Source organism: Centropristis striata, chromosome 3 (genome assembly GCF_030273125.1).
Source record: "Centropristis striata isolate RG_2023a ecotype Rhode Island chromosome 3, C.striata_1.0, whole genome shotgun sequence".
Taxonomy (NCBI): Eukaryota; Metazoa; Chordata; class Actinopteri; order Perciformes; family Serranidae; genus Centropristis; species Centropristis striata.
In genome coordinates, this window is record NC_081519.1 from 23,019,271 (window position 1) to 23,091,359 (window position 72,089).

Consider the following 72,089-nt stretch of genomic DNA (forward strand, 5'->3'; position numbering starts at 1 on the left):
TACAGTTTCTTGTAAAACTAAGTGGCACTTTAATGCTCAGGTTCACTGTGGCTTAGTATTAATATATTATTGCCGCCATGAACAAAATAACAGCGAACAACTGGCTGGAAGCTAGTTTTTTATGACAATCAAAGTTTTTCTTTTCAGCCTTTTTTGTATTGTTATTGTTTAGTTCAAAATAATGTTGGTCTAAACATTAAAGAGCGCTTACAAAACACAAAGTTTAGGCCGTTTCAGTGCAACTCTGCTTGTTAAATCCCTGTTACGGTTTGTTTGGTCTCTTGTGAACGCTCCTGTCGTACTCTGGCATGGACCAAAACAACCTGTGAGAGGGTCTCTGACTGTTTCCAAACCAACCTTAGTGTGGTTCAATTCACTGTGAATGTAATCAGACTCATTTCGGGAAATTAACCAAATGAACAAATCATTGTAGCTCCCTGTGAGATGTTCAGAGTGACAGATGCTGACTTGCACTTCTGCTGAAGTCTGATGTTTGGGTGTCATCTGAGCTGAAGAACATGTACAGGAGATGCTGAATTCCTTTTTTTTTTTGCCTGTAGTTACCCTTGTTCCTTGATAATACACTTGTAATCAGTTGACATACTGATATTTTTGGTTTGACAGTGATTGTATTAGGATGGAAGGCAGCTATAATGAAAAAAAAAAGCCAACATCTGTGTATTCTTGACAGGTATGAATATGGTTGGTTAAATAACTTTATTTGAACTACAAATTACAGGGCTGACTGCACAAATTTTTACCCTGCAGTGAATGTATGAATGTTTGTTTAAACATTTGTTTGTGAAAAAACATTAAACAAATGTTTAAAAATAAGAGATGCTGAATAAAATCACTAAAACAGTGGTGTTTGTAAAATCATTCAAGCTCATCTGGAAGAGAAAGGATCCTTGTGCATGATAGATGCACAAGTCAAAACAGCAATATTTCATGGTGCGTTCTGCTCAGGTGGCAACCTCCGGGTCTGAGCAAGGAGGCAAACTAGGAAGCGCCTTAAGCTGCATTCTACCGAAAATTCCAGCAGGTGGTGCTAAGTTTTCAATGCAACATTTGAATATTTCTCACTTGATTTATTACCTCAGAATTTTTTTTAGAAGAAAATAGAAGATAAAGCATCATATGATTTAGGGCGGGGCTACCTTTGATTGACAGGTCACTAACAAGGCGAGCCGTCACCAGGAGAGAAGCAGAACAAAGCGTATCCACGGCAACGTGCCAATGAACTTTCTGAAACACTGAGTTTTGTGTTTTCATTATCTGTAAGCCAAAATCATCAAAATTGCAAGAAATACAGGCTTGAACTATTTCACTCTATGTGTAATTAATCTATATGATATATGGGTTTCACTTTCTGAAATAATTGACAAATTAATTTTGTATTTTTTTTAGATGTACCTGTACATGAATAAATGATGGTTATTTCCACTGTCTTCTCTTTCTTCCTCTAACCAGGCTCTGTTTTTGTCCCTGAAAAGAGCCAAACTATCCAGGACTACCAGACCTGGAGTTATGCTGCTGTGGCATATTGTGAAGAGAGGAAAGCCTCCAACCCTAACCTAAACCTAATTGTAATCTCAAGCTTTAAACGAAGAGGCCGAAATGTCCTCACTTTCAGAAAAAGTCCTTATTCTGTTGGTTAAAAACTTGTCTCAGCACACACACACCTTTAGTTTGACTCTTGTCCTGTTGTCTCACCTGCTGCAGACACTTTACATAAATCAGACTCCAGACCGCCGGACTTTAAAACACTTTCCTCTAACTTTCAGCCCAAACTGCCTCTGCTCCGTTAAGAAGCCTCCATTAAGCACTTTTTTCTGAGGAATCAGTGAGCTCATCTTGTCTGGAGGTGGATGGAGCGGTTATAAAGTATTCCATTCACAGCGTGAAGTGTCTTTCTTCTTGCTGTCAGGTATTAGAGAGAGGCTATGACACCGCTGTCACACACTCATCTGAATGAATGATTCATGGCGTCGAGGTGAAAAGCTGCAAAGCTCATCACTCCTCTTGGAGAGTGATGCAATGTTGCGAGGATCAAATCACATTTTGAACGTGGAGGGCAGAGAGAGAGAAGATAATGACGGGAGGAGAATGAAAGGAGGAGTCGAGAGACAGAAACAAAGTTTTCTAACCCAACAAACTCAATTTATTTCAGTCCGATAACATCCATCTGGAAAAATGTCGTTTCTACTGTCAAGAGAAAAGTCCACTCTTGTCTTAAATGTTAAAATGTGATTTATATTGTTAAATATACAGTTCTGCACCCAGCAGAGACATTCACACACACTGAGAATCCTCCAGAAAAACTAAAAGCTCTTGTCTGGGATTTTATAGGGTTGATGCTTTTTCCGTCCAACTTCATTTAGGATTACTGCAGTGCCAGGGTGAGGCTGCAGTTTAATGATTTGGGCCACTAGGACAGAAAATCTACCACCTCCTCTCAGCATACGTGTGTGTTCCAGAGATCTGGCACTTTATTTCTCTTTACCAATAAGTCACTTCTATACGTTAAACAGCTGCTGGTTCATCGAGCACTCAGGGACAGATTCACAGGAGAAAGTTGCAGCTCTCAATGAATAAACAATATGCATCTATTCAGTTTATTTACTCAGCCTGCAGCTCATTACACAGTCAGCTGCTGCTCTGCACTGGGGACCAGCAGGAGAGCTTATAGGTGCAGTTCAGTGGTGGAATTTTTATTAGGTCACCAGGCTCCGAAAGTAAAAGACAATGTAGTGAACTTGATTACAATAGTTTAATTCGGCTGCAGTTCAGTGGTTTCTAGAACATTTCTCAGACCTGAACAGGAGAGGTTGTTGGCCGATGATCCTTAAAACAACATGTGACTGTAACTTGGGGGGGGGAATTAAGTAGTAGCAGTTAAAATAAGTCAACGTTGACTTTTGGTTGTATGCAGGACTTAATAAACAGTCTCCTGTCACCTTTATACATCACCTGACTTACTCCTTTGTGCTGCTCATAATAATATTGATAATAATAATAATAAAAATAATAGTATTCAGATCCTTTACTGAAGTAAAAGTAGAAATACCACACTGTGAAATGACTTCACCACAGTAAAATTCCTGAAGTAAAAGAACAAAAGTTTCAGTATCAAGATGTACTTAAAGTATCAAAATTGAAAGTACTCATTATGCAGAATGGACCTACTCAGATTTTTTTATATTACAAATATATTTTTAGATTATTTGTTTTGCTTAATTTTGCAAGCAGTGTTATACTTTTGTAATGACAGGGCTCATTTTAACGACTTAATTTACTGTTATGTGGTTTTATTAAAAATAAATGTCTCGTCACTTTAAATGTATCATGTTTTTTATGTTAAATCTCGACCTGAAATGTAACTGAAGCTGTCAGCTAAATGTAGTGTAGCAGAAGTATAAAGTGACCTAAAATGGAAATATTCAGGTAAAGTACAAGAACCTCAAAGTAAGTAAGTTAGTTACATTCCACGACAATCAGGTTTGTAACTGGAGGGTTGCTGGTTCCAATCCCAGGCCTGAAGTGCCCACTGGCTGTTCGAAGATGGGTTAAATACATCTCTTTGTTTGTGTGTGTGTGTGTGTGTGTGTGTGTGTGTGTGTGTGCCCAAAACTGAATCTTAATCTAACAATTGATATGAATATATGTTGTAATAAGCTGATACACAAGCAACCTACTATATAATGCACTCACTTCAGTCATTTATGCACATTAATTTTACTTAGTGATATTTTTTTTGCCCTGAGTGTAGAGCCCTAGCTCGTAATCTTTGGTTGTGTTGTCTTAATGGACAACATTAAGGCAACGCATTTTTACTCGGTCTTGTCTCAGTCTCAGACAAAGCGGACTCTGGATTTTATTTCAAGACCGGTCAAGACCACAACTGTGCATTTTTGGATTTACTTGTTAATATCGTTAATGTGATTTTGTGTAAATCGTATTGCTTCGAGTTCAACCAATAAAATGACTCGTATAACATTTGAAATTGTTGTCACCGTTAACGGCTGTCACCCCTCCAGCCTCCTTTCACACATCTCAAAAGGTCATGTTTGTGACAGGAGAAGAGGCCGTGACAAGATGTCAGCCAACTAAAAAAAATAGAAAACACAGCAACGCTAACAGAGACGGCTGGGACTGGTCTTGGTCTTGTCTCAGGCTTGACCCCTCAAAGTCTTGGTATTGACTTGGTCTCGGTTTAGGTGGTCTTGACTACAACACTGCGGTTCATACATAACATGTCTCAGTGATGGAGGGAGTGTGATCACAGACTAACAAGCCTCAGTGTTTACTGGACAGTTCACAAAATGTAGCAAACACAACTGTTTAGTTTAGTGTTGTACGTCAAAAATCAAGCTGGTAAACTGCAGCAATTCAAGTCACTAAACATGCTCAGCAAAATAAACATCAAACATGAAGTATGTAAAAACTTAGAGTAAACAGAGGCTGTATGCTGGTCAGAGGTGAATATGAGGCTCCACATGTGATTGTGTGTGCTGCTTGATAAGAGGACTGAGAGTCAGACTGGAGAAAAGAGGGAAGGAGAAGAAGAGAAGATGGAGGTTTGTGGGTCTGGAGCTGCGTCGGCTGTGCTTGAAGAAGATTTGTGTGCTCTATTAGAGAGAAAACAAACAGATTCATCACTCCACCGCCGCAGGTACACATCCCCCCGTCTCTGTGTCTTTCTGTCCCTCTGTCTGTCTCTTTAATTGTCTTTCTTTCTCTTTCTCGCATAAACACAGTGTCCCTCCTCCCCTCCTCTGGCCTCGCTCTCTAACAAATGTTTCTTTGCTCCAGAATGCATCAATATGCAGGCTGTGAGGAGAGAGGGGCCGGGTGTATGAATTTAAATGTCAAGTACACTTGAGTAGGCAGCTGGCTCTGCACATTTGTGCCGTACACAGTTTTGTAGTTGCTGATTTGTACTGTATGTGTGTGTGTAGGTGCAGACAGCCTCCTGTCCGTTCTCAATTTGTTCCTTCAATTTCGACTCAATTTCCTCTCCCCTCTGACTTCTCTCATTTTCTTTTCTTCTCCTCCCTCCTGTGTGCTGCTCTGCTGGAAGCTATGGATTGGAGGAAAGTCAGGGATGTTTATTTGTAAAGCTCAATCTAACATTTATGTTTCAAAGGCTTTGCTGGCAGCAGACTGCAGCAACAGGAGAGGAGGAAAAACCTAAAGCTATGGTGCAACAAACTGAGTGACACACCACTGTATTTCTGTCTTCAGACACAATGACCATGTTAGTGGCTGAACTACTGGACCGCTAATGCTCAAAATACATGATTGTCAGCTAGTCGGAATGTAATATGATCCTAAAACTGTTCCACACTCAAATAATGTCTGCCAGATCGGTGGATAAAAATAATACCCTCTCTAATTGATCACCTTTGAAACAATTCACAAATGTATCAGTCCTATGTAGCCAGTTTATGAGATGCAGAGAGGTAGGTGTCCTCTGTCATCCTCTGCTGGTGACCAGCTGGAGTAAATGAGGCAGAGGCCTGACAGGAACACCTGGTAAAGAGCACGTATATCAAGGTTTTTACATTCCTTCTTCAGTTTGATACGTCGTGTAGAACGTTGTAGAAATATGTGAGCTGCTGTGACAGGAACAAGGTCATCCTGACACAAGGCATGTTTCCAATTACAACGAGCAAACCTCAGTGTTGTAAAACATCGCTTACCGTTAACGCTATTGACCAGAAAACACTGAATTATTTAGTACTACAGGCCAAGTTAAGATCCCCTTATTAGTCCCACAGTGGGGAAATTCACAATGGGGCAGCACATTTCTGCACGTGTGAAAGCCATCCCAGCATTCCCCCTGCAAATACACACACACACACACACACACACACACACACATTCTTGTACTTCTGTCTTTGTGAGGGTCCTCATTGTAATATTGAATTCCCTTGCAAGGTTATAATAGTTTTGGATTTTTCATTAGTTTTAATTTTGTTGTGAATTTTTATTTTCTAATTCAGTTAGTTTTAATGAGTTTTTAGAGTGAGTTTGCTAGTTTTTGTTTATTTTTTATTAGTTTTAGTTTTTTGTAATGGGGTATTTGTTGGGTGGGAGATTAAAAGAGGTCACACATAAATTTTGCCTTTGTTTCCTTTGCCTGATTCATCTTCATCATGAATGAAAAAAGTTGACAAAGACGAAAATGAAGGACATTTTCACTATAATTTTAGTTAGTTTTGTAACTACACAATACAGTTTCAGTTAATTATCATTATCATGTAACCTTTAACCCTTAAAACAAAGTCTCAATCTCAAAAAAGCCTTTAGAGAAGTGAGGACTGGCCGAAATGTCCTCACTTTGCAAAAATGTCCTCACTCTGTTGGTTAAAAACGTGTTCCGGTCCTCACTATGTATTAATTACAAGAACACACACACACACACACACACAGTCCAATCCAGCTAAAATACTCCTTTCATCATGACTTGTGAGAATTTAGAAAGACATCTTTCTCTCCAGTGTTGTAACTGTAACTGGTGGTGACATTTCAACCTGCTATAGACTGAAATGTGTGTGAGATGAACTGTGCAGGATCCTCTGTGTTCTGCTGAAGGTATTTAATTTATTTAATATCAGTTGCCGGGCTGTATCTGAAATGATATTCACAGTTCTGGTTATTTACAACATGAGGATGTTTTGTGTAAAGTAAAACAAGGAGAGGAAGAAGGAGAAGCAGTCAGCAGTGTGGAGGGAACCTCTGGAGAATCCATAATATTGTTCTGCAGTTTAGCTGAAATAAGAACACCAGCTGATATATTTTAAGAGGCACCTCTGAGAGTTTATTTTCAGCAGCACCTGCTAAATCCAGTCTGTGTTCTGTATTCCCTGATGATGCTCACAGTTAATAACAATGTTTGATAAGTGCTCAGTCATGCACTGCACAGCAAAGATAATATTAGTGTTTTATTAGCGTGCGGCAACAAGAACTGCAGATAACACAACATAAGGACATTAAGTACATTTCTGCCTTTTTCTGTCAGATCATTCAAACTCAGACATATACATGTGTACCTCAGCAGTATAATGCATTTCTTTGCTCCTAACCTTCATCTGAACCATCACAACTACACAGCAGAGCGCTGAGCAGAGTGAATGTGAACATAATCATTTATTTCACGCAGAAATAGAACTTTTATTTCTTCAAACAGCAGCGTCACTTTCTAGTTACGAGCCCGTCCTTAACCCTGACCTAACCTGACCTCCTGCCAGCGTTACAGAAACAATGTACCACTCTCTCCCTTGTTATCCATGTTTTTATACATTCAAAGTGTTGAATGAAACGCAGACTGGTGACTCAGCCAATTAAAGAAGAAGTCATCCACTGGTGTCAGTAGGTTACAGCACACTGATGCATATTGATGCTAAACACAAAGTCTTTTTAGAGCAGCATTTCTCAAATGTTTTCAGATCTCTACCCGCTCCAACACTCAAACAATCGGCTTGTTATGAACTCCTGAAGCTGCTTGGTAACAAGCTGATCGTTTGAATCAGCCTTGATCAGGAAGAGGACTCAAGATGCTTTCAGGAGGTTTGAGAAATGCTGATTTAGATGACTACAATGCCACATTTTATTTAAGATTAGAGTAAGAGCAGCTTAGTTAGTAAACTTTTCACCTCAATAAATGACTGCATGAGTAAACACATGAGTGCAGTTCATACTGTTCTCTGAAAACAAGTGTTGTTTAGACCACATTTCCTATTAAGCTGAGAACATTAAAGAGGCATGTCACAGTAAATCATGATAGTTTCTCATTAGCCAACTTAATGACAATAAATAAATAAACAGCAGAGTTAGTTCTCAATGGTTCTCCAGCAGACAGTATGCATCTTCAGAGGTTTTAGTGATGAATCTTTCCATGAAGTGTTCCATGTTTATGAGAACAGGTTACGTCAGAGAGAGCAGGTTGATGTCGTAGCATCCGTCCACCTGCACAAACAGAACAAAGATCAGCAGATTTCACTTATTTCAGCTGATTAAATCTCCTGTAAGGATCAGACGAGTGTGAACAAGCCATGCTAATGTCAGACATGGAAATCACTCATAATTATTTCAGCGTTAAGAACTATCACAATTCCAACTAACAATAAATTCAATCAACTACAATAAATCAGCTAAAATGAATACGATCGGATGTTTGGTTGGACCAGTAGCTTATAACAACAGGAAGTCAATGATTTATCTGTAAATAAAATATATATTCATCAAAAACATGTAAATAAAATCAATTTGCAGCCTGATCTCAGTTTCAGTGTTATATATTAAGGAAACATACCTACTGAGATAAATAAACAAGACAGATACCTATTACAACTATTATTGGCTAGTAGCAAAAAGGCAATAACCAGGAAATGGCTGAGCAAGGAGTGTCCGACAATTTCAGACTGGATAGGAATAGTTGAAGAAATCTATAATATGGAAAGGTTAACATTTTCCCTGAGATAATACTGAAAAAGGTGAGCAATACTGGAAGAAATAAAGGGACTACATATATGAGAGGTGATTGCATAATCTGTGTTTTTTATTTTATATTATTGCATTTTTCCCCTGGGTCAGGTGCGTTTCTCCCCTAGTATAAATATGTATATATATATTCCATTTCCGCTTGTTATGGGTTTTTTTTGTGTTTTTTTGTACCGGTGACCTTGTGGACAGCACAGACGAAGGTATTTTGTGTCCCTGTGGGCCGAGAGAGACTAGAGAACTGTGGGTGCCTTAAAGCCTCTAGACCCGATTCATCAGCCTGATTTCTGCCAGCCCTTTATTTAGAACAAAACCTGCCATTGTGTTTTGCTGTAGATGACCCTGTCTGATGTACCTGTTCTGTGTGTATAATTATATGTTTGTGTTTTGTTTTTTCACTGGAAAATCAATATAAAGAAAGTAAAAAAAAACAACATGTAAATAATGTTGATAATCATTAAAGCTATGTGAAATATTTCAGAGTATTTCAGACTGGTTGATCATTCTGGTAGTTCTGGCATTTCTCTCTCTTATTGCCTTCTTGAAAGTTGAAGTGAAAGAAGCTAAGTGGGTTGAGGACTTTGTGGCTTTCACCCTTTTGTCGACCCTCTGACTTTGTGGGATGTTGGCCAGGTGCTTGTTTCACAAACTGTCAGAGCCACCTCCCATTAGAACTGTTTCTTTTCTTTCCTCTCCTATATATTTTTCTACCTCTGTGTCACTGGACTGTGTGTTCAGCTCGGTGTGTTTCAGACTCACGTCAAAGCGTCCGATGGAGGCCGTGGTCTGGTTGGTCTGCATCACCTCAGTCAGAGCCCACATCTGCTGGATGCTGGAGGACACAGTCTGAGGGTCTGGGAGACCCTGAGAGACATGCAGGAAGACAGTCAGGGTGCACTAAAGATTATCATGCTCCAACAAGGACTTTGGAAATACTGAGCTCATGAGTCAAGGTCCAGAGAAATATAACTGGATTATTTTGAATCATTAATTATTAAATTATTCACTTATTTTGTCTGTAAGTTTTATTATATTTCAGCTTTGTGACACTGTGGCATTTTTCAGATAATCCAATGAGTTCTTAAAGTCAAATTCAGACTAACTAAGTAGCAGACATGTTTTTTTTCCTGGACATGGATGCTGTATACTTCCAGAAATGCTTTTCTTTTTCTGGAGGGGAGATAAGGAATCTTTATCTATTTATTTGCCTCAAATTCTAAAAATAACTGAATCAGCCTCTGAAAGATGTACATGAGCTCAGTGTACCCAATTTATTTACACAGGCAGAGAGGAGGTCAGACACGCAAACAGAACGTAATGTGTACCTCCAGGTCAGGGTGCTGGTCACCCAGGGTCAGGTCAGACAGCCAATCAGAGACCTCCTTCTCTGGGTCCTGGAGGGAGGAGGAGAAACATTACATTTTATCTGAATTGCACAGATGTTGAGTTTAATGTTACAATCATTCTGCTGGAATAATTTAGCTTGATTTGAATGTGTGTTTGTTAAATCCACTGTGTGTAGGACTATACAGGTCCTTACTCTGGCTCCCTCTGGTGGTAGAACCAAGAATTACAATGTAGTACAGAGCTGTGCGTGCTGCTAGAAATGTATTCCATCAGAATAATTTGATAGATGCTGTAAGAACTCACTATTTCCTGTCCAGCCATACAAATCACTTTTTGATAATGCTGAGCAAAACTGAGAGAATAGATGGTCCACCTTTATTGAGCATGGGTCAGAAACCTCTTCAATTAAGAGGGCCATTTTTGGCCGAAATAGAAAAAAGAAAGATCCATCTAGAGCCACAATTTTGAGCCTTATAATGAAAGTTTTTTGCTAATATTTTGACATAGATCAAGCATACCGCTAAGCCAGAAGCACTTGCAGTGAAAGAAAAGAAATCTGTCAATTTCCTTCCTTCCTATTTTTCTTATGGATTTGAAATCTATATCAATTACAAGGTTTGGTGAAATTTAAGGATAAGGCAAAGGACCAGATGTGCAAAGGTGATGATGCACATTTAAGTTGACTGAAATTGCCTTTTTTTCATCTATAGGTGACATATTTTCAAAATTGGTGAATATAAGAATCACCTTAGGCCAACAAAAATCTAATACCATTGTTAATTATAATGCAAACAAATAACCTTTGTTCATTTCTCTATATTTTTTTGTCAAAGCAACAGGGAGCCACTGGAGAGGGGCCAAAGAGCCACAATGCCGCAGGTTGCCTACCCCTGAGCTTGGGCCTACATTTTCGCTTACTTTGGGGCTACGTTGTCGCTTGGATCTTGAGGAGTTGTAGCAATTATTTACCAACCAATAGCCTGAACTGTAAACACACTTCACTGCTATGTTCACAGCTAGAACTTACAGCTAACTCTGTCTCTGATCTGCAAATGCACTCACATAGTAAGCTGCTTGAAAAACACATTCGGATGCAGGTTTGACAAACATATAACAACATGTGTCAGCCAACAGACAAACAAATGCCTTCCACATTGTTTGGAGCAGCTCTGTATTGGATGCAGTTAAGCCAGATGCATAATTACACTAAAACCAACAGTCGCTGGAATATTCTACTGATGCTGCAGTTTGAATGTTAGTTTACTTGATTGTCAAAAGCTCTGAATACATTTTCTGTCTGTCAAAAGAACAAAAACACAAAACTAACCGGCTCAATATGAGGGAATATTTTGATGTGTTCGAGGCTGAAGGTGAGCCAGGCTGAGGACGGCTGTCTCAGGATCAGTCTGACAGACACCACGTGGTCCGCCTCCACCTGCATCTACACACACAACAATACACATTAACGTGAGTGAGTTTTAAGTATTTGGATTGGTTGTGGAATTAAATCAGAAAGTGAGTTTTTTAACAGTGGAATTCGTCTGATAAACAATTACTGTTCTGCATTATCATTTTCATTTTGTTGTGTCTTGTTCTTTCAGCCCCCATACAGAGAAACTGCAGTAACAGAATACACTGAACATACCTTAAGGCTAAATATAACAAACAACAATCCATAAACAGTAAATAAACATCGCTTACACCATTACGATTACTCTTTAAACTATGTCAGACTCGGAGCGCCATCTGAAGTAAACAAGAATTAAATCACCATTCAGCAGCTGGCTCTATTTGCATAGAGAATCAACAATAAATGAAAAACAACTCAGTTTGTATTGTCTCCACATATCAACATTACAATGATTATTGAGCCTTTCTTACCGAGTTGGCTGGCTCGTCTCCAGCAGCAGCTGAGAAATAAAATAAACGACACTAAGCTCTGACAGGCTGTGTTAGTTTTATGCCCACTGGGATGTGTTGGTTTAAAGATCTAATGTGATCTTCAGCTGCAGGTGAGGAGAGTAGTGGGCTATCATGTTCTGTTCACCAGGAAATGAGAGTTTCACTAAACAGGAGTATAGAGTAGTATAAAGTAGGAGAGGCTGGCTTTTAGCTGTGGCTGAACAAAACTGAACAAAACAACATCTTAACACTTCCAAAGGACACTTGTTTCCTATTACATCACATTTTCATGTGCCATATAAGTACAGTCAGTCCTTCTTTAGAAGACCGCTCACTAATCAGTGACTTTGAGATGCAGAACCTCAATTGCCCCCAAAGTCAGGCCAGATAGACTCCAGACTTGGATACTTCTGTAGATGCAGCACTGTACACGCTGTGTAGCCTACTTACTTGCATAGTATGTGGATGGATTTTGAGTTCATGAAACTGCTTACAAGACGGCATTCTAGTTCCTTAATAATCGGGAGAAGGCGGAGATCAACTCATCACAAAACAATCTAGATTGATAAATAGTACTACAGGAAGGAAAATATGTATTTTATAGATATGGGATGAATCACCCCTTAGTTACTGTGAATATTTTTAATATTTAGCCAATACACAATTTTCACTAACTCTAACAAAAATGGTTACGAAAACATTTGCCAGGACCAAATATTGCTTGGAAAGTATATAAGTATACAAAATATATTTTAATTTGCATTATAATTTTCCCTCTTTTATTTGCTTTGCCTCTTTGCTTTGTTCATTAATGTATTTGTTGTATATATTCCTGAACAAAAATACACATTATCGTGCAAAGAATACAATAAACAGACTCCCTCAAATCTTAAATCTTAGACAAGAGGTGTTACATCAGCACACACACACACACACATGCTCCAGCCCACCTGTGTCCTGTGGATGGAGCAGTAGTCCTGGGAGCCCCCCTCGGTGTGGGGGTTGTCCATCAGTGGCAGGTCTCTCAGAGCAGTGCACCACTTAGCGGGGGCATCCTGCCCACCGCTCCTCCTCAGCAAACGCACAGTCACGTAGGCTGTGTAGTAGTTCTTAAAGGTGATCTCCTCAATCTAAAACACACAGTGGACATGGATTATAAAACTGTACAGATTGAGGGGCAGGAAAGGGCATACTGCTGCATTATGTAGATCCGTAGCGTAACCTATTAATAACATTTTTGAGAATAAGTATAATGATTTGCTTATTTTTTTTAGCTGTTAGTATAAAATGAAGTTCTTTGATGACCTCCTGGATGAAATGAAAGTATAGAACAGAGTTTTCCACTGTAATTGAGGCTAATAAAACCACTTTGGCGCCCAGTAGAAACATGCCTCCAGTCCATATTGGGTCTTAGCCTATTGTTCAAGAAACACTGAGTGTGCCAAATCACAGCATTAACATTTAAACCTAAAGACAAACGCTTGGCAGAGATAATTCCTTCACGCATAAACTTGCTTCGGGCCGACGCCTTTGAAGCTGGAAGCTTTGAGCTAATGAGGAGTCACTCTGCATTAAAAATTATTTTTAATTAGGACTAAATGGTAAAAAAGTAGGTCAAAGCCCAAAATGTTTGAAGTCTCTCTGAAGACAGAAAACAGCTTTATACTGAAACAAATGTTTTTTATGTATGCGTGTGTTTTCTGCTTGCTTACTAGACCTCGCCGCTGGGAGCCAACAAAACATGCATGTTGAATAAAATTAAGGTGCAAGGAAAATGTTGCTGGGAGAGTTTAATTTTAACTGCATGCTGAGGGCCAAGAAAACCAAACTCTGAAGAGATTTTTCCATATTTCTTGAGTGTGGGCTGTGAATTCTTCTACAACAGTCCATTTATTTTTACAGAAACAGTAGAAAACAGTAGAAGACAGAAAAGCTGAATGAAAAGACTGAGTATGATGTTTGCCATGGTTTCGGCTGGTTGTGTGCATTAAATCAACAGCTCTCTGGGGTTAGTAGTGGCTTACATTGACAGGCTTTCCAAAGGGAAGAGCAACATCTACAACACAAACACCAGAATGTGCTGCATCTGTTTTCACGTCTCCGATCTGCAGGTAGACAGGAGGTTTGATGGTGCAGCTGACGGGCGTGATGTCATCGCTGCTCCTACTCATCTTCTGGAAACAAAATCAGAGTTATTTTACATTCCTTTTTCTATTTCTCTTTTTTTCTGCACACTGCCATGTGTGTGTTTGGGAGTTCTCATGCTTCCTGCAATTTGATTAGTAGCTTGCCTTTCAGACCAAAACAGGATTTGTATTCAACTCACACATCAAATGTGAGGTCTGCAGGTCACAAACAATGAAAATTGTTGGACGTCCTGTGTTTAGCAGTCAAATTTGGGAAAATTTTACATTTTCATTTCAGGATTTCTTTTTTTAATGAGCGAGGAGAATGACAATTGATTTTAGGATATGTTTATTACAGTATTAGACACATATTTGAAGTCATCAAACACTATTTTCAATCCACATATCTTATCCACAAAAAAGTCTGTTTGCATTCATGTATAGTACTGTGCACCAGTTTTAGGCAGGTGTGTAAAAATACGCTGTAAAATAAGAATGCTTTCAAAAATGGAAAAGTTAATTGTTTATTTCTATCAATGAACAAAATCCCAAGTGAGAGAACAGAAGAAAAATCTCAATCAAATCTATGTTTTGTGTGGCCACCCTTTGCCTTTAAACCAGAATCAGTTTTTCTTTGCATTTTTTTACACCTGTCTCAGGCTTTTGCACATTACTGTATGTTTTGTATTTTCTATGACAATAATGCAACATAGCTGCAGTATATTAAATATGAACAGCTTGTGCTGTTTGCAAATTAAATATTTGCAAAATCAGACTGCACATTAGATTGTTTTTTACCTTATAAGCTCACTGCAGTCTGCTATTTTACTCTAATTTAACTCTTTTCAGTCAGAAGTAGTAAACCTCTTGTGTCTACCAGTCAAATTTTGGGAAATTTTTACATATTCATTTCTGGATTTTTTTAATGAGGGGGGAAGTGACTTAAGGCATGGATTCGGCTTCATTACAATATTAGAGAAACAATTCAAGTCATCAAACACTATTTCAAATCCACATATCTTCTCCATTAAAAAGTCTGTTTGCATTCATGTACAGTACTGTGCAAAAGTTTTAGGCAGGTGTGGAAAATATGCTGTAAAATAAGAATGCTTTCAAAAATAGAAATGTTAATATTTTATTTTTTATCAAATAACAAAATGCAAAGTGAATGACGAGACGGAAATCAAATCAATACTTCGTGTGGCCACCTTTTTACTTTTCATTCATTCACATTAACCGCTTATCCGCAATCGGGTCGCGGGGGGCTGGAGCCAATCCCAGCTGTCATTGGGCGAGAGGCGGGGTACACCCTGGACAGGTCGCCAGACTATCGCAGGGCTAACACATAGAAACAGACAATCACACTCTCATTCACACCTACGGTCAATTTAGAGTCACCAATTAAACCTAAGTGCATGTTTTTGGACTGTGGGAGGAAGCCGGAGTACCCGGTAGCCCTCCTTTTTACTTTTACCAGTGTTAATTCTTCTCAGGATTTTTTCACATTACTGTATTGTCTGCATTTTCTATGACATTAATGCAACACTGCTGCAGTAGATTAAATATGAACAGCTTGTACTGTTACTGCAAAAACAGACTGCACATCAGATTGTTTTTAACTTTATAAGCTTATTGCAGTCTGCTATTTTGCTCTAAATGAACTCTTCTGGCTGTAAATGAATGAAGATATAAACAGTTTATATCCAGTCTGACTAACACTTATTGCACATCTGCTTGTCCTGGGAGGGGGATCCCTGGCCGATGTGAGGGTCTAAGGACAGAGGGTGTCGTACCCTGTACAGTCTGTAAAGCCCTTTGAGGCAAATCTGTGATTTTGGGCTATATAAATAAAACTGACTTGAATTGACTTGACAATATTTTGCTCTGTAGCTCTCTCAATTTCTATCTGTTAGCAAAAAATAAAATCAAAATCAATTTTTGGTGTGGTCACCCTTTACCTTCAAACAAGTAACAATTCTTCTTACACCTTTTGTACAGTACTGTATGTTTTGCATTTTCTATGACATAAATACAACATGGCTGCAGTAGATTAAATACGGACAGCTTGTACTGTTTGTAGGCCTGTCACGATAATTACTATATCGACTTATCGTTCGATATATAAAAATGGACACAATAGTTTTTTTCTGGACTCAACATATTGACTTTTTGTGCTTTTTGTGTTGTACCTAAAGTAAAGCTGCAAATGTTTGACAGGTAGTCCGAATTGCCCCCCCAAAAAACTATATTTCCCAAGCAGCCATTCCAGCTGTTTATATGTTATTTTAATAATAAAATAATATAATATATAATGATTATCTCATTGCAATGTTTTGTTAACTGAACCTGAAAGTCTATTTTATTTGTTTTGGTTGTAGTTTATTTATTCATGTTTTATTTATCTAGGATATTTTAATATATCTTTTCCCCATTTTAATTCCAATTTTGAATATTCTCGGAATTTAAAAATGAATTGCTGTGGAAAAGGATGTACTCATTATGCTCCAATATAGTTTGAAAACTAAAACAACATCGATACAATGATACTACCGTTTATTGTGATAGTTTCTGGGAAAATATATCGTCCTAAAAATTTGTTATTGTGACAGGCATGACTGTTTGCAAATAAATTATTTGCAAAAAAACAGACTGCACATCAGTTTGTTTTTAACTTTATAAGCTCACTGCAGTCTGCTATTTTACTCTAAATGAACTCTTCTGGCTTAAATTGTCAATATATACAGTTGTGCTTATAAGTTAACATACCCTGGCAGAATTAATGGTTACTATTCCACTTCTGTTTTTTTAAGTGGTATTTACTACGCAAATGCCACAAAGCATTCCACCTACAGTACACCAAACAGCACAGAGACGAGCCTCAAAACTTCTGGAACAAAGTCATTTGGAGTGATGAGACCAAAATTGACGTTTTTGGCCACAACCATAAACGTGACATTTGGAGATGAGTTAACAAGGCTTATGATGAAAGGTACACCATTCCTACTGTGAAACACAAAGGTAGAACACTGATGTTTTGGGGATATGTGAGCTAAAAAGGGACAGGAAACTCGGTTAAAATTGATGGCAGAATAAATACAGCATATTATCAGAAAATACTGGAGGACAATTTACACAAATCAGCCCGGAAGCTGTGCATGGGATGTACTTGGACGTTCCAAAATGACAGCAATCCAAAACACAAGGCCAAGTCAACCTGTCATTGGCTGCATCAGGATAAAGTGAAGGTTGTGGAGTGGCCATCTCAGCCTCCTGACCTCAATATCATGGAGCAACTCTGGGGAGATCTCAAATGCACAGTTCATGCAAGACAGCCCAATAATTTACAGAAACTGGAGTCTTTTTGCCAAGGAGAATGGGCAGCTTTACCATCTGAGAAAATAAAGAGCCTCATATAAAACTACCACAGAATACTTCCAAGCTATCATTGATGTTAAAAGGGACAATACACGGTAGTATGACCTGGGGTATGTAAACTTTTGATCAGGGTAATTTGGGTAGTTTCTGTTCTCATTATGATTTGAAAAGAGTAAACACAGTTGTTTAACAATAAATGGCTTCACACAACCACTAACCATAAGTGAAAGAAAAGTTTTTGTGTTATCGTTCATATTCGCTGAAAAAGGGAAACCATAAATTCTGCCAGGGTATGTAAGCTTATGAGCACAACTGTACATAGCATAAAGATATTTCAGTTTATATCCAGTCTGACAGTATTTTGCTCTGTAGCTCTGAGTTTCTCTGTTAGCACCATGGACAGCGACATGTCAGCAGTGTTGAACAGAAAGCAGGACACATGAAGTTAAACCGACCAGCATCTCTGACGGCTTATTTTTTAGATATTCATGTTGTGATGTTGTAAATCAGCTGCGAAAGAAACTAAAACCGAAATTCCCTGAACGTTAGCACGGCAGCTAGCTGGCGATAGCACCGCAGCTAACGGGTGAGTCAGGCTTGTTCTTTTAATTTGGGTCGAAGGAGAAATATAAAGTGACGCTGTGTTGGTGCAGTACTCACCTTTGTTTGTCAGAGAGCAGTCTCAGTCAGTAAAAGTCGACTGTAAAGAGACAGAAACACCGAAACGCTTGAAGTCGCATATGTTTGGTTTACATGCTAAAGGTGCTCGGCTACTGTCTGACTGTTACCAAGGCGACAGAGAGAGTCTTAAAGGGCCAGCAGCACTTTCAGTTTCTGACCCACACGAGGAATCCAACAGGCTTTATAATCAGTGTATTTAGCTTAAAACAACGGAGATGTACAAATACAGATGTACAAAATCAACACATCTGGAGATATGTGGCCCTCACTCAGGCCCGGCAGTAACCAATCTGGCGCCCTAGGCAAAATTTTAGGTGGCGCCCCTCTTGCATCGCCAGTGTAGCGTATATACTCACAAGAAACCGAAGAGCTTTGTCTTTGACCTTTTTTTTTACTTAAAGAAAGCAAATTCACAATCAGAATAGTTAACAGATACAAAATTATAAATAAATAAATACAAAAAATTAAAAATGAATATATGAAATACAATCATTTTTACATACAGTACATTCATAAATAGCCTACATAAAGTACAAGATCTAACTAAACACACAAAAAACAAATACAAATAAAACGTGTCAACAAGTTGCATAAAACAAAATAGAAATTCCACATGAATAAGGCACTGCACAAAACAAGATATTAAAAAAAACAGTAATGACTTTAACAACTATATTACAAAAAGAGATCCTACTGCTGAGGTGGAGGCAACGGGAGGACCACTTGATGCTGCTGCATCACTGGTGGGTTGTGTTGCTGAGGTGGAGGCAGCAGTAGATGTGGTAGATGGCCCAGAGGGGATTCAGAAACTTCAACAAGGCATCTAAAGAGAGGAGTATGTGACACCATTGAGTATTACAGTCTAATAATAAAAACATATGATTCCAGGAATAAAATGAAATAAAATGAAATAATATCATATAATATAAATGAAAAAACAGATATATGTATGATGTTGAATGATATGCAAATGAGATTAGATTCAATTTATTGTCATCATCACAGTGAAATGCTGAATATCAGAATGCAAAGTAGCAGTATAATATATCATACGAGAATGTTATGTTATGGTTATCTTTGACCGAATCACAGCAGTGCTGATATTCAAAACAGCATTCCCTCTCATGTGATATTGCTTTATTAACATTAATGATGTGCACTTTAACAACTAGGCTTACAACTATAATATATAAAGGGGTGGAAAAGTGGGTAAACGTTAGCTAACCAGAAGGCAATAAAAATGCAAAGAAATGTAAACACCTGCTTAAAAGATCTAATAATTACAAATGTCCCAGAGGAATGTAAGGCGGGAGTACTGTAATTACCTACATTTTTATTTTCCATAACAACTTAGCCCCCTCCACTGATGTTAAAACAGTTAACGCTAGCTATTTATTGATTAGCAATTAGCGAATCATGTAGCTTAATGTTAAAAAGCCAGGTTACTATCACATTCTGTAACAGACGAATTGTTTCATGTAACGTTACTTCTGTCTTTGTCTCGTTTCTCCTCCTCTTCTTGTCTTTTTTTCTTCTCTGGGCACCGGACAGTTTGGGCCGTTTTCACATCTTGTGTTGATGTTTTCATATGGTGACGTCCAAAAACAATCATGGAGGGCACGTGCTCATCAGCATGTAGGGAAGGGAGGGGGCGCACCGCGCGAGGGGGGAGGGTGGGGCCAAGTTTGTAACATTACAAACATATTATATTATTTCTATTAAATAGGATTTGCTTTGCATTTAAATTAACGTAGGATTATTTTTGTATTGAGAAATAATAGTAGGCTACCAACTAGTTATAAAAAATAGTGAAAGTTACACTTTTTTTTCCTTTCCCATTTGTGGCGCTGGTGTGGCGCCTCCCGGATGGACGGCGCCCTTAGCATTTGCCTATACGGCCTATGCCACGGGCCGGCTCTGCTCACTGGTCAGAAAAAGGATTTTAAAAAACTGTCACCTGTAATAAAAAGTACAACATGTAGGCTACCTCTGAGATGTAGTGGACTTTATCTATTATCAATCACTCAAAAAATCTAAATTACTTTATTCATCCCCAAGGGTAAATTCAGTACGAGGTACATTAAATGAAAATACTCTAGGAAAACTAAAAAAAATGTGAAATTTGTACACAACTAATTTACAATCACTACTTATCCTATGCAATTTAATTTAAATTATTATATAGATTAGATTAGATTAGATTAGATGATACTTTATTGATCCCACAACAGGGAAATTTCTTTGTCACAGCAACTTACAGAAGCAAAAGTTGTGAATATAAATTACAGGGGGAATAAGTAACAGTTTGAATGAAAAATGTAAGATACAGAAGATTGAGCTTATATAAAAGCTATGGTGGGTAGCAGCCTTATATAATCTTGATCTGTATTTATGTTTTAATTTTTCCATTCAAACTACATATATAAGTATGAATACAAAGTGATAATCAGGGCTGTTTATACTGGTAGTAATTCAAATGTGCCTTGTACATTGACTTCACTCTGATCACTGGGGACAGGAACACTTCTGCACATAAAGATTCCTTAAGAAACATTGTTCCAAAAATTGTTGAGCTGTTGCAACAAAATAAACTCAAACATACAGATATGGAAAAAATGATAAGACCACCCTTGTTTCCTCCTTGCTTTCTTGTTCATTTAATGCCTGGTACAACTAAAGGTGCATTTTTTTGGACAAATGGTCAATATCAAGAAAACCATGTTAAATGTCTACATATCAGCCTTTAAATTAACTCATATATATATATATATATATATATATATATATATATATATATATATATATATATATATATATATATATATATTTACATTTAAAAAGTGTTTTATTTCATTTTAATGGAGAAAAAAATATGACTTTCACTTATTACAGACTTAGCTGTTTGGTAGAGAAATGTTTCTTTTCTTTGTTGTTTTTGATGTCAGTGGAAAAAAATGAGAAAGAAAAGCTTTTTTCTTGGATGATAAAGGGTTCATACTTCCTTATCATACAAGCCCTATGTTTTTTTCCAGCTTGTGCAGCTTCTAGAGCTGTTTCTATGCAGCAGAGGGCAGGCTTACTCCATCTATTAGCTCCAGCAGTCAGTCAGTGGGAGGCTGGCCTCTCCTCCACTGAGCTCATCACCTCTTTCTCTCCTCCACACCCCTCTGAAAACATCCCATCTCCAAAAATGATATATGTTCATCCCCACCAGGCACAATCTCCCGTCAGAATGAGATTCAGGTGTGCTGCCGCGGTATCAGGGTGAGACAGCGCACCTATGGCTTTATCAGTCGGCAGCAGGAATCAGCTGTTATTTCTCCGTGGCCTTGTTATGATACCCCTGTAAAACTGAAACAAGGTTTCCAGCGTGTTTCTTATCATTTCTGAACAAGACAAATCACCTGGTGTTCCATGTGCACTGTAGGATATTGTATCTGTGATTTGAGTGGACTGTTTAATAACCCTGAAGATAATCAGGTTACATCCATCAAAGCACTTACTCAGAGAAAAAGTCAGAGAGAGAGATGAAGGTTTGTTTGAAGCAAAAACACCAAATATTAGATTCAGCCAGAGAGAAAGATCCTTTTTTCAGTAATCCAAGCTCGAATGAAAAGTCGCTGTTCACTTCATATACTGATCCACCCACTCATTCACATATTCATGCTCCCATTCTCTCTTTTCTGTTGAAAAAATCTTTCTTTTCTGATTTCTGATTTTTGTCTGTGATGAACCCTCCGAGGCTTTTTATCTGGTTTAGATGCAGCGAGAACTCGATGATAATTAGCGACGGGGTTAACTCGCTCTGACAGATCTTCCTGTTGACACACTGAGGTGTGACTCTGAGTTTCTGCCTCCAGAGGAAGACAAAGGTCACTCTATTCCTTTTTTTTTTTTAGTGTTTTGCTTATTTGCTGCAGTCCTTGTGACTATGCACCATGCTTAAATTGCTGTGGAGGGAAAATAATATACAGTACCAGAGGCTGTCCTACATGCTAGAACACTTTCTGCAGCCTGGTGCCCTCTGTCTGCAGCAGGGTCTGTTTTTATTACTTTCACCCCTCAGACAGCCTGATTCATTGCTGCTGTGGCCTGCACCGACATCTGTCTTCAAATCTGTTAAATCCGTGATGGTTTGTAACCATAGACTGTAGAAATAATGGACGTAGTGACTGTGACGTCTCGTTGGTTTGTGGCCTGTTTGAGGTATCAAGTTCAGCGTTACACTCGTCGACATTTTGTTTCCGATATGGGGAGCAGACCATATCTGGACTGTGGAGGAGTGAGAGGGATCTGATCACTGACTACAGCCTCTCTACACCTCAACCTGACTGAGGGAAGTCGTTGCTAATTCATTCAAAACTGAACAGGGACTCTTTGGAGTGTCTGTTAGTCCAACCAAACACTGAACATGACATTTAATGAATAAAACATTTAAATAAACTGTCATTAAGTGAAAATACAGTGAAAGGTTATGAGACCATACCAGTAAACTTCCTTTATATGTATATATATATATATATATATATATATATATATGTATACATATATATATATATATATATATATATATATATATATATGCTTCTCTTCTGATGACACACACTGTACAACTAAAGGTACATTTGTTTGGACAAATATTATGATAACCACAAAAATAGCTCATAAGAGTTTAAATTCAGAGCTGATATCTAGACATTTTCCATGGTTTTCTTGATAATAACCAAAATCATTATCAATAAAACCATGGAAAAAGTCTAGATATCAGCTCTTAAATTAAACTCTTATCAGCTATTTTTGTTGTTATCATAATATTTGTCCAAACAAATTAACTTTCAGTTGTACCAGGCATTAAAATGAACAGAAAATTGAAGAAAACAAGGGTCTAATAATTGTTTCCATGTTTGTACATGCTGAATGGTGCCTTGTGCTAACAGCTACCTTTTGGGACATAACATGAATATTTCTGGGCACAAAAGCGTTCATTCTGAAAGTTACGTCTCTGATGTTTAAAATGTTTGCTTTAATGTAACATCTCTGGTCTCTCTGTCTACATCTGTTCTTCAATGTAGTGTATAGAGCAGCAGACAGCAAGCTTTACCCAGCATGCTGTTGGGCTGAGTTAGTCTGGGTCTTGTCCCAGTACACTACACACTGTGTACACAACACATTACTAATAAATATGTCCTGTAGATCTCAAGAGCTCACACTCAACACTGCACAACATGGCCTTGAGTTCTCAGCAAAACACAGACACAGACAGATAGAGATGCTTCTCTTTTGAAATGATCACATATATATGTATATGAATGCATATATCCGACAAGTGCTGTTCTGTTTCACTGCACCTGTCACTCAAACCCTCCTCTCAGCCCCTATATATCCCTGTGTTGCTATCACTCCAGCTCTCAAACCCCACACTCTCGGTGCCCCCTCCCCCCCTGGAGATACAGTACAATGGCATACATTCATCCATTCTGTTTATTGTGTTTGAAGCAGGGGGACTCAGGCTTTCCAAAGCCCCCAGATCAGTCAGTGTAGGAAGCTGGCACCGCAAGTCCCTCTGCAAAAACAATCCCCTTTCTCCCAGATGGTCTGCACAGGCAAGCATGTAGCTGCAGGGGCTTAGAGGAGGCAGGGGGGAGTAAGAGAGAGAGAGAGAGAGAGAGAGAGAGAGAGAGAGAGAGAGAGAGAGAGAGAGAGAGAGAGAGAGAGACAGACAGACAGACAGAGACAGAGAGAGACAGAGAAAGTGTGAGAGAGACTCTGAGTCTTCCAAGTACCAATGTCCAGTGGGTTTTTATCTCTGAGACCCATACCCCTGGATTTCACTCTGTCTCCTGTCTCTGTTCTTTGCTGTCTCCTCCCTTCTTCTTCTGTCTTTCTTTCATCCTTTCATTCCTGCCTCTCTCACTCTCTCTCTCTCTCTCTTTCTGTCAGTCCGTGTGTCTATCTGCCAGTTGTCAGTGCCATCTGTCTGGTTTCTCCACGATAAGAACTTGTTTGTAAGCCAGACAAACCAGGAGCAGGATATTCTCAGAGACTCGATCTGTCTCTCTGCGTCTTGTTTTTGAACCTGTCCCCCCACCCCGCTGGGCAGAGCACCTCTGAGACGGGGGAGGGAGGGGGAGAGAATCCATCGGGCCCGGTCGATGATATGTTTCTTACATAAGAGCACCGCTGAGGTGTCGCTCTTATGTAAGAGATGTGCAATTGACAAAGGCCTGCTGCTTCACCCTGTGACAGAGCTACAGAGGATAACCTTGAGAGAAAGGAAGTGAGAGACGGGGAGGGGAGAATATTTGTCACGGTGGAATTACAAGACGACACTTTTTATGGTGCCAAAATGTGGAAACATCTTTTTAAGAATTTAAATGAAAGCCTAAAGACATTCATGGATCCAATTAGTGCAGAGAAAGCTCAAAGTTGAAGTCGTCTCATTTTTTCAGCTGGTTTTGTAGAAAAAAAAAAACGACAACTCACTTCCAAAGTTTACAGTGTTTTATTTCAAAGAAGTTGAGGAGATAAAACGCAGTATCTAAGTGAAAGAACAAAAACACAATGATGAAATGCAAAGCAAATAACCAGGAAGAAGAGAAAAAAAAAAACAATCTTCAGACTCTTACCGGTGAGATAAAAAATAAATAAAATTTACAAAGTTCCAAGAGACTCGCTGAGTTTATTCCTCAAGACACAGAATGCAAAAGGACAACAAACAACAACTTCCCTGATGAGACTCTGAGGAACTTCAAGAGATGATGAGTTTGTCTTTAATTAATATACACATTATTATTCAGTCCAGTCACAGCTTCAATGAGTACATGATGATGCACGAAGAAACACCAATGCTGCTCTCTTAAACAGTCAAAATATAGACAGAGTTAATCTAAAACATAATAGTATTATATACATGAGGGAATTTAGGGTGTAAATTCTAATTAATGCCTCATAGACTAAAGTTTAGATCAGATTTTTTACATGTTTTTAACCTTCTTGTTTTGTTTGGATCCCGGAGATCTAAAAGATTCACTCAGAGTTTTATCAGCTCCATAATTAAGGAATTTTTCAAATTTCAGAAGTCTGCCGCAGAATGAATTATACATATCTTCTGTATTGGGTCTGCATCTGTAAAACATGGTTAAACATGATATGAGAATTTCAGTTATTGCATTTTATTGCAAATAATTAATTTAAAAGAGGTCGTGCAGGGTCTAATGAACAAACTGAACATCTATCTGACTGAATGACTTTCTGACAAACATAAATAAATAAATATTTCCATTCCAACATTGCCCATATAATAAATAAACCATGAAATATGTGTGTATGTGGTCATCTCTGTGTTGTTATCGAAGCAGCGTGGAGGAAGAGAATTTATGTTTTGGTAAAACTTCTGTGAAAGCACCAAAATGTGAAAACAACTCCAAATAATTTAAACTGGTAGCCTTGAGCCATCCCTGGACCCAATCACTGCAGAGAAAGCTCTAAATTTTAGGAGGAAATCCATTCCAAAGTTTACAAAAGGAATAAATGTATATTCTTTCTCTTGTTTCATTATTTGGTGTAATAACAACGCTTTGTGCTAATTGTTACATTTTGTCACACTCCTCAAATATGCACAGCCGGTAAAGTCGGAGGGCTTTTGGAAGTTCAAAAAAGAAAGACAAGCCATATTTAAAGGGGAATAGTGTTATTAACCAGTTAGTGTTCAAGGTCCTTTTTTTGAGAATTGGTGGTTGTGGGCAGGGGATGTTTAGGGGGAGATAGCAAGTCAACAATAAATGCTACATAGAAGTGGTGAACATCATCTGAAAGCTGTGAACTTTATTTATTTAAACTTATTCTGGTGTATAAAGGGTCAAAACATTAATATGTTAAAGTTTTGGGTTGATATCATTTGTTACACACATTTTGTGCTCAATAATGCAATTTTAATCATACCAGGAATGGATAAAAATAGTCAAAAAACCTTCCAGAATATAACATCAATATATAAAGACCTTTGGAACAACATAGAAGAATCCATGCTGTGATTTTGGTTCAAAAACTTTGGTCATTTTGAAGATTTCTGTATTTTTCAGCGATTGGATGACGAGCACTTCTGTTCTACAAACTGCTGAGAAACCCACTTATTGTCAATAAACCTAGAAAAACTATTGTATCTCCAGTATATTCCTAAAATTGAGAAAAGAACAGTGGGCCGTCTAAACACTAATATTATTAGAAGTAGAGCAGTGGGAGCACAGACAATAAGAAGGTAAAGTCTCTCTAAACAGAACACAGAGTCCACAGAGTGAAGAGAGATTTGATTCTCACTCTTGACTCTGTTTTTATTCTTTGGAGTGGATAACATGACGGGACACACACTGACAACATCATCAACCTCCTAAACCAACCTCATCCCTTCATGTCTTTCAGTTTTATACTCAGATAAAAATAATGATGCAAAAATGATGCACTTGTCATAAAACTGAATTGCCTTCCAAACATTTAGTGATGCATCTGGGGGGTTAAAGGGGAGCAAAGAGCTCTAGAGGCCTCAGAGGAGCTAGACCTTGGCCCCTTCTGAACCTCACACACACACACACACGCACATTGACACACATACACATGCACATGCATGCGCACAAACGTACACACACACAAACACATACAAACACCATAGACTGTATAAAGTAGACACACACAAACACTCTCACAGACACACACACATGCACATGCGCATACACACACATGTTTACACACACACATACATACATACATGCATACATACACACACACACACACATGCATGTATACTGCACGTACACACACACACAAACACACAGCCACACAAACATACAGCCACACACACAAAGACACACACACATGCACATGCGCACATACACACACACACACACACACACACACACACACTAAGCCCCAAACATTGAGACAGACACACACACACACACACACACACACACACACAACCACATACACACAAACGCACAGACACACACACAGACACACACATGCACACACACATGTACACACACACACATACACACAGAAAAACACACACACACACACACACAGCTACAGACACGCACACACACGCACACACACACACACACACACAAATGAAATATACAAACTCCAACAGCAGGAAAAAGAAAAAAAGAGACATGTGTCCATGCATCTTTTATGTTACACAGACTGTGGTTGGTGATGTTGAACCCTGACCTCTCCACAGAAACACTGGAGTCTCATCTCAGCTTTTACACGAAATATTTCACACTGAGGTCTTGCAATATTTCACACAGCTGAAGAGCTGAGAGGCTCCGAACAGTGTAGATCTGGACTCTTTATAGAGGTGCATGCTTTATGGGTATATGTGATAGTCATGTCAGTGAATATTCTTCAACCATCTGAAGTTAGCCTGCAGTACATATGTTTACCAAATGTCATATCCATTCTATATTTGTTGAGGCATTTAACATAAAGTTTCAGCCTCATCAGGAACAACAGTGGATTAAAAGTCAGTAGACTTTATGGCAATCCATCAAAGAGTTGTTGAGATATATAGGTGGTGCATAGACCTGTGGCCTGGAAACCAGCTGAGCTCATGTTTTATTTGCTTGCATCAGGTAATTCTGCAATTCAGACAGATTTCCCAAGCATTTATTTAGTATAAGGCCGGTTTGATGGGATGACTCTGATCAAACTGTCAAACTGCAGCACAGAATCGAGATTGTGTTAATGCTTTGCTTATTTCTCCCCACAAATGTTTTCAGAAATATATTTTACAGATAAACTAAGAACTGTAATTTAAGAACATTTGTGAGCAAGCACTGCCCCACTTTACATCTGTCCCTGAGCAAAATAAACTCTCTCTGAGTGTTTGGAGGTCTGCAGAGCTTACAGTCTGCAGTCCAGAGGCATTTGGGTTTGTGCTCATTGATAACAACCCATGGAAATCAGAGAGGGTTCCAGATTTTTTTGCATTTGTGAATTAATACAGCCAAGACTCTAGCATGGCTAAAGTATTCGTATCTGTAATGTCAAATGAAAGTGAGTGGTGCATGTTTCAGTCACAAATAGTCTGTGACAACATGTGCATGATGTGTTTTCTAGTTTCAGTAGCAGGTTTCTACCAAGTGGAAATATAATAATTCCAAATTGAGGCTTCTGGGTGATTCCAGCATGACGTGAAATTCTTCGGCTGATGATAATCCCGTTAAATCAGCATACAGTTTGATATGATTCATTCTCTGATGGTGATAAGAGGACTGACTGCAGGTAACTGGTGGAACTTTATTTTTTTTGCAATTGACAGATTTCAGATTTTGTCTGTGAGGCTGATGGAGAGAAAGCAGCCTTGTTGCCTTTTTATGTCATGACCGCCGCAATCAGAGTCACAGTGGTGCAGAAAGTGAGTAACAGCAGAGAAGCTGAGCGAGCTACAGTGTGACAGAAACAGAAAAACAAAAAGCACAGGAGGAGGAGAAGAAGCTGAAACAATGACTCCAGTCAGGAAGGAGTGTGAAGTCCCTGTTTCATGGGGCAGATCAGTGAGCTCTGGCCTGCAGATTGAAAAATGCTGTGATTGTCTTAACCTCAGTGAGTGAACCTTGTCAGAGCCATCTCCCCTGCTATCGATCTGTGGCTGCAGAGCGTCGCCTCTGGATGCAGCGGGCTCATTAAAGGGACATGTCAGACTTTTTTCTGCAAGTTTATTCTGTCATTTCTACAACAAGACTGATGTTGTGTTTGTCCAAGACATTTTATTTCACCGTAGCTTCTCCACTCCTTCGTCCCATGGGTTCGTTACAAGAGTCTTTGTGATTCTTTTCCCCCTCATACTTACTCATAGGCAAAAAAATAAATAAAAGACTGGAGAACCACTGACCAGATAAATCAATCAGAATACAGATTGTTTTTTGTGCAAAAGTACATATTTTCTGTCTTATATATGCAATTTCCATCATGATGTTTATTGTAATGTTGGATAGTATGTATAGTGTGGAGATTTAAGCCCTGGCAGCTTGCTCCCTTCCACCTCCTCACTCTAATATTTTTCCCCATCAACATTTCTTAACACCTTGATGATTTGCAAGCTCCTCTCTGCAGCGATGCAGAGCTGAGACTTGTGTGATTTAAGACTTTATTGATTGTCATGAAATGAAAAGCACTCTAAGAAAGAAAGGTGCTTGATGATAGCAGCCTGTGGATCTCTGGCATACAGTCAGATTATTTCAACTCCCTGATATATTGTTCATTTACAGTAAGAACTCAATTAAAAAAGAGACCAATTAAAATAGTTCACTTTGTTTTCATTTTACTGAGAAGAAACTGAAGTACACCGCTCCGAAAAGTTCTACATTTAAATGATGGAAACCACTTTATGAGCTGGCAGAGAGCAGGAACATCCTTACCACTGATTCTTCTTTGAATATGACGTGTTCAGGGTCTGCATGATACGGTCTGCACGGATACGGTCTGCATGATATGGCCTGCACAGATACGGTCCGCATGTATACGTCTGCATGGATATGGTTTGCATGGATACCGTCTGCAAGGATATCGTCTGCACGGATACTGTCTGCACGATACGATCTGCATGGATACGGTCTGCATAGATACGGTCTGCACGGATATGGTCTGTATGATACGGTCTGCACAGATACAATCTGCATGGATACAGTCTGCACCTATACGGTCTGGATCGATACAGTCTGCAAGATTTTTTTACTTTGAAATGGGTCAATTTGACCCGCAACATAACAGGAGGGTTAAGAACTTTCTGTGTTTTAACATATTTATTCTCTCTGTCACACATTCTCATCTCTGCATGTGATGCACGACAGGAATCAACAGCAGAATAAAACAAAGGCAGACAACATGCAGCTGTCTGAACAACAGGCAGCTCCTGCTGCAGTTTGGTTCATGTCAACACACACAGTTAACTGTTAACACAGTCAGCCTGTTTCTAATATCTTTGACATTCAATTTGTATGAATTCATAGATGCCAAATACTGTGTTTTGCTCTTTGTAGTTTCTGAGATGCAGCTGTTTTATTATCACACTATATTTAGACTTTGGGCACATGGGACTTCTGTGTTTTTTGTTGTTTGTGGGGTTTTTTTTAAACAATATTTGTCTCTTGTCCCAGGACTAAATATAGTATGACAAGACAAACTCAGTCAAACGGTTTGACCTCTTTTGGAGAATTTCTTCAGGTTGGTGCTTCAGACGAGCAAGAATATAAACATTCAGTAAAACATTTAACTGTCTGCAGGTTGTTTCCTGTTTCTACTGCTGTCATAATACAATATACAATAGATTTTAGTATATTTACTGTAACAGTAATAAATTAACATGAAGTTTTGTCTTTATGTAGCCTACAGCTTGATATCTTGGAAGAATAATGAAGCATAAATTGTGTCTAATCTAACAATAAATGTATAAAATCAGACGTCTGATATGCTTTGGGTCCAGATCTGAATCCACTGAGGAAACTGAGACACATGAACAAGACGAATATGTTGAGCTGAAGTCCCCCGATGCCCCCCTCCGCCCCCCGCCCTCACTCAACCTCTCAGTTTGACAGACAGATTGCATTTACACAATGTCACATAGTGAATATGAAAGCTTAACAATATTTTACTGTTTTCCCTCCTGGCGAATGTATTATCTATGTGTTCTTGGGTGATGTCTCGGTCTATTTTTGACTGCTGCTTCCTCTTAATCATACCGTGAAGAATGTGCATTGCTTTTGGAGAGAGAGCAGAGTGCAAGGAGGAGAGAAACTGTGAAAGATTGAGGTTGAGAAAAGAGATGGCATCAAGAGAGATGGAGGGAGAGAAAGAGATTGGTGGCGTCGTCAAAGAAGAAGAGAAATGATCCTGGGAACTCTGTCTGATTTTTCGCCTGGAGAGGCACACAAACCCACCAGTGCAAACACCTGCAGATTTTTATTTTCCATGCATTTGTTATCAGCCCTGTGTTTTATGCTCGGGTCCTATAATGGCGCGGTAAATCACAGCTGACAAGTCAGGAACAGTCGCAGGCCTCCACTCCTTAAAAGAAAAGACAAATGATGGTGGGAAAAGGAGTTGAGTTATTAAAAGCTGAGACGTCGGTGTTGAGTAAGAGATTGAGAAATACTGTTTCTGTAAGTGTCTGAAAATGACTGTGTGTGGTGTAAATGTATTAGATGGATTAATACAGTCGTGTCGTGCAGTTTGTTTTCATTTGTGCCATTTTCCTCTCTTGATTAAGCTAAATGCTTGTCAGCAGGGATTTACAACAGGCTGTCTGTTTGTTTAAGAGTCTCATAAAGAGTTTTACACCCACAGTGTCACTGGAAGTGTCAGCTGAAGTCAGATTTCAGTTTTTTCTTCTTGACTCGAAGGCCAAAGTCCTGACGTCAGCTCCTCCAGCTCCTGTAACTCAATGCAATCTCTCCTGGAGGATTTCTTTCATCTGCCTTTTTGAAAAGTGAAACTTTGTTCTGGGGTGGAAGCTCAAGGAGGATCTACAATATGTGCTGTTATCATTTGAAGCTTTTTATGATTTCAACATAGTTGTTTTTCGTATCAAAGCCACAGCTGAGAGGACATGTTTGTGATTGTAATAAAGGTTGGAGCAGCAGCTGGCTGTTGATGTTGAAGCAATCAGAAAATCATGTTTAATGTAACATGTTGTAAAAATGAATGAATGCATATAAAGTTTATGGAAATCGACACAACCAGACTTGAAGCGATGACATGACGGCGTAACTTAAGATCAGGACCAGAACTCATCCTGGAGCCTCATGAGTTCACTTTGTAAATGTAGAAAGATGACAGAGGGTGAAAGAGAAGAAGAGTTCAGTCAGAGGCTGAACTGAACACAGACACAGCTAACTGCTAACATAGTGTGAGTAAAACAAACTGCACAAACAGAAGAATAAAATAAGCTTCACTTTGTTTCTAAACACTCCTAGACAGCTGTTACCTTTGGCCACAGAAAACTATGTTAAAAAAAGAAGTGATAATAATAATAGCACCAACAGATTGCACTCCAACAACAACAATTATGCTTGTTTATATAATTTTGCGGATTGAGTGTTGGCATCTTTAGACTGGATGATCTTTTTCATAGTTCTAGGACACATCTTTTTATTGTGTCTGCATTGATGGAGTGGAACATTCATTCATTCATTATCCTTAACCACTTATCCTCCTCAGGTCTCGGAGGGCTGGAGCCGATCCCAGCTTACATTGGGCGAGAGGCAGGGTACACACGTCACTCGTTGGTTTGTGGCCCTTTTAAGGCATCGAGTTCAGCGTTACCCCTAAATTCCACTGAATGCGTAACGGCTGCAGATACGTATAATCACTGTGTCACACCGGGATTCCACTGGATGCGTTATGACTCCGAAACAGGTCCATCCGCAATGACTGCGTAGCTCCGCAGTCCGTCAACACACACCGGATCCGTCTGCGTCGAGCTGTTGCGGACAGCGGAGTCCCGAGGATGCACGAGATCTCGCGAATTCACGCGTAATCAAGTGATAAAAACCGGAAGAGAATCAACATCTCCTCATTAATGACTTGGGACAAATCCAGCGACTCGGTCTTAACGAGCGCTATCGAGGTCGGCCGGCTTGTTAACAAGAACCTCTTGTTAACAAGCCGGCCGACCTCGTTAGCGGCTAGTTAGCTACAGTCAGCTTTGTAGCAGTACAGTGTGTGCTGCTGCTGCAGGAGGTGTTCACTTAGCAACCTCTGTTTGTTTCATAGAATGAAACAAAAGCGCTTCTATTTTTGACGGATGACGGAGCACTGCGCATCAATTCAGCACAGAGCAGATCGTTTGGGGCAGGAAGTCGTGCACAGACACAAAATAAAACATCCGGTATATTTTCAAAATAAAATACCTCGGGTTCACGGCGGATCGTATTTCACAACTTGAAGACGTGATGATGGGTGGGGACAGACCTGAAGTCAACAGGTTAGAGGTTTTCACTGGTCTTTTCACCCATCTGTGACCCGTCACATCCTTTATAGACAACCATGAAAAGGAAGTGGCTTGGAAAACCATTGCAGGAGTAATGGGAGTGGATGGTAAGTGACTAATATGGTCCAATAAATGTTGTTTGAAAGCAAATGATCTGTTCTTGTACATTAAATAAGACATTCTCTAGTCCGGTTATGTCACTTGATTACGCGTGAATTTGCGAGATCTCGTGCGCCCTCAGGACTGCGGAGATACGCAGCCGTTGCGGACGGACCCGTATCGGAGTCATATCGCATCCAGTGGAATCCCAGGATTACACTTGTCAACATCGTGTTTCCGATACAGGAAGCAGACCATATCTGGACTGTGGAGGAGGAGTACACGCCTCTCTACACCTCAGCCTGAATGACTCATGAACTGGATGTTAGTTTTGGCAAAAAACTAAATGTTCATTACTTACCTTGAGTGTCTGTTAGTCCAACCAAATGCTGAACAAGACATTTAATGAACAATAAACTGTCATTAAGTGAAAATACAGTGAAAGGGTCAAAGTTATGAGACCAAACCGCTAACTTACTTTTATATATATAATACTTTACTGTCACGTTGCCGTGGATACGCATTGTTCTATTTCTCTTCTGATGACGGCTTGCCTTGTTTATGACCGGTCAATCAAAGGTAGCCACGCCCCAAATCATATGATTCTTTATCTTCTTCCAAATGGGGCCATTATTAGAACTATTAATATCAAATTGTCTTGAAGAAGATTTTTCACTAGCGATTGAGACCTTAGTGTTGTCATAAAAAAAAATTCTGAGGTAATAAATCAAGTCAGAAGTTTTCTCATTTTGTATTGAAATGAATGGACTCAAATGCTTCTGCAGCTGCAGTCAGCTCCCTCTGCTGGAAATTTTGGTAGAATGCAGCTGAAGGTACTTCCTGGTTTGCCTCACTGCAAACGGACACAGAGGTTGCTGCTTGGTGTGAATGCAAACTTTAAAAGGCCTTTCAGGTCCAGTTCCTCTCTCAGGTCGTAGTTTAACTGCTGCAGGAGTTAAACCATTTGCACGTGACAATGACATGCTCTCTGGTTTCACTACAGCTCTTTCTGAAGCTGATTTACAATCAGAAAGAGCGTCATGCACCTTTTGCCCTGGGCTCCGCCTCTCAGGCTACACAGAGGACTGCAGGCACTACAAGTGAATGTTAAAGTCTTTTAATTTAAAGCAATCATTTCATCTGTAGTTTTATTAACAGTCATTTATTGAAGATAAGTTTAACAGCAGCGCTTGGAGAAGACAGTACAGTGTTTAAGGTTCCCTGTTTTCCTTCAGCTCTATAGGCGAACATATTCTCAGGAGTATTTCTACATAAACGAGTCACACAAACACAGTAAATGACTCTTCCACTGTATTGATTTGGCTTTCTTTCACAAGTCAAATTCTATCAAGCGTGCCAGGACCAGAGACGGAGGTGACCAGTGGAAACAGAACAAAACATAAAAGAAAAAGTTGTTTATTGACTGTAAGCTCCAACATCATGAGCAGGGAAACAATCAACAATCAACAACAACAACAAGAGAATGTTATTTCATTTTTCTTATTCTGTGTTTCTGTCTCACTGCCTGTTTATTTCTGCTGTTTCTCTCTCAGATTCTCTCTCTCTCTCTCTCTCTCTCTCTCTCTCTCTCTCTCTCTCTCTCTCTCTCTCTCGTCTAAAACTGCAAATGAATTCAGCTCTACCTTGTGTGTAAATGTAAATGTGGACACATCCAAAGGTCACTGATTACATCAGTGTCTGCTGGGATCTGGGCCCCTGTCTGTCCTGATAGTGTGTGTGTGTGTGTGTGTGTGTGTGTGTGTGTGTGTGTGTGTGTGGATTTGTTCTCTGTGACGCTAAATTTCCATCTTTGGCTCATTTGAATGTGTTTTTAATTATCTGCCCTCAACAGGCTATCGAGAGAGAGAGAGAGAGAGAGAGAGAGAGAGAGACAGACAGACAGACAGACAGAGCGAGAGAGAGAGAGACAGACAGACAGAGCGAGAGAGAGGGAGGCAGACAGAGAGAGAGCGAGAGAGAGACAGAGACTCCTTCATGTTGAATAAGGGACATGCATTAATGTTTGACTGCCTGGCAAAATTCAAATTAATTCCAGAGGACTCAATTTGGTTCGTTCCTCTCTCTCTGACGCCAGAGGCACAATAATCTAGCTGCACTGTTAGAAACTTTTAGATTCCAGCTCCTGCTGTCACAAACTCTCACTGATTCTTCAATAGTTAATGGACTCAGCAGCCTTCAGAGATCAGCAGCCACAGTCCCTCACTGTCCCACTTTGACCCACTGCAAAAGCATATTTTCTGACCTTTCCTGGTCCTCTGTATTGTTAATCTTAATCCTAATTCGAAAGTCTAACTGTAAACTCAAGGCCAAAACTATAGAATTAGGACAGAAAAAAAGTTTAGACCAAATTCAATTTGTGTGGACATTTTTAAGAATATTCTCATGCATGGGTTAATGTATTTGGAGTGCTCACTTTGCTTATATTTTCTGGTGTTTATCTGAGAGATAAAGTGTGTGTGTGTGTGCAGGTGAACAGGTGTGAGCTGAGGAACAAACAGGTGGGCGGTTCATTCAGACGAGCGGCTCAGAGCCAGTCGTTGGTGTTTTAGTCTCTCTGTGTGCACATTTTACTAACAAGAACATTTTAAATATTTACAGAAAATGTGCTACAGAATTATAATAACGCTTCAAATGTTAATAATTGTTCAAAAGTTTTAATTAAGCATTAAGCAGTATTGCTTAATTTATGGCAGAATTCATTTATTTAATGTTTGAGTTATTATTATTCATGCTCAAGTAAATAAAAGCACAATTTGCACTCATTAAAGTATAAATATATATTTATGGAACCATGCAGTCAAACATGTAAACATTTAAGATATAACCACACACATCGAACCATGCATACTTTAACAAATTCCATAAAACAACAATAAACATCATGTCATCAAATGTGTGAAGACTAGAGCAGTTTCATCATTAGCTGCTTATTTGTGAACATAATGAACCAAAACATTTAAGCCTATAAGCCAGTGGAGGAATGCAACTAAGTACATTTACTCAAGTATTGTACTTAAGTACAATTCTGAGGTACTTGTACTTTACTTGAGTATTTCCATTGTATCTAACTTTATAGTTTTACTCCACTACATTTAGCTGACAGCTTTAGTTACTTTTCAGGTTGAGATTTAACATGAGACAATATGGTCAATTTAAAGTGATTAGACTTTTTTTTTTATTAAACCTCATACACAGTATATGAAGTATAGTTAAAATGAACTCTATTTTTACAAAATTAACACTCCTTACATAAATGCATCAACACAAATAATCTAATGATATATTTAGAATATATTAAACAATCTGAGTGGCTCCATTCTGCATAACGAGTACTTTTACTTTTGATACTTTAAATACATTTTTGATGCTGATACTTTGCTTTCGCTGCTTCACATTTCATATGTTGTTTGGGTTTATTTTGGATCACAGTTGTAAATAGAACTTTTGCAGCATGATTTGTGTGATATCTTCTGAAACATAGCATGTCGAGTGCTGTTTTCAACATGTTGTTAACATGAGGTTCAAGCACCAAAGCCTTTATCTTTAGTTTAGGACAGTGGTGGAATGTAACTAAGTACTGTACTTAAGTACAACTTTGAGGTACGTGTACTTATGCAGAATGGACCCCCTCAGATTGTTTTATAGTTTCAAAATATATTATTAGTGTTCTAATTTTGTAAATGAAGGGTTGATCTTAGCGACTTACTGTTATGATGTTTAATTTACAAAAATGTTTAATCACTTTAATTTGATCATGTTTTTCATGTAAAATCGGACCTGAAAGGTAACAAGTAAATATCTGCCTCTAAAATGTAGTGAAGTAGAAGTATAAAGTTATAGAAATATGTAACTACAAGTACTTGTACCTTTACTTCAGTAAGTTCAAGTTTTGAATGCAGGACTTTTACTGTTTACTTGAAACATGTAAAACACACAGAGAGCAGCAGTAGACTTCATTCATGAGAAGAAACAAATGAAAACCTGCAGCCACATGTGGATAAATCTGCAGCCTCAGATTGGAGAATTGCTGCAATAATATGAAGACTAAAAATAGCATCTAATACATGCAATCACACAAACATCTGCAGAAATATTACAGTATTTTTTAAATCATGATTGTAGTAATAAACTGTTAAACCTTCCTCTTCTGTTAGCTTTCTGTTACTATCTCTTATGTTAACAGGTCGGTTTTGACCCTTAAATGATCCATAAAATACCCTTAAAACAATTATTTATCATCCAATGTGTTTCTTACCTCTTGGTGACCTGGGTAGGCTTCCTTACACGTTAAAATATAATTATATTAATATATAATATATGTTTTAATATTTTTTGTGTGCCCCCTGGGTCTTTTTGACAGCATACCAATATTAAAAATCGTAAAATGAACCTCAAGAGAGTCATATAAAATAAAAGGTTGTTGTGTTATTTGACTGTTACTGAGGGGTATTAGAAGACATCTCAAATTAATGTTTTAATTTTAACATTAACTATAGTAACATCTATGGCAGGGATGGGCAACTGGAGGCCTGGGGGCCACATACGGCCCGCACCCTCACTTGAAGTGGCCCTCAGTACAACTACATGCATTTGAGCATGGAATCTTAAAAGTGCAGTGTAAACATGCACAAAATTACTTCTTGGAACTAATGTTGGTCTGCTGTTCTTGCACTGAAAAAAAAAAATTATACTGTTATACATGCATTTGAGCATGAAATATGTCAATATACTGCACTGTAAACATATTTAAAATTGCAGTTTCATCATATCTGGTTAAGTGCACTGTCCTATATGTGGCCCTGTGGTAGTGTTGATTAAAAATTGTGGCCCCCTTCAGCATTTAAGTTGCCCATCCCTGATCTATGGTGTTACGGGTCAATTTTAACCCATATATATTTCACTAAATATTGTTTTATAATCTTATATTCTAACTGAAAGAACACAAACATTATTATTTTCACCAGCGATTTTTATAATTTAGTGAAATTGATTTGAAGTCAAAAAGCCTCGATGCAATACAAAAGTTGTGTGGTACTTTTATGCATTTAAAACCTAAAATGGGTCAGTGGTGACTCTAACACAAGAGGAAGGTTAATAATTTGCCTGATAATATATCATCATCTGAAATCAATCAGATCACAGCGTGCAGGCAGCTCACACGATTTGTGGCGCAGTAAAACTAAACTTTAGTGCAGGAGTTAAGTTCTAAGACTCATTGTTCATTTACAGTCAGAAAACACTCAGTGCTTCTGTGCTGTTTGCGCATATTTACATTAGACTTTAAAAAAATGTCTGTAGAAATTACAGTAAAACTGATCAAACTGCAACAGAAATAAACCATCTACAATCCATCTAAATTGTATATCATCGCAGTGGACACATTGAATTACCATAAATCATGAAACAGTAGATCTTTATTTTTTTCATAAAATGTAGAAAAACAGTTTACTGTAAAAAACAAATTTCTTATTTAATTTTGGTAAAATTAAATAAGAAATGTCACAAACACTGGATTATTGTGTCTAAATGACAGAGGAGTTTTCCTCAGCTGCCAGTATTTTACTGTCAATTCGTTTTATTTTTACAGTGTAATTATTATGCAACATTTGGTGCAAAACTGGAAAATCTGCAAATGAGCCCCAGTCCATTAACCCTTCTGCTCCCTCGTGACCTGCATGGAGTAAAAACGTCCATGCACACAAAAACTGCTATGAAATCACCATACATACACAAGAGGAAGTTTAAGAAAGCCAAACCATCTGGCTCTGTGATGATGTGTTCATGTTGTGTCTCTCTGCAGAATCCTGTTGTTTTCATGCTTCATTGTGATTGGCTCAGCTGTTCCAGAGTGATGAGAGCAATGAGGTTATAGGCTCAGAGTGTTTTTATTAATCACCACATGCACTCACTGATCTATATTTCACTGCAGTCAGCATGTTTGCATGTGAAGATGTCCTCACAGACTGCTCTGCATGTTGCACTCTTGTCATTAAAACAGGGCCCATAGACAGTTTGATTACTTTTTAATATTAAAACGCATCATTTGGAGGCCGAGTTAGCCGGAGCAGAGGCTCCCAGGTGCTGTTGGTGCTGTGAGATGTGGATCTGGTGTCTGGGAGCCTCAGTGTGGACTGACAGCTGTTAGATATGCACATGAGCTGCTGGCTGACAAACTGTCACAGTGTTGTTGTCATGTGACGTCTGTCTGTGTGTTTGTCTTTTCTGTCTCCATTCTTCTCTCCGACTCTCTCTGTTCCTCTCCTCTGTTTCATCCCCCTGGGTCATCTTTCATTTCCACTCCTTCACTCATATTTCTCCCGCAGCCTTTTTTGTCTTTTCACTCTGTCTTTTAGTTCCCTTGTCTCTCTCCGTGCCCTTCTCTCTCTTTCTATGGTGTGTGTCTGTGTGTACCTTCTGCCTGCCTCTCCAGTCTCTCTCTCTCTCTCTCTCTCTCTCTCTCTCTTTGTGAGTGACATATTGGTGTGAAGAGATGTTCCCAGCTAGCTAGGCAGCCAAGCCTGACAATGTGACTGTCCTCTGCTGAGAGTGAGGGAATGAAATAAAAAAAGAGAGAGAGACAGGGGGAAAAAGTGAAAGAAAGACAAAATTATGAAGTGGAAACACATCAAAAAAGAGGAAACAGAAGCTGTGCAGCCATCTGTCTTCAGTGTGAGTCTGCAGAGGTCACAGCCAATATAAAATGTGTCTTTCTGTACCTTTTACCTTCCTGCTTCTACTTGGCACGCTTTAAGTCATTTAACTTTATGCTAAATCAATAAACAGTAAAAGGCAGTGATAAACAAATCTCTGGGTCTATAACAGCCAGCGTGTTGTCACTGTGTGTGTGTGTGTGTGTGTGTCTGTGTGCATGTGTGTGTATGTGTGCGTGTATGTGTGTCTGTGTGCATGTTTGTCTGTGTGCGTGTGTGTCTGTGTGTGGGTGCATTTGCAGAGGTGTGTCTGTGTGTCTGTATGTGTATTTGTGTGTGTGTGTGTGTGTGTGTGTGTGCATTTGCATGTGTCTGTGTGTGTGTGTCTGTGTACGCATGTATGTGTGTGTGTGTGTGTGTGTCTGTGTGTCTGTGTGTGCAATTGCGTGTGTGTCTGTGTGTGTGCCTGCATGCGTATGTGCATGCATGTGTTTGTGCATGTGTGTGTGGGTTTGCGTTTGCCTGTGTATGTGTGTGTGTGTGTGTGTGTGTGTGTGTGTGTCTGTCACTTTACTTGTATTCTCCAACTTTTAAACCCAAACATCATCATCACTCTTTTTAGATGCTTTAATGACCATGAGAAAAGACTGAGCAATGACTAAAAAAACAAAGACTGGTGGTTTCTTGGTTTCCTCCTGACGTCCTGGATCTGATTAAGATGCTGTGAGCCTCCTGTGAGTGGGTTTGAGGCTAATCTAGCAGCTTAAGCATGTCTGTATGATGGATTTTACCATCATCTTAGTCTCAAGAAGCTGTTGGGAAACGAGGCCCTGATCTTTTTGTCAAAAACGGCCTTAACGTGAGGTTAAAATGATCCCATCTATCGATCATTTAGAGTTCTGTGGGAGAGCACTTCCACATTTTGATCCCCCAAACTGAGACAGATGTCGGTCCAAAGGTGGTTTTATGAAAGGGCACAGATACACCCTGAGCTACTCACACAGGCACTCACACATTTCTTTATACAGTGTGTGGATACACAGGGAAATGTGTCGATACAAGCTTTAATTTAAGACTGCGGCTGGTCTCACTCACAGAGCTTTTATTCACTGTGAAGTATGTGGACACTCCTGTTTATGTTTGGACCTTTCATTCTATTTCTGGGGTAATATTTTAGTATATAATGATATTTTTGACAATTCTGTGCTTCCAACATTGTCTCAAAACCTTGGTGTCGGACCTCTACAGCTTCAGCATGACTAATAACTGGTTTTGATGGGGCAAAACTGGACTGGACCACACAAAGATCTGATTTCAACCCAATCCAACCACCTTCCACGATTGTTCTGAATATTATAATATTTCGAATTTGATACAGGTCGTGTAAAAAGATTTTTCGATTTGGTTTTTCCATATTAGGCTGTTCCCCAAATGTATCATCTTCCAATTCAGACATGTGACAATACTGGTTCAGGTTTTAGGAGCGATCTTTAATCTTACGTCAGTTAGTAACAGCTCCTGACCTCTCAGTGTGTGTGTTGTAAACGAAGCAACTAGCCAACTGTTTGCAAGGCTGGTAAAGAAAAAGATAAATGCCTCAAAGAAAATAAGGAGAAACACACATACTTTTATATTATGAAACAAAAACGGAAGCAGTGTTCACATGGTCCAACAGGTTCTCCACTGTTGAACAATTTATTCATTCATTCATTATCCTTAACCGCTCATCCACACTCAGGTCACGGACAAGAGGTGGGGTACACCCTGGACAGGTCTCCAGACTATCACAGGGCTGACACATAGAGACAGACAATCACGCTCTCATTCACACCTACGGGCAATTTAAATTCACCAATTAAACCTAAGTGCATGTTTTTGGACTGTGGGAGGAAGCCGGAGTACCCGGTGAGAACCCACGCTGACACGGGGAGAACATGCAAACTCCACACAGAAGAGCCGCAGGCAGGTGGTGAACCTGCGACCCTCTCGCTGTGACCACTAACCACTACACCACCGTGTAGCCCTGAATAACTTATGTGACGTAAAATTCTAAATGTCCATATTTTGAAGCAATAAAAGGCATCGACTCGTCAAACACTGCAGGGAAGGCAAAGAGTTTTACATTAATCAGGGTGTAAACAGGATTATTATAAACATATAAACGACAGGGGGGTTTTGGGGGGTTATTTGGGGGGTGTATATAGCAGCAAAAACGGGTATATTTTGTGTATACTGAACCCTGAATTGCAATGTTTTAAGATGTAGTGGCAACATTTAGCAACAACATTATTGGAGCTGGTTGGAGGGTTTGTGACATAAAGTGATTACAGGTAATAAAAACCTGTCAGGACACAAAATGCATTAAAATCAGATGTCAGGACCCCTGCAGCTCAGTTGCAAACGTTTCTGTCTATGTGGTGTAGTTTAGGATTAACGAGGGTTTTGTGATTTGTGACAATAAACTGAATTAGAATAAATAACTCACAAAGACTGAAGCATAAATGTGTATTTGTTGATATACCTTCCCCTCGCTCCCCCTCCACCTGCACCACCTCACATCTACCCCCCCTCCCCCTCCCCCTCCTCCCTCCTGCTCTCTTGCTGGCACATCAATAGGAAATCGATGGCTGTCTGGGAGAGAAGGGGCGAGAGGTGGCAGCAGCAAAGCTATTGCTCCACCTGCTGAATGCAGCGTGCCTGGAATACCAAAAACTTGGTAAAGACAGAAAGAGAGGGAGGGAGAAAAAGATAAGAGTGGAAGAGATTGGAGAGGGGGGGGGGGGGGGGGGGGGGGGTGGTGGGGGGGGGGGGGGTGGTGGCTGCAAAGCTTTCTCTCCACATGGAAGAAGAAAAGGGGGGAGAGCTTATTGACTGAGGAGGATATACTGTACAAGGAGTAAAGATTATCTCTCCCTCAGAAGACTTCACATCTCCGTGTCTCTTTCCCACTGTTTGTCTTTCAGTCCCTCTCGCTCGCTGTGGCTCCACAGCTGACGGGGGGTATCAGGATTGGATTGCAGTGATCCCTATGTGATCCCATCTTTCTCTCCCACACAAATAATGAAGGATGCTGGAAGAGATAGATGGTAGAGAGAAGGTGGCCACTGGTAGAAAGAGGGGGAAGACAGGAGGAGGTAAAGGGAAGGCCAGGTAGGAGAAGAAAGAGGAGGAAGGGAGAAAAATGATGGAAAGTGGCTGATAGCATGGGAGAAATGAGGAGTGAGGATCAAGAGAAGAGGGAGGTAAAGACAAGGGAATATGAAGGCTGAAAGGAGGAAGGAAGATCATGCTGGAGTGGAAGAGAAAGAGAAAGGGAGGAGGACAGGAATGGAGATGGACTGAGTGGAAACGGATGGACAAACAATGATTGATGAGAGTGAAACAGAATGAGGAAGGAGTCTGAGAAAGCAGGTAATGAGACACACACAACAGAACATAAATAGTAGGGAAGAGAAAGGAGGGTAGGAAGCAAGGAGCAGAGGAGACGGGGGGATAAAGGTGAAGAAGAGAGCTGAAGATGGATGCAGGGAGAGAAAGAGAAAAGCTGCATACTGCAGCATTATCACCCGATTTTCCACCGGCATGCAGTCAGACTTCAAGTTTTAATTTGTTTTTCTGCACAATTCTCAGAAGAGAAGAGCAAAGTTGGAAGGATTACAACCATGCAAGCATATCAATTGGCTTCCATGATGTTAATGATGAGGGAGCGGGGGAGTTTAGAGAGCTCTAATGTAGCGTCACTATTTTACAGTAATGACAGACTCAGAAACAAGCCCAGTGGATGTAATGGATTTGGTTTGATGGGGACTAATGGAAACTCGCTAAAAAAACTTGAGGAAATGAGCACAGTGAAGGTTATCTCTCTAAACATTTCCAGATCTCCGTGTGTGAGTGCTGTTGATACGCCACACTTCAGCACACATCAAGGGGATAAAGTTTCACAGGAAACTTGAAAGCACGTATCAAATTATGAACTGCCTCTTTTGATCTAGTGTGGTGATGTGCAGGATGCAGTGCAGCCGCCCGCCTGTCTGGAACATTATGAACTCAGGTTCATCATGGAGGAGAGAGTCTCTGGGTGTGTCATCCATGTCTCTGGTACACACGTGGATCCTTTTTATATAAATAATGGAACTGAGCCGCTTCCACTCCTCCTTCACCTAATCAGCCCTGATCACAGACTACACCTGCATTACGCTGACACCGCACTTCCACTTTACCCTGCAAATCTCACTCAATAATTCACAACTTCACCTCCAATCTGAACAAGACTAGGCCAAAGGGAAGCTTAACCCTGCTGGCTTTAAAGGGCCCAGTCAGCACTGCACCAGTGTTAACAATCACAGGGAACGAACGAAGCAGCTACAGGGAATCACAATTTAATTTCTCTCCTCCTTTTTTACCACCTGCATGTCTCCTGCAGGAACTTTTTACTGTATGAGCAGGATGTAACATCATATGCGTCATTGGATGATCATTACTTGATTCTTTGAGAGTGAAGTGCAGAATCAGCAGCTCTCACGTCTGTCTCTCTCCACCGATACTGCTGAGAGAAGCTCCATCACACTTCACCTCCCTGACATCTCTCTGCTCTTCACTCAGATACAGAGATACCTTTTTTGTTTTTCAAAAAGTTTTGGTGTAATGTGTCAAAGTGTCCTGGGCTGAAAATGCATGTATTGCAATACTTATATGCAGCTAACAGGATGTCATCTGTTTATTTCCAACTGTTGAACACACACTTAGCAGGAGGCAGAGCTGAACCTCAGATCCAAAGGCCAAAGACAGGAGCTTATGTCCACCAGGTTTTATCCAGAGTTGTGAGTTTTAAGTCTTTCTCCTAAACCAGTGGTAGGAAAAGGATTCAGATCCTTTACTGCAGTAAAAGTACTAATACCACACTGTGAAATTACTCCTATACAGTAAAAGTCCTGCATTCAAAACTTACTGAAGTAAAAGAACAAAAGTATCAGCATCAAAATGTACTTAAAGTAGCAAAAGTCAAAGTACTCGTTATACAGAATGGACCCACTCAGACTGTTTTCTAAATTCCAAATATATTATTAGATTATTTGTATTGATGCATTTATGTAAGCAGTGTTTTAATTTCGTAAAAATAGGGCTAAACATAACGACTTAACATACTGTTATGAGGTTTAACTTATAAAACTGTCGAATCACTTTAAATTGATCATGTTTTTAACTTAAGCTGTCTGCTAAATGTAGAGGAGTAGAAGTATAAAGTTACGTAAATATGTAACTACTCATAGTACCTCAAAGTTGTACTTAAGTACAGAACTTGAGTAAATGTACTTAGTTACATTCCACCACTGTCCTAAACTAAGGATAGTAGCTTTGGCCTGAACTTATTGTTTACAACATGTTGAAAACAGCAGTCTATGGAAAACAGTGATTGTGATGTTTCAACAATGTTCTTGTGTCTGCAACATGTTCAAAACGGCACTCTTCACATGTCACAATTTGTAAGATATGACACAAATCATGCTGCAAAAGTTTTATGTACACATGTGATACAAAAAAAAAACAATATATGAAATGTAACGCAGCTATAGTGTCACTATGATATTCACAATATGAACAGATGCCAGTCAATAGTATGTGCAGTCTGTGTGCAATATAGTCTGTAAAAAAAATCCCAGCACAGCTTTAAATGGCGTGCAGGGAGGGGAGGTGGAAGGGTTAAAAAAAAAAACAGCAGGACTTTTACCAGGAGAATGAAAATAAAAAGATGTAAAATGACCCCAAAAGACCCCCAAAAATGCAAAAAAAGACCCAAAACACCCAAAAAAGACCATAAATTACAAGAAAAAATATGTAATTAATATGTAAAATTACCAAAAAAGACATGAAATCACCAAAAACATACAAAATTACAAAAATGTCATAAAACACCCAAAAGAAGTTAAATTAAAAAAAAGAAAAAGCTATAAAATGACCAAAAAATGGCTAAATAAAGACACAAAATGTCCAAAAGAGACATGAACATTCCAAAAAAGACATCAAAAATTCCAAAAACAAGACACAACATGACCAAAAATTAACCTTTTGTTTACATGTTGAAAACAGTGATTGTGATGTTTCAACAATGTTCTGGTGTCTGCAACATGTTTAAAGCGGCACTCTTCACATGTCACAATTTGTAAGATATCACTCAAATCATGCTGCAAAAGTTTTATGTACACATGTGATACAAGAAAAAAAAACAATATATGAAATGCAACGCAGCTATAGTGTCACTATGATATTCACAATATGAACAGATGCCAGTAAATATAATGTGCAGTCTGTGTGCAATATAGTCTGTAAAAAAAATCCCAGTACAGCTTTAAATGGCGTGCAGAATTATGAAGGTCAGCTGCTCGTTATATCAGGAAAATGCGAGAAATTCACTGATGGCAGGAAGAAGAGTAGATATTACATTCCTGCAGGAGGTTTGCACAGACAGTAATGTGCTGCAGTTTGCATTCTGGGGCTCTGGGTGAGATAGTGAGGATGATGGACAGCTGAGGTTGTGAAGCCACAGCACCATGCAACATTCACTGTGTAACTTCCTGTTAGCCGACTCAAAGCGTCTGTCATTAAGCAGCAAAGTACACCAGCCAGAATCCTCCTCACTGGATAAAACCTCCATCAGTTTGAATCTGGATGTGGCTTCCTCACATTCAGCGCTGATAAATCTTTGTCTCCTCTGGGAATGTGTTTGTGTGTGTGTGTTAGTGTGTGTGAGTGTGTGAGCCACTCGAGGGAGACAGAAGGCCCTTCATTAGCCATCTAATTATTGTGAAGATGTGTGACAGAGTGAAGGAGAGGGAGGAGAGATAAACAGAGCTTTAGAGTATCAAGGGCCTTTCAAAACATGCTACTCACCGTCTGCGTGCTTCATCTCAATCTCCACACACACCTCAGAGAGACTGTTACTTTCAGACACAACAGCATGTGGTTACCAGCCACAACAATGTGTGTGTGTGTGTGTCAAAATGTGGTCCTGGAGACATCTACAGCAGCAGGAACTACCCCAGAAGCAGTTTGCCAGGTGTTTGTATGTCTGTCTGTCTGTCTGTGGACTGATTTTATCACTGCAATAACATCTTAACTGTGCAAGTTTCAGCCACAAAACTTTACAGGTCTGGTGACAGAACATGTCTCTTACAGGATTGTCATCATGTAAGACACCTCTCCAATCAGGACATAAATGTTTAATCGTTGGCTTAAGGTAATTATTTAGAAAATCAAGGTCAACAGGGCCTGTTAAGCATTTTTATACTCGACCGCCTCCCTTCAAAAACACCACAATAGGTCGTTTCTACCAGCATGTCAGGCCTTCCCCATGTCTCCGTCTGGAGTTAGTGGCATCCTCTAGTGGCCGTAGTTATTCTGAGTAGAAAGCACAAAGTGTCAGTTAGGGTGGGAAGGAGGGGAGGTGGACGGGTAAAAGAAAAACAGGACTTTCACCAAGAAAAAAAAAAAAATGCAAAAAAGTCAAAAAACACCCAAAGAAGACATGAAATTACAAGAAAAAATATGTACAATTACCAAAAAAAAAGACATTAAAAATTCCAAGACACAACATGACCAAAACATACAAAAAAATTATGAAAACTGTTGCCCAGCAGAACAGTGTTGGTGTCCATGTTTCACCAAAGTGCAGCATGTGATTCAAACATCTCTTAACTTCCTGCATCAGGTTTTTACTGAACTATGTCACTTCCAGCAGTCACGTCGTCCTCCTAACTACTTCACTTCCAGAATTTACATCATTTATTTCCTCTTTAAACTGTCTTTTAGAGACTAACCAGGAACTGTTTGGCCCTAACCTTAAAGAAGTGCTGACAGAGCAAGTTCAAGTTCAACCAAACCAAAGCTTTTTGTTACAACAGTGAATGTTGGATCTTGTTGTTTCTACATGCCACTGGGCCTGAGTGCCTGTATAAAAACATATGCATTTATTTACAAATGCATTCAGGTGTTTCCTTTAGAGTGTCACCTGTCTGTACATGTGCATGTGCAAGATTGAGGTCATGGTTAACAGGATATAATTATAGAAATTGCAGGTCAGTGACACAAAAATGTAATAAAAGTCAGGCACATACACACCCATCCACCACAGACATCCACACCTTTATTCACACCTCTCTGGGCAGGTAAAGGGCACTCTGCTTCCTGCACCGATACTTAACGCTGGCAGTGGATGTAGGGAGTTTCCAGATTGCCCAATATGGCTGTAATTGAAAGGGATACTAAAAATATCACTGCTGTTTGTCCACACCTGCTGCTCCTCTCACAGCTGATTCCTCCTTACCTCACAGCTAATCCCTGCAGGCCTCACAGCTCTAAGAAAGTATACATTCTTCCATTAGTCGCCACCCTGCATCATTTTAAAGGGGTTAAAAAAGTTAATAACACCAAATCTTCCATCACCACAGCAGCACAATCAGTTTATAAGCTGCAGTGAAAATGAGGACAGTAATCGGCACATTCCACTGCTGTAACCTTTATAACCTTTAGCTACCTGATGGAGAGACTTTATCGAGGAGAAGGGGAAGGAAGGTGTGCGTATGTGTGTGTGTGTGTGTGTGTGTGTTTGAGTGAGTGAGCATGTGTGTTCTACAAAGTGAAAAATGCAAACAGACAGTTGGACTGAATTGCTTCCCTGGACTACAATACGTGCAGGCAAACACACACACACACACACACACACACACAAAGCAGGTGACTTTCAGAAACTTAACGAGGTGAACAGTGAGCAATTTCTTGTTGCTGCACTTCTTTCCCATGACAACACCTCTTGTGGTAACGTTTTCTCCTCCTGCGGTGGAATTCAAAGTGAAATGTTTGTCCAGACTGAAAAACATGTCAGAAAAATAATGATTTCAGAATTGTGAAAGTAAGAATGATTATTTTACCCCAGAGAATGTGTGTCACAGATCCCACAAAAGAAGAAAATACAGATGCTGCAAAATGCCTTTGGATTTTTATCTGAGACTGAACGGGGGAATTGAAACAGAATGTTTTTTCTGCTGCTCTGCCCACTTTAACCAGCTGGTAAATAAACTTTATTGTGATTATTTACTGCCTAGTATTAATTATATTAATGTAGGTAGCTCCTGTGGTTCTGTTACAGACTTCATACGTCGCTATAAATGCTGTGGTTCATTCTGTCTACAAATAAACAGCTAACGATGAAAGTGCTCAAGTCGTTACAAGTTTGTTTACATGTTGTTTATTGTTGCTTATGGAATTTGTTAAAGTGTGCATGTTTTGATGTGTGTGGTTGTATTTTAATTGTTTACATGTATGACTGCATGGTTGCATAAAGATGGTTTTTACTGTTTGTATGATGTACAGTATAAATATGTATTTCTACTTTTATGTGTGTAAATTGTGCTTTTATTGAGTTGTGAGCATCAATAATAATAGCTATCATTAAATAAATGAACAATGTCCTTAATTAAGATATACTGTGCCTAATTAAAACATTTGAACAATTCTCTTACGTCTCTGACAGTAAATTAATGAAATGAATTTGAGATTATGGTCTTAACTCTTTGGAACAAATATCATTTTTTGTTAATCTTGACTTTATGGGGCAGAAGAAGTGAAACAAATTCTATTGACTGTGAACACACATACAGACACACACATACACAGACACACACTCAAACACACACACACACACACACACACAGGAATAATGATTGAGCCATTGATCCCTCCTCCTGTCCTCTTGTCCTCCTGTCTGTCCTCCTGGTGTCTGTGCAGCAGCTGTTATGGAGACATGATGACATGTGTAGTTATGAAACTAAAGGAGAGTCTCTGTTTGATTAGAGATTCGCCTCCAGCAGCTGCTCACGTCTTTAAACTGACTTCCACTGAGGAACATTAATTATAAAGAGCTGGAAGCTGTTTACTGCACATTACGCTTCACTTTCATGCTAAACGATTGCAAGTATAAAACGTTTTTCATTGTGTGGTTTTAAACATTTATGCTTTGTGTATTTGTTAATGTATTGCACAGTTAAACGTGTCATGTTGCTTTAAGGAAAGTCTGAAAGCATTAAGACGCTCTGAACAGCTTTCACTGGCTCCTCAGAGCTGCTTTGCAAAACACATAAAAATTCAAGAGCGTTCGTAGAAACACTCACAGAAACAATTCTCTGTAGAGGGAAATCACTGGTTGTGTTCTTTGTGTGTGTGTGTGTGTGTGTGTGTGTGTGTGTGTGTGTGAGTGTTTGTTGTGAACAAAGGTCCATGTAAGGACACATCTATCTCAGGTGACCCAGGTCACACAGTGCTACACTTTTTGTATTAAAAATGTAATTTAAGTATGGATTATATTATATTATAAAGGGACTATTATTATTGTTATTATTATTAATAATAATAATAATAATAATAATAATATTAATAATAATAATAATGCTTTTTGTAATCAGTGGTTTCTCAAGGTAGGGCTCATTTTAACTACTAAATATACTGTAATGATGTTTAATTAAAAAAACAACAACTCTAATCACTTTAAATTGATCATGTTTTTAATGTTAAATCTCGACCTGAAAAGTGAATAAAGCTAAATGTAGTGGAGTAAAAGTATAAAGTTACATAAAATGGAAATACTCAAGTAAAGTACAAGTACCTCAAAATTGTACTTAATTACAGTACTTGAGTAAATGTACTTAGTTACATTCCAACACTGGTTTTGGTGTATTTTTTAAAAGTATACTTAACTGTAAATACTTAGTGATGATTTAGTGTGTATGCCTAGTGTATGATGATACGTTTTTTTTCTTCATTATGCTTTTATTTTCCCGCTTCCAGTCTGTCCGCCGTCATATTAATAAATGAGACACGAAAAAAATGTCGGCCTGCCACGATTAAAAAAGGGAGCGAACTTCTTTGCCAGGAGAACTGTATTGGGCACGGGTACTATCGGGAGGATTTTGGTCCATACAAGCACTTGACAATAAGTTGATAATGTCCTCATTGGTCAGTGTTGCTGCCACAAGGTTCCCAGCTGACTGACTCATGCTCACTTATTGCGGCAGCAAAATACAAGATGGCAGTGCCTTGATGACGTCAGTCAAGTTTCAATCCATATATTCAAGCTTCATTCCATATGTTCAAAGTTTCATTCAATATATTCATAGTTTCATTCCATATATTCAAGAATTCATTCTATATATTCAAGCTTCATTCCATATATTCAAGAATTCATTCCATATATTCAAGAATGCATTTCTGAGCTAGACATTTAAACAAAAAACAAACAAACTATATCATAATATTTTTTTTATTCTTAACTAGATTATTTTCTTTTTCTTAAAGGCTTATCTTATCATTATTTCCCTCCATATATTGACCAGGATCAGTGTTTCTTTATATCCTTCCTCAGTTACTTAAGAGCTGATATCTAGACATTTTCCATGGTTTTCTTAATAATAACCAAAATCATTATCAAGAAAACCATGGAAAATATCTAGATATCAGCTCTGAAATTAAACTCTTATTAGCTATTTTTGTTGTCATCATCATAACAAATGTACCTTTAGTTGTACCAGGAAACAAGAAATTGAAGAAAAAGGGTGGTCTACTAATGTTTTCCATGACTGTATGTCTAAAAATATCACACAAATAACATGAAAGCAGATTTTTTGTAGCAGCTTCTACTAAGAATATCTCATTTATGTGTCTGGGATTTTAGTCCTGCTGCACCTTAAATATTGCGGTTATTGCTCATTTTATGATGAGACTCAGGTTGTAGCTGCAGTAACTGTTAGATAGAAAACAATGTTCCTCTGATGACTTATTGACATGGGAACAACAGATTGGTGAATATCTTTAACCCTTAACACAAAAAGTTGACTTTATTCTCAACATTTGAACTTTAAGCTTTTCTGTAAAAATGAAGGTTATACCTTAATAATGAACTGTTGAAATGTAATCACATAATATTTATCTTATTTTTTGGCCAGAACCTTAACCTCTTAAACAGGACATTACAGACAAACTTGTAATATATTTAAGTTTATTTGAAATATTACAGAGGCATGCTAGAATAAAAGTCATGATTATAACCAGAGAGTGCTTACAATACACTTAACACTATTATCAATATAACTGTAAGAACAGTTGTGCCAATTAATCGTACTATACAGTTCAAATCTACTCCATCACAGCAGTATTTCAGGTTTAGTGAAGTACTAGTTGTGTTCACTTCAGTAAACATGAAGGTGAGAAAGAGAAAAGAACAAAGTTTATTCTTTAACACGTATAATTAAAGTGTAATCTTTTATCCCTGGGTATAAAGGCTGAGTATATATGTGACACTGGTTGATGCCTCTCTAAAAATAAATGCAGGATAATTACACATGCAGGAGCTCACCGGTGAAACCACATTACACAAGCTGCAAAATACTAATGAAGCAACACACACAGGCGTGTTCGAATTTGCACGTACACACCAAGAGACAGCAGAACGATTATACCAGAGGAAACAAAAGCACAAAGATCAAGGGCTTGCATGCATATTAACAAAACTACGAGGCTCTTCTATCATATCAAAGTGGCATTTTACTGATTTCTCCCAGCTGACTTCACACAGAGACGGAGAACATGAGAAATCTGATCATGAAACAATAATAAAGCCTCTCAGAGAAGCAGAAACCACTCAGCCACAGTTCAGAAAACAGCACTTTACAAAACTCTTCTTGCTCTGCTGGTGGCACCATGCTGAGTCTGTAATGAGGTCTGATTGACTGCTAAGATATAAGAGTGTCTGCTCCTTTTGAAGCTGACACACAAAACTTCATTGGAACTCGAGTTAAAGTTGTAATTTTCTCACAAAAAAAGATATCAGTATAAGTTACAGGATGTTTGTGACCTATTAGCATGTGTGAGCAGCCTCATTTAAATAAAGTCTTATAATACAGTTATGAAACACATGTACCGATTAGCTGTGACAATCACAGAAAGGAATCCGAAAATAAATACCTGCAGTATTACATGCAGCACTCCTTAATGTTTCCTGTCTGAAGTTTGGTAATAACCTGACCCTAATTATCTCTTTTAATGAATTTGATGAAGCTTTGGCGTGGAGCAGTTTTCTCACACAGCATCACTGTTGGCTGTGTGTCACAAACCTGCAGCTGTCAATCACAGCTTCACTCTGCGAAACACATGTCCGTATGTGTGTGTGTGTAGAAGTCTACAGCTGTCACTTCTCCTATAGTACAATCCCTCTCAGTCTGTAGCATTAATACATATGGAAATCACAAGACACTGCTGAGCGTGTGTGTTATACCCAGAGGTGGAATGTAACTAAGTACATTTACTCACTGTACTTTTTAAGGTTCTTGCACTTCTCTTGAGTATTTATATATTATGTAACTTTATAGTTGTACTCCACTACACTTATGTGACAGCTTAAGTTACTAGTTACTTTTTGGGTCAAGATTTAACATGAAAGACATGATAAACTTAAAGTGATTAGACATTTGTTTAAATTGTTTAAATGATAAAAGTTTATTAGGCAGTTGAAATAAGCTCTACCTTTACAAAATTAAAACGCTGCTTACATAATCGCATCAATACAAATAATGTAATAATATGTTTAGAATATATAAAACAGTCTGAGTGGGTCCATTCTGGATAAAAAGTACATTTACTTGTGATACTTTAAGTACATTTTAAAGCTGATACTTTTGTACTTTTACTTCAGTGAGTTTTGAATACAGGACTTTTACTATAGTGGAGTCATTATTACTTTTACTGAAGTAAAGGATCTGAATACGTCTTCCATCACTGGTTAAACCACTTTATACACACAGACACCGTGTAAAACCCACTGGTATCACTCCCAGCTTGTCAGATACCGACATTGTTGTCTGATGTTTTTTTTTTTTTTGCCCAAAGTTAACCCTTCATCGGGAAAACAACCATATTTGGTAACTTCAGCGGACATCTAAAATGTGTCCCCTCACTCTCTGTGAGGTCATAGAACCACATGGATTTCTACATCACAGATAGTGACACAGTGGCATCTGTGGAATCAGTAAATAATACAAGATTCAAGCTTTCCTTTATTGTCATTGTATTAAAAAAGTATACAACTAAATTTACATGTGCTTCTCATATATAAGGTGCTTTAAAAAAGACATTCAGACATTACGCATATGTAATACGCAGTCTCAAAAGATAATTAATAGTTTAAAGGTAAAAGATAAAGTGGTAATGGATGCAAATGATGTGTTATTGTCTATTTAGGGTTGCTGAGGAAAAGAGACTATAATAAATATAATAATAATAATGACTCAATTGACCTAGATTTGCAATATAAAAATGAAACATTTTTCAAAAAGTCTTGTAATATCCTCCAATAACACTTTAGGGTTGACATTTTCAATTTCCAGGAGTGACCTATAAAGAGCTACACATTTCCTGTGAACATGGAACATTATTTTGAAAAGTCACAATGAATGTGAGTAGCAGAGAGCGACACACCAACCCTGACACGTTCAAGTGTGATGCAAAAAGGTTCCTTGTGCATCAGTATCACACACTAGGCAATTTGGGATGAGAGTGAGATGTAAAAACATATGCACACTAATAAGAATGTCTCCAATTTAAAAATGATAATATTGCACGTAGCTGTACACCCTCACTTCGACTTAGACAGACTTTATTGTCATTCAGTTATACATATAAATATGCACATTGAAAAAATTCTGTTGCATTGGCTCACAGTGATTGTACTCTGGATTGTCATTAATAAAGTATAAATATGAAATATAATACTGTAAAAAATAGAATATTTATATTATACAGAAGTGTAGCAGCAGAAAGTGTTTTTGTACATTGAAAATATACATAAAAAATGAGATTAGATCAGAATAGGTTATCACACTTGCAGAAAATGATGGAAGTAGTAACTTTTTCTTTTCATACAAACTCAGATTGCGCATCTGACAGAGAAGACAAAACACAGAAATGACCCCTAAAGTATAGTAGTTATTATACAAAATTAGGAAATATCCCACATTTAATATGACATACAGGGTATCAATAAACAAATACAAAGTACTATAAAACATCAATCTGAAAACCATAGCTGTTAGAGCAACATGTAATGATAATCTATTCTAATCTAATCTAGTAGTTGTTGAGATATTTCAGAATGGAAACTGGTGGAGCAGCAGACTGACAGTAACATTAGCATGGTTAGATAACCTGTGTTTTTCCATTGACCGACACCAAATATGTTCACGCTGAGTGTTTGTCCCAGCTGTGTGACGAGTCATAGTTTTCGGTCACTGTCTCTGAAAGCTGCTGGAAGAGGACTCACTGCAATTATCAGGTCTGATCAACAAAACATGCCAGTGTGAGGCAGGAACAACCACAAATGTTCTGCCACTTCAGATTACCTCATGGAGAAGAGGTGTGGTCGACGTTTTCAGCTTCATTTGCCAACTCAGTGTTGTAATACTAAAATGACTCCACTACAAGTAAAAGTCCTGCATTCAAAACTTCCTGAAGTAAAAGTACAAAAGTGTCAGCATCAAAATGTCCTGAAAGTATCAAAAGTAAAAGTACTCGTTAGGCAGAATGGAGCCACTCAGATTGTTTCAAAATGTTTACAAATATATTATTAGATTACTATTATTGATGCAATTATAGAAGCAGTAGTTTTTCTCAAGCCAGGGCTCATTTTAACTGCTAAATATACTGTTATGCGGTTTAATTTAATAAAAATGTCTAATCACTTTAAATTGTTCAGGTTTTTTATGTTAAATCTCGACCTGAAACGTAATTAAAGCTAAATGTATAGTAAAAAGTACAATTTTTACCTCCAATTGTAGTGGAGTAAGTATAAAGCTACATAAAATGGAAATACTAGAGTAAAGTAAAAGTACCCCAAAATTGTACTTAAGTACAGTACTTGAGTAAATGTACTTGGTTACATTCCACGGCTGGCTTTCAGGGTCTTTAGGTAAAAAATCGGTCTGAACTAACTCTTCTCATGTTCTTATTTGCAGCATGGTTTAAACTGTATCTAATAGTGAGGTGCCCTTAAAGAGTAAAGACTTTCAGCTGTTTGACTTTGAAATTTAGCATGCATCAGTGCCTCTAGAATAAATAAGTGGCGAAAAGTTAACACAGAAGTCTCCCAGTTTGTAGATTGAGTTCATTGGAGCGTCTCAGGTGATAGCAGCGTGCAGCATCCACTGTGAGCTGAAGGACGGACACTGGAGCCATTAAAGGGAACACGGCACGCTGTCAGTCAAACAGCTCATACCTGCACACAGTCACAGTGTTGGCACGGTCCTGACGGTCAGATCACAACAATAACTCTGAAAACACAGCAACTGTGATGAGCCCACTCAGTGATGGCCTGCTTCTCATGTATACAGGTACATCTAAAAAAAATAGAATATTGTCAAAAAGTTCAATATTTTTTGACAATTATTTCAGTAAGTGAAACTCGTATATGATATAGATTCATTGCACACAGAGTGAAATATTTCAAGCCTGTATTTCTTGTAATTGTGATGATTATGGCTTACAGATAATGAAAACACAAAACTCAGTGTCTCAGAAAATTAGATATTACATAAGATCAACAAAAAAATGATATTTTAAACACAAATGTTATGCTTCTGAACAGTATTTTTATTTCTATAAACTCATGAATTGGCTTGGCTCCTTTTGCATGAATTACCTCATAAATACTGCGTGGCATGGAGGAGGTCAGTCTACGGCACCATGTTGCTCTGATATCGTCCTTCAGGCCATCTGGTGTCTCTCACCTTCCTCCTTACAACAGCCCATAGACTCCTATGGGGTTGAGGTCAGCCCAGTTTGCTGGCCAGTCCAGCCCAGTAACACCATGGTCACTGAAGCAGCTTTTGGTACTTTTGCCAGTGTGGGCAGGTGCCAAGTCCTGCTGGAAAATGAAACCAGCATCTCCAAAGAGCTTGTGGAAGCATGAAGAGCTCTAAAATGTCCTGGTAGACGGCTGCTATGTTGACTGTGGACTTCAGAAAACACAGTGGACCAACAGCAGCAGAGGACATGGCCCCAAATCACTACTGACTGCGGACTCACATATTGAACTTTTTCACAATATTCTAATTTTGAAAAAAAAAAGAGTTTTGTGTTTTCATTATCTCTAAGCCAGAATCATCAAAATTACAACAGGCTTGAAATACTTCACTCTATGTATCATGAACCTATGTAATGTATGAGTTTCACTTTCTGAAATAATTGACAAAAAATATTAAACTTTTCATGATATTCAAATTTTTTCAGATGTACCTGTAGTTCTGATAATCAAACATTTTCCAAGAATTTACTGTCCAATCACGAACAAGAACTGTGTTCTTCAGATGCAGCTTTAGCCTGTGTTTAGCATGTCAGCATTATCACTCTGTGTACAGGACTGGAGACTTTTAGTCTTGTTAAAAATGACACAAAAAGCAGTGTGTGTGTGTGTGTGTTTGTGTGTTTACATCTTTGACAGCAAAATAAAATGTCTGTGTAAACTGTCTCATAACAACATGATTGTTTAATCAAAGCAACTGAAACTAATGAACCAAAGCATGAATGAGGAAATATAAATGATAATTATTTATTTGGCGTGTATTAATAATCACAACATGCTGACTGCAGGAACAGAAGCTGATCCATGCACCTGAGTTACAATTTATGTTTGTTTTCTGTATCCTTTATGGGCTAAGAGAAGCAAGTCTGCACTGTGGTTGCCAGAACTTTACCGTAATAAATATAGTAGAACTTTTTTTTAAACAGGTGTCAAACAGGTGCATAAAGTAAGTGGATGACTGCTGCACCTGGTCACACCTTTGTTTTGTTGGCTGTAAAGTTATAGGCTGTTCATTTAACCCTTAATAGGGCACTCATTGAAATTTTTTCGAAATGTCAACCCTAGAGAATATTGGAGGATATTACATACTGCCAGAATGTGTAAAAAAAACATATGGACCTGGGGGAGGGGGGTAATATTTTGAGAAAAAAAGTTTATGAGATTAAAGTGGTGAATCTGCGAGAAAAAAGTTGCTTTTTTTCATTTTTTCTCGTAAATCTGTGACTTTTTTTGCGCAGATTTGCCACTTTAAATCTCTTAAATCTGCAACTTTTTTTCTTGTAGATTTGCCACTTTAATCTAGTAAATTTGCAACTTTTTTCTCCAAATATTACCCCCATCCCCCGGGTTATGTTTTTATTTTTATTCATACTTGGCCCTAATATGCCACCATAGTCAAGTTCTCCTCGTACAAGTCATTGAAGAATAACTCTGTACGACTGTTTCTTCGAGATTTTTTCCTACATTTTTAATTTTTACATTGGAGGTCAAAGTCAATAAAGTTAATATTATTATATTATTATCATACTGATTGGTCAGATGTCATGGTATCACCGTCTGTGACGTAGCCTGATCTTTGCTGATTAGCTGGAAGAAATCCATGTGGTTCTACGACCTCACAGAGAAACATGGGGACCCCATTTTGGATATCTGCTGAAGTTACCAAACACGGTTCTTAACCAGGGTTAACAGCAAGTCACATAAAATGTACTCTTTGTGTCTCTTAAATCCAGCACCTCTGATATTTAACCTCAGCTCCTCTTCAGGTGGAGCCGATCAGCTGACATCAGGTGAAGATAATCAATTTCCCTCCTGTCTCTTAATCCATCTCAGAAACATTTAACAGAGAGATGGCAGGAAGCCATCATATGAGGTAAGTTGAGCATGATGCCACAGTGACACAATTAGTTATTAAGTAATTTACAAATGTTTGTGTGACAGCAGCTGGCGTGTCTGCAGGTCGACTGAGGCAGTGAAGTCACCGGAATGAGGGACACAACACGTGTCAAAACAGGTGTGTAAACTAAGGATGGGTGCTTGATGGTTACACCTTTGTTTTGATCTCTGGTAAGAAAGAAAAAAAATCTGGGAGAGTCTTTTATGACCTGACAAAAAATGTCTGACCCAGAAAAACAACACTTCATTAAAGATGTTGACAAATGAATCTGATTTTCAGTTCAAAAACAACAGGCTGAAAGGTTTTAACTGTACATAGCCTACTCATTATAATAATGAGCTGTGTTGTCTATCACATGATAGAAAACTGTGTTAGGTCAATGGCTGCTGAACAACACAAAAACATGAAAATGGCCACCGGAGTCTCACACAAAATTCGACTAAAACACAAAAAACTGCAATAAATATACAAACTCAAAGAGAAGTGGCAGAGCCGAAGACGAATGGCCTGATAGTGAAGATTTCCTGTTGCAGCTCTTATGCAAATCTAAAATTGAATGTGTTCTTCCACCAAGATTCATCAAAAACAGGCTGGAAGTTTATCTGTAAACTAGAGGTGGGGAAAAAATCGATACAGCATAGTAGTGGCAACTAGAAAATTTCCTCTGGGGAAATTCTGAAAGGGCCACGGGGGCTACCGGTGTGTGTACACTATGATGAGATTCTTCAGAGATTTCAAACTATGCCCTTTAACCTCAAAATGTGTGTGTGTGTGTGTGTGTGTGTGTGTGTAGCGAAAATCGCATAAAGTTACCTGTCTGTGTGTGTGTGTGTAATTAAAATCACATAGTTACCTGTGTGTGTGTGTGTGTGTGTGTGTGTATGTGTGTTTGAAGCATGCATGTGTGAGGAGTGTGCAAGCTTACGTGCATGTGTGTGTATCTGTAACTGTAATCACATCAAAGATCAAAGGATCAATCAGATCAAAGCAATCAATAGAATTAACTGACACCTGTTCCGGCATAGTGACAGCAGAGGTGGACAGACTGAAATTTGTGGCCTCGAACAGAAAGCATTTTTGGCAAAACCATAATACCTATTATTGATCCGACTTCACTTTGAGCGTCGTGAGTTCTTCCTGAACGTCTACATATGTTGTTTTTTTTAAGAAAAATTAAAAAACAGCTTTGTTAGAGCGATCTACAAAAGCTGTTACATCTCCCTTTTTCAAATATCTTCCTGTGTTTTTCATATGGGAGCCAATGAGGCTGTTGGTGCGTGTTGGTGGCGCATCTGTGCGTCCTACGCCCAAACTATAACTCTGACAGCTTTACCAGAGGATTGTGAGTGAGAAGACAAATTTTCCTACGTTTCTATGTATAAATTATTTCTGTAGAGTGGAATTTGCGGCCTGGAACGCAGTTTTCAAATTTATTTTTTGACAATTTCTTCTCTCCCTCTACACTCTGGCGATGATGTCACACACTGTGACACGAACATTCCGTGCAATACACACCCATTATCATCTCAGAAATTCTCCAAAAATGATCATGGTCATTGAACAGGGATTGATAAAAAACTATATAACCTATCGAAATGTGGATTAATACACCAATACACAAGACTTATGTCTACTGTTTAAAGTTTAAATGGAGTCTCTAGGTGAAATTATGCCGGAGAAGTAGACTATAAAAATCTCCAATTACTGTTCTTTTTCGCTTATTTTCTTTCGGCCGTCCCATTCATTTCAATGCAAAATTTTGGGCAGTTATTCGTATTCTGTAGAGAAAAGTAATAGCACACCGATCCCGATCAAACCGCACATTTTGATATATAATTTGTCCTGCAACTCTTCAAGTTGTAGGACTAGTAGCGGGACGAAATTGCGTCCGGAAGAGGAAGAAGAAAAAATCCACAGTATAACAGTAGTGCTCGGGGTCCCTACAGCTATTGCTGTATGGGACCAGTGCTCGGTGCGATTGCCCCGAGGCCCTATATATCGATTCATGGCCGCCAAGTATCGAAATTTAGTATACTGGTGGCTCTCAATTTTATGAAGATCCTGGTATCATATGAAGCTTGGAAATCTAAGGAATCTATAGGAGCCATGTGTGTCAGGATATCGTGTAGGTAAGTCTAAATAATGCTGCAAATTGCGGCTAAAGTTTTGTTTTTTGTTTTTTAAACCATTTTGTTCATGATTTCATTTAAAAAATACATTTTTACATTAAATCAAAAATTTTAATGCAAGAAAAACAATTAATCTGCCTTTAGGAAAAAGTAGAATTACCAGAAAAAAATCTAAATTACCTGAAAAAAAAGTCAAAATTGCAAGAAAAAGTCAAAATTACCAGAAAAAATGACCAAAAAAAAAGTCAAAATTACAAGAAAAAAAGTAGAAATGACCAGAAAAACAAGTAGAAATTGTGCGTCAGGATATCGTGTCTGGACAACCCGTTCTCATTCCCGAAGCGTAAAATACCGACGATTTGTCACGCCCCTGAACGTATCATACTGACGAAAAGGGTACCCTTCCACGTGTGTGGGGAACGCTCTGGGTTCTCAATTGACTCCACTATAAACCCGCTCGCGCTGCTGAGAAACGCTTAGAGCAGAGGCTTACAGCCGTCTATTCACTCCAATAATATCCCGACCACGGCCCTCCATTACGCTGCCAGCGACAATCTGAATGGAGAACCGAGGACCCTGTGCACGGAAGTATTTTTCTCCCTATTTTAAGGATTTCTTTTAATGACATCGTCAACATTTCTCAACACAAACACATCAAAGTCTCACTGATAATTCAACAATAAAATAGCTTCATGTTGTGGCTCTCAGTATAATTTTTTTCTCCTTCGATTCTGAGAAATAAACTTTTATTCGTTTGTTTTACGGCATTGCACTGGCGGACATTTCTCTCATTTATTAGTGAAAAAAAATAAATATTTTGACTTTGTTTCTGCATAAAAATGGATTTTGATTACATTTCTAGCGAGAAATATATGTTTTATGTTCTTAATATTCACTCAGTGAATGTACATAATCACTTTGTGGCGAAGATCTCGCCAGAAAAAGACGATCCGCTGTGTTTTATTTTGAAATCTGTTTTATTTTGTAATCTACCGCGATCATAGCGGATGTGGTCCGATCCTCGCAGATGTGCTGTGCGATCTCATTGAATCGCGCTTCACTGTAAATGGCCCCGACTCTGCTCTCCTGTTTTAGTTAAAATATCTTCATTAAACAAACATTGTTGTCTTTTTTTTAGCATAGATAATATACATACAGTGTAATTATTTATTAGACAGTGTGTGATATTCGATATATTGGGTAGAAATAGGTTTTCACAGCCCTAATAGGGAAGAACTACAAAACGAGAGGTCTAGGGAGTTGTAGTTTCTTTAATAAAACAGGTTTTTCCCTCAAATTGGAAGTTGGAAATACTTAATTAGTGGCTTTCCAGGGGTTTGAGGGGATGTCAATCACATTTTTGGCATCAGAATTTAAATATTGTCTTGTTCAATGGGGGATTTGTTGTTTTTTCAGCATATCCTAAAGCCCCCCCACTCCCACCCCTTAGTGACTATGCTCACATTATAGTCCATGTCAACACCTTTCTATAACAGTAGGTCTCATGTCTGTAACCCTTTTTGTCTCTTAGTTATAATCATTTAAATATGCCCCAGGGTTAAGGTTCAAAGGTCAATATCTCAAAGCAAGAATGTTATAGAACCTTGAAATTGATATATGTTACTCTCCAGGCCAAGACCTTTCCGGTGATGTATTTGGTTTAGCTCTATGACAAAGTTTTATTTTTTTCAAACCTTGGAAATCTGCCCTAACAGACTTACATCCCCACAGCCCTTTGAGTGCGAGATGTGAAAAAAGGGTTAGGGTTAGGGTTGTCATAGAGCTAAACCAAATACATCACCGGAAAGGTCTTGGCCTGGAGAGTAACATATATAGTTCTTCCCTATTAGGGCTGTGAAAACCTATTTCTACCCAATATATCAAATATCACACACTGTCTAATAAATAATTACACTGTATGTATATTATCTATGCTAAAAAAAAAGACAACAATGTTTGTTTAATGAAGATATTTTAACTAAAACAGGAGAGCAGAGTCGGGGCCATTTACAGTGAAGCGCGATTCAATGAGATCGCACAGCACATCCGCGAGGATCGGACCACATCCGCTATGATCGCGGTAGATTACAAAATAAAACAGATTTCAAAATAAAACACAGCGGATCGTCTTTTTCTGGCGAGATCTTCGCCACAAAGTGATTATGTACATTCACTGAGTGAATATTAAGAACATAAAACATATATTTCTCGCTAGAAATGTAATCAAAATCCATTTTTATGCAGAAACAAAGTCAAAATATTTATTTATTTTTCACTAAAAATGAGAGAAATGTCCGCCAGTGGAATGCCGTAAAACAAACGAATAAAAGTTTATTTCTCAGAATCGAAGGAGAAAAAAATTATACTGAGAGCCACAACATGAAGCTATTTTATTGTTGAATTATCAGTGAGACTTTGATGTGTTTGTGTTGAGAAATGTTGACGATGTCATTAAAAGAAATCCTTAAAATAGGGAGAAAAATACTTCCGTGCACAGGGTCCTCGGTTCTCCATTCAGATTGTCGCTGGCAGCGTAATGGAGGGCCGTGGTCGGGATATTATTGGAGTGAATAGACGGCTGTAAGCCTCTGCTCTAAGCGTTTGTCAGCAGCGCGAGCGGGTTTATATTGGAGTCAATTGAGAACCCAGAGCGTTCCCCACACACGTGGAAGGGTACCCTTTTCGTCAGTATGATACGTTCAGGGGCGTGACAAATCATCGGTATTTTACGCTTCGGGAATGAGAACGGGTTGGTCTGGAAGTTGTGGAAATAAAGCTGCAAATTTTTTCTTTTTTTCTGTTTCATTCAGAAACATTTTTAGCAGTGAAGCTTGTTGTTTGTGAAAGTTTCATAAAATGCTGCAGTTCGTGTTTGATATCAGTTCAGTTCAGTTTGACTGAATACTTTGTTGGTCAGTCTGTGGGTTTGACTCTCATTGTGGACAAATAAAAAGACTGATTCACTCCTCTAGCGCCAAGCATGTTCTGCATGGTCCAACATCTCCTTTAATTATTTGTTTGATGTTATACAGAAAAAGAACTAAAAGTTGACAACATAGTTTTACTGTGTTTAAATCATCCATGGGATAATAAGATTTGAGCTATGGAAGAAAAGAGAATATTGTAAATACAAATGGGAAATTTGAGCTTTCCAGCTGCTAAATAAATAACACAAGAAACAACAACAGGGCAAATATTTGTCAGAAACGCAGTCGTTTAGTGAGGTTGCAATCTTGAACTATCCTGTCTCAAGTATCGGGATAAAACTGCAACATGGGGCCAATATGGGGCCTCTACCGCAAACCTGCCGACGGATTCTGCAGTGGACAGAACGCGACTTTGTCAGGTTAATGTTTCCCTCAAAACATCTTTGTCACACTTCACTCAGTGGCAGTTTATTACATTTCTAAAAGTCGGTGTCATGTGTCTGTGACCTCTGTTCTCTTAATACATCGTAAAGAATCCTGAACACAGTTTCAAACTTTCTGTTTGGAGAGTCACCCGTGCCTCCTCTCAGGTTTACAACAGCGTGCCTAATTGGGAACAATATGTTGTGAACGCAGCTCGTTGATGAGAGCTCCGCTTTTTAACTCTGTCCCAGACACCCTGCTGACCCTCTGAGAGGCAGATAAAGAACATACAAACAATGTACCAGCTGTACGAGAATCTAAATTTGGAAATAGTTGAGTGTTGGCATGTTTTGGGTCCTTTCTGAGGGTAGCCATCACATTCCAAGTGTTTTTTTATCTCTTTTTTTTTTTAAAGCTGGCATCATCAAAATGACTCAACTTTGACCCAACAGTCTGGAAAGGATTTGATGGGCTGTATTCACCTCCTCTGCAGAGAGGAGAAGGTGGGAGGAAAACAAAGCACACTGATGGAACCAACAGACAAATTTTCTTAACTTAGCATGCGTCAAAAGTCATAACAGGAGATTCAAATACAGGAAGTTACTAATGACTTTGTGGTGTCTTTCTGGAAGGTAAAGATGAGGGGTGTACTGGGACAAAAATTAAGCCCTGGCATTTTCTGTCCAGACCAGCCCACTACATTATCAGCGGACACTGCATAGAAGTCCACAAATCTCCTCTCATGCATACTAAAAAGGACATATTTATTCCTTGATAGCAATTAACAAATAAAGCATGTAACTATGAACTCAAGGACTAAAATTGACAGCTATAGCAATCAATCAATCAGTCTTTATTAATTATAGTGTCAAATCACAACAGAAGTTATGTCATGACTAAGGGTGGGACAAGACGAGCGGGAAGAACCCTCATGCTACCCTTTCAGTTTTTAGTCTGCAAAAATATTTTGGTGTAAACCCAGCATTAGTTAAAACAAGGCTCGGACAATAATAACAAAATATCCTGACAAATAATCTAAATAGAAACATATTACAGACAGTAGCAGCATGAGAGCTGAAACTCATTTGTTTTAACGGTGACTCAGTCATAATAAAACCATAAATAGAGAATTGAAAAAAAATGTATCTATAGCTGTGTGAAAAAGTCTAAGACATGAATAACAGGACTGAATAGATTCTCATATACGTGTATGTCAGATTTGTCTCAGAAGAGCCCTAAGGCTTACCTGCATAACTGTTAATTGAACTTAAAAGATATGCAGATGTTTGAAATTAAAATAATCAATATGAAACTCTTCAACCAGGATATAATCATATTCATATCATGCATAATAAACTCACAAAGTCAAGACGAAGCTCTCTCTCTCTCTCTGATGGTAGTAGAGAATATAAAGAGACATTTATGAATTACGAATTGTCAATGAAATAAGCTCAGGAACCCAAAAGTGGTGTAGTGGTTAGCACTGTCGCTTCACAGCAAGAGGGACCTGGGTTTGAATCCTTCTGTGTTAGCGTGGGTTCTCTCCGGTTTCTCCGGCTTCCTCCCACAGTCCAGAGACATGCATGGGGTTTGGTGAATAAAGTAGTGTGAGTGGTTGTGGGGTTGCTGGGATTGCCGCCGCCGCCGCAGCGATGCGGTCGCCGTTGCAAATCGCTGGCAATCTAATTAATGAGAGCATTTCCACGGGGCGCACTGCAGAACATTACAGCAGCGGCTCTCCGCGAGCATTAGGTAGGACTTCTATTTCTCCGCAAGCCGCTGCTAAACCGCGTAAATCTCAACAGAGCAGATCGCACCAGACAGGAAGTCCAACTCAGAATCAACGTAATACACTTCCGCCCCCTTTCAAAATAAAACACAATACGCAGTTCATGCAGCCTAAAACTACTTCACATCAACATTATGTTATGACCGGGGCACCAGATCAGCAATCAATCAATCAAAGGGTCTCAGAGGATCGGCGACACGGATGACAAAAGACAGATTGTTGAAGTGGAACATCATACAATCATTTATGACATAACATATTGTTTTTATAAGGAGAGATGGTCAGATCAACAGATCTTCCACGTCAGAGAAGCAAAGTAAGCTGTTGGTTGTTGTTGTTTACTTTATACACACAGTTTATCACGGGATCTCGCGGTCTCCCATATGTTCAGGATTATTGTGTGTTCTCGTTATCTCGCGTGTATATGGCTGGTTCGCTATGCTGCCGTTCAGCGGCTGTAACGCGCCCGGTGTGAATTGATGCTGGGCAGAAGACGGAGCAAAACCACGGTGGAGCCGCTCCGCGGCTGTAACGCGCCCGGTGGAAATCCCCAGTAAGAGAGCAAGTCTTTGAAAATGGACGGAGGGGGAACAACTCCTCAGGCTCTCACATGTCAAGTGGTCAACCTGAGAGGGACATGGATGCAGTATTAAGTCTCTAATCATCACAAATTAAGTATGATTTCATAAACTCACCATACTAGAGGGGACTCAGTGAAGGCAGAGTCCTCGAACATGGACGGAGGGGGAACAACTCCTCAGGCTCTCACATGTCAAGTGGTCATGTGGTATTGGATACATTATTAATTCTGAAAAATAAAGAAAATGTTTTCCTCTGTCCTGCACCTCGAGTTGAAAACTTTTTGGTTTCTCTTCAAACTTTTTTCTTTTCAAACTTTTAAAAAAAATATTATAATTATGAAGTATTAATTTTTATAACATTAAAAAATACATAGCAAACTTACCAAATTCTAACAGTGGTACCAAATGAGAGAACAAGTCCACATATAGAACAGAGGGAGAACGACTCTTCAAATATATCAGAACAACCTGTAATGGAAAATAATTGATAATTTAGTGTACATGATCACACCATTAAGGATCAACACATAAGCACAATAAAAAAAAATTCTGAAAAGCATCATTAAAATGACAAATAATGAATTACTACATCCGTAGTGTGTGATGTGGATAATAACAATAATATTAAATATTTCTCGCCTTATCAGTGGAGCAGCTGTTTAAGCAGCTCACTGTTCAAATCCTAGCAGCACTTGCTTAAGTCTTGAAGGGCAGACTGGGGAGAAGCACTGTTGCAGAACTGAGGGAAGTGTCTGGGATCAGGACATGGCAAGTCAACATATAGATTGCTGCGTGTTAAAAAGTGCCTATGAATGCAGACCTTGAAGACTTTTTTATGGTGTTTTTTTTTTTTTTAATCATGTTTTAAAAAAAAAAAAAAAAAAAAAAAAACCTTAGTTAGTTAGATCTGGATATGACCGGGGAGGGCAGCATTACGGTGGATAGCGTATAGCCTGCCGGAGAAGAAGAAGGCGGCTCATCGGCGAGCGTGCTTTAGACCCACTTCATTACAATTTCTCAAGAAATTGACTGGAGACAAATCCAGCGACTCCTTAGCTACAGTTAGCTCTGTAGCAGTACAGTGTGTATGTGCTGCTGCTGCAGGAGGTGTTCACTTATCGATCTGTTTGTTTACAACAAGCACCGGACACTCTGTGCTGTTAATTCACGATCACTAGGCTATGTTTATGATCAGCGGAGACTCTGTGCATTATAATTAGCCATGCTGCTTTGTTTACTGGGGATTTCCACCAGGCGCGGAACGGCTCTGCCGCGGGTTTGCTCCGTCCTCTGCCAGGCGTCAGTTCCCACCAGGCGCGTAACTGCAGTGTAGCGAGCCAGTCGTATACACACGAGATAACGAGAACACGCGATAATCCTGAACGTACGGGAGACCTCGAGATCCCGTGATAAACTGTGTATAAGGTAAACAACAACAACAACTACAAACAGCTTACTTTGCTTCTCAGACGTGGAAGATCTGTTGATCTGACCACCTATCCTTATAGAAAGAATGTTATGTCATAAATGATTGATGCTGTTCCACTTCAATCAGTCTCTCATCGTCCATGTCTCCGACCCTCTTTGTCCCCCCCCCCCCCCCCCATGCATAAAAAAAATTCAGGCACAGGATTTTTTTCTGCTTCAAGCCCTGTGAATGCCTTCAATTGCTCTGTCCATGATCCGGTTATGCACATTCACCTCATAGGATTTTTCTGCGTCATCCAGGGTCTCATCCTGCCGTCTCTCCAGGCAAGACTTTCTTCATCCTCCTCCTCTTTTGTGGCAGTGTGGCCTCCACTTCAATGTCCGTGTCATCTCTCTCTTGGATTTCTGTGTTTGTTCAGTTGACAAATGCGTTTGCTGCTTTTTTACACTTTCATAATCTCTTCCCAAGCTTTTCAACGTATCTTGTGTCGATGCCACCATTCTGTGAGCAGAGGGGATGTCCAATCCTGCCGTCTGAAGGTATTTAGATAATGTAGAGGTATGTTCAAATATGCGGAAGAAGATTTGAGCTGTCAAGATCGTCTCATACTTGAGCAATGACTCTGCATATCCTCTGGCCATGACATGGATACATGGTTTCACTGTTGCCTGTTTCTGTATAGCTGATAATGTCAACAGCACATCAACGTACAGACGATCTTCCGGCTTTCCAAAGGAGCCAAACACCTTCTTCAGGGCCTCATGCTTGGCCCACCAGCGTGTCTCACCAACAGGAGCAAGGCTTCTATGTCTTTTGTTTCGGCCTGACTCTTCCCACACATTCATCCTTTGATATGACTCTTTGATGATGCACCACAGTGCCATTGAGGAGCGCAAACAGAGACCCACTATCAATAACAATCTGGGTTGTGTTTGCAAGCACCAGATTAAGTACATGTGTGTAGCACCATACATGCACCTGGTTTGGAGATTTTGCAGACAACAGTGAGGAGAATCCTTTGTATTGGCCTTGCATGTCTGAGGCCCCAGTCAACCAGTCGCATTCCCAATGCACATGGTCTTGCTGAAGCCCATTTTGTCCAGAACTTCTGACAGCATGACGACAAAGGCCTGTTCAGTGGATGAACTGCACTTCAGCACTGCAACAAGCCTCTCATGAACAACATCAGTAACATACCCCATAATTACAGAGCATTGATCCTGAGAGGTGATCTCCCGCGTTGTGCCGAGTTGAACTGAAAACATTCCTGCTTTCTTGATATCACTGGATGTTGTTGTTATCTTGAATCAGCTGGTGAATTGCATCTATCACTGAGTTGACTTTGGTTTTGGAGAGTTAAGCTACAAGGCAGCCTCTGCCTTTTGTGCCACCAGACAAATGCAACTTTTTGCTGTTCTCAATGCAGCTGTCCAGGTGCTCTTTTAAACAGAAATCATACTTCCCCAGTAGAAGTATGAGTTCCAAGACATTACCATGATCAACTGTGTGGTCTTCTAGGGTATATGCTGCCTCATTTTCTGACCTCTTGTATGCAAGCCCCCTCTTCCCAATAACCTTGATTACATCTATGATGCGCTCCAAAACCTACCATCTCTTTCTGACCTGCTCTCTGTGCGCCGACATCTGACTGCCACCAAACACACTGCTGATATCAGCACTGGCAGATTTCAAGAGGTAAGCTTCAGCACAGTTTCTGTGTGCGCTGCTTGTCTCATGCTCCTGTGTGTTGGTGTATATGCCTCCAATCTGTCATTCCACTGATGAACAGACTACTATCAGTTCTCTTACCGAATTGCCATGCAGATGAAACAATACAGCATGTGACGCTCTGGACAGTACGTCAGCCACTTTCTACTTGTGCCGTCTCTGCTACAGAACACTTTCTGCACCACTGGATTGCTACTTTTTTGCTGAGGATGGTAATTTAAAGAGACTTTTGTGATCAGGTTGTGAAAAAAAATGGCTCTCAACAGCTGTTTCCCTCTCAGGTGATCCTGTCTTTGGGCTGACATACTCCTCACTCTCTACAGCTGTTTCCCTCTCAGGTGGTGCAGTCTTTGGGCTGCCTGCATTGGTCTGGCTCTCTCCCTGAACTGACCAGCTGGTCTTGCCCTGAACTTGCCTGGGCTGGACATAGGGAAAGCATTTATCATTTGATGGGGAAATAACTCAAAACCACAGAATAAGAAAAAGATAAAAGATTAGTTCACATTGAACTAAACGTTCACGAGCGTAACAACACTAATGGCTTTGTCATGTTTTCATTATGACACTAGTGTTTTCCAATGCAAAAAAGCACTACACACTTTTGAAATTACATTTGAAAACTACAGTAAAAGTAACACATTTACACAGAACTATATCTACGAAATAGTTATCACCTTAGTAAACAATACATGATTTGAAAGATTACAATAAATTGAATGGCAAATGTTGCAAATTAAACTAATTATTCCCCATAGGTTTACTTGTATTTTGTGCTAAAATTCAAACTATCTCATCTGTATTTTCAATACAGCTTGATTCTACATCTCTATTTACAGCTCATTAGTCCATGTCAGTGTTTACTGTTGCTATGGCAACAAGAGACCGCTGACGTTAGCAGCTGTTAGCTATCTTAGCTAAATCATCTGAACAGTAATAACCCATATCACAATTTGGCATATTTAAACAAAATCAACCACAACTACCAACAGCCACAGCCCTTCAACTCTGGGCTAATATGTTGTCACACGTATGCAGTTAATTAGGTCACATCACATTCATTGTAAAAATGTTTTCTACTTTGTTTTGGACATGTCTCAAAATGTAGCCTAGCCAGCCCCAGGCTAACGTTACTTACCATGTATGCCTCCACTCGCTTGTCTCTCGGCGGTGACCCCTGGCACAAAATATGTCTGTCAATTTCGAACATTTTGCAATTTCCACCTCCAGGGACTTCAGCTTTTTAAGTTGCAGTTTTTCAGCGCCACTCAGGCATTTCTTACGCTTATCCATTTTCAGCTAACCCATGCCCTGAGGTCCCACCCACCCTGGTTTGTGTTGTGATTGACAGCACTGTCGGGGCTCTGTGACCTTGTCAGCCCATGATTGATTGACAATGGAAAAACATAGACCAATAATATGCGTCGATGCTGGCAACACACTGCTAGCCCTCTGTAGCCAATTGGCCGGACCAATTGGAGGGAATTTAGAGAGAGAAAAAAACAACCAAAAAAAACATAGCAGACCGGACCGGCCCACATTAGGTCAACGGCCCACCGGGACGATGCCCAGTATGCCAGATGGCCAGTCCACCCTGGGATAGATACTGGAAGAGTCACTTATGCACTGAAAAAAACATTTGTTTTCCCCTCTAAATATCATTCAAGCAGTTGTTTGTCAGTCACTGCAGTGTTTGTGTTAAAGGCCTCACAGTCCTGCACCGTCTCTGCATGTTCATGAGCCTCAACCAAACACATATGTTCACTAAAAATAAAAGTACACTTCAACAATCTGCATGGACTGCTCTTTACCCTAGAGTTGTGATTCAAAATGACTTGCAACTCTGTTTAACAGCAGAGGACAACCCCCCTTAACAATCTTTTTCCAACTTGAAATTCAATGACTTTTCCTTTAATGCCCTGAACATGAGAAAAAAGGTAAACACTGCCTCACCAACAGTATACAAATAGGGTCATTTTTGACCCAGGCAAAAAAAACACAAAAACCATGCATGCATGAACGCACATACGCATGCACATTTGCTAAATAAATATGTCTACCCCTATGCAGTACCTTTAGCAATAAAATTAATTAGAAATAAAATATTCACAGAGTTTGTGATGAGTGATGGTTGTTTCTTGATTTGGGTTTTAAAATTCAATCCAACTGCTTTATTTAAGGGGTTTAATGAAGGTGGGTCATTTTGACCCTTAGGACAGGTGTCGTATACAGAGAGTTAAGACAATAGAAGGGTTAAGAAACTTTTGCATGACACATTTTTAAGCACAGAGCAAATATGAAGTTTACATGCTCACCTTGCAAGAAACGTTTTTCTTCCAGGTAAACGTTATTCATTCGTATATTCAGTTCAAACTTTTCACCTTCAGTTATCAAATGTGTGTAGCATGTGCCTCCTCATGGTTACCTGCAGGTTAAAGGGCCAAACTGCCAAAAAGGAAGTGAAACAGTCCAATGTGCTGTATAGTGAGGGGGGCTCGGACAGTACCATGTTGGGAGGGGTGTTAAGGTTTTAGAGAATGTTCATCCAAAGTACCCAAAGACAGCATGTATGTCAAATGTTTTCTATGTTCAAACAATGACCT

The 72,089-nt window shown here is 39.0% G+C and overlaps 1 protein-coding gene across 2 annotated transcripts; it reads right to left on the reverse strand.

The window, feature by feature from the left end:
* Positions 1–7,246: 7,246 nt before the first annotated feature.
* On the reverse strand, positions 7,247–18,095 carry nicn1 (nicolin 1). 2 transcript variants are annotated; one of them, XM_059330300.1, is made up of 7 exons: positions 17,916–18,095; positions 13,779–13,925; positions 12,705–12,884; positions 11,180–11,293; positions 9,831–9,899; positions 9,265–9,369; positions 7,247–7,971 (listed from the first exon to the last, which is right to left on the reverse strand). In XM_059330300.1, exons 2-7 carry the CDS (start codon positions 13,923–13,925, stop codon positions 7,930–7,932), a joined length of 657 nt encoding a protein of 218 aa, XP_059186283.1. In that variant the 5' UTR covers positions 17,916–18,095; the 3' UTR covers positions 7,247–7,929. The 2 variants fall into 2 exon arrangements, with proteins under 2 accessions (XP_059186283.1, XP_059186282.1); XM_059330299.1 differs by having other exon boundaries at positions 13,779–13,928; positions 17,916–18,091.
* Positions 18,096–72,089: the final 53,994 nt, after the last annotated feature.

What these genes read in the sequence shown, in the direction of transcription:
- nicn1 (XM_059330300.1), bottom strand. Translation starts at nt 13,925, where the DNA reads ATGAGTAGGAGCAGCGATGACATCACGCCCGTCAGCTGCACCATCAAA. An exon ending in CCTTTGGAAAGCCTGTCAAT is followed by an intron (nt 12,885 to 13,778) that starts GTAAGCCACTAC and finishes TGTGTGTTTTAG; the next exon opens with ATTGAGGAGATCACCTTTAA. An exon ending in ACCAGCACCCTGACCTGGAG is followed by an intron (nt 9,370 to 9,830) that starts GTACACATTACG and finishes CATGTCTCTCAG; the next exon opens with GGTCTCCCAGACCCTCAGAC.